Below are 72,089 nucleotides of genomic sequence, written 5' to 3' on the forward strand. Positions count from 1 at the left end.
CATTTGTTTATTATTTTGAACTTACTAGGACCTCGGAAGCAACATACTGAACCACCGAAGGTCCTGATAGCGCTAGACACATTTTGTAGATTTGAGCACGGAAGAGGGTGATCCGGGGATGAAACGTCATCACACCACATACCTATGAAAAGGAACCTTTTGTTTGTTATTTTGACCACATCAGGTCATTGGAGGAAAGAGATTTTTTTGTTGAAAAAGAGACTTAACCACTAGAGGTCCTGATACCTGTGAACGGAACTGTAGTCTCGTGCTGGGAACGCTCGAGCATGTGCTGTGCTTCGGTGTTCCCTCTTGTCCCAGGTTCAAAACGTGGGGAAGGAAGACCCCCAGCTACCACATCCTGACTCCTCATTTATGAACACTTCTTTCTTTCTTGTGAACCCTATCCCACACTGTTTTTGTATTTAGTTGTAAGGATTGGCAATTGTTTTTTTAGAATAGGCCCCTTTTATTTGACAGGACCCTACTAGCACTGCCTTATTATTATTTGATGGTCGTAGCTTGCTCCCATCTTAGATTTAGTTTTAGATTAGGCGTTTTTCCAACCTACCTATACAGTTTAATAAACACCCTTAAACTGTGATCACTTGTGTCTGTCTATTCTTGATACAATGTCTTCCTTACAGTACCCACTTGCATGGGTACCTGCAACTCTACCTCTCTGCGCCAAACTGCCTCAAGTCCTCTCTTGATATTGTGCAAAGGGAATTCTAACTCAACCTCAATGACTCTCACTCCCACGATCTGGGCTGGTTAAAGGGCACTCTAAACTCACTCCTCAATCCTCTTAAACCTGTAGCTATCAACTCCACTCTAACTGCTAATGACCTAGCTGAATAATATCCTGCAAAAATGACAAAAATTAGAGACTCTCACCTGACCTTCCTCACACTCCCTCCTCCTACACACACTCTGCCTACTCTACCATCATCGTTTGCCTCTGTCTCCCACTTTAGTCACACTAATGCTGAAGATGTTTTTATCTATACTGATGAGAGCTAAGCCCTCTTGCACCCCGTTAGACCCTCTTGCTCCTCAGCTAGTCAAGCCTATTGCCCCTTTAATGTCTTCTCGCTATGGCAAACTCTTTAACCTGTCCTTTAACTCTGCTTGCTTTCCCTCTATTTTCAAAAGAGCCACAGACATGCCTCTCCTAAAAAAGCAAAAGGCTGAACGAACCTGCCAGAAAGCTTTAACCCTGTGCCTCTCCTTACGCACTACTCTAAAGTGCTGGAAAGGGTTGCGTTCAATCCTCTCACCAATTTCATAGACATCCACAACCTTCAAGACCTCCTACAAGCAGGCGTATGCTCCTGTCACTCCACGGAAATTGCTCTCATGAATGTCTCCAACTTCATAGCTCTGTATCCTCTATCCTAATTTCTCCTTGACCTGTCTGCTGCCTCTTGACACTGTTGACTACTCTGATCTCCTTAATACTCTGCTCTCTGGATTCGTGTTGGAGACCTTGCCTGGAATGAATCCTACCTAGCACCTCACCAATTCTCTGTCTTCTAGAACAACAACTCCGCTCATCTCACTCATCTAACTGTTGGTGTTCCACAAGGCTCTGTCTTGGGTTCTTTCTCCTTTACACTCTACACCTCTGTTCTTGGGGCACTAATCGCCTTTGGGTTCTTTTACCAACTCTTTGCAGATGGCACCTAAATCATCGTCTCTTTTCCTGAACTCTCTTCTGCCATTAGGTATATAATGACTTTACACTGTCTGATATTAAACTCTTCCAAAACAGAGGGGCTCTTCTTCCCTGCCAAATACTCTCTCTCATCTCCTCCTTTGCCTTTTCGGGTCCCACCTGACACTCTCCCCTACTCCTCTTCAGCTAGGAACCTCAACGTCATCCATGACTCTTCTCCCACCTTCTCTGCTCTCATCTCCATCTGCAACAGTGGCTCGGCTCAACCTCCTAAATATTATGAAAATCAGGCACCTCCTTCCTTTCAACACCACCAAGCATCTCCTAACCACTCTCTGTCTTCTCTAAACTGGATTAGTGGGCCAGCATCCTCTTTGATCTCCCCAACTATGCTTTCTGTCCTCTCGACATCATCATTATCTTAATTACTAGGACTCTTTTTGAACTCCGTCACTTCACACATATTTCCTCTTACCATCACCAGGCTGGATGGTTTACGATGCAAAACAGGACCAGATTAAAATGTCTTCTCCTGGTTCAAAAATCTATCCACGGTAAGGCACCACCATATCTATCCTCCTCTACAAGCCTTCTTGTAATCTCTGCTCCTCCACTACCCTTTTGGCACCTCACCCTCGCTGTGCTTCCTCTCACTCCCACTCTTTATGTCTTTCCACTCATGGAATTCTCTTCCCCAGACATCCGAGAATGTTTTTTTAAAAACCGAATTAAAGCCTATCTCCTCGCCTCCAAGTTAACATCTTAACCTACCTCTCACCTGCCTTTGTACTAAAATGTTTCCCTTGCCTCTAACCTACTTTTGTCTCTCAATTTCTCTGCTTCCACTCTAACACTTTTTCCGTCATGGTCACATCCCTAACATAGCTTTCCTTCCACCTGCCTGCACTTAAACATGTCCAATGTTGATTGTCCTTATTCTATGTACGTCCACCCATGTATTGACTCAGTTGACTGTTCCATTTACTCCGCACCACAACCTGGTCATAACGTCACTCGAACTCACCCCATTGTAAGTAGCTTACAGCTTCCTATCAAATCTGTTATCTATTGTACATTCTCTTGCGATCTTTATATTGTTTTAATGATCTTTAGCATTGTTCTACCCTGTATATAAATAAATAAACAGCACAGTGTTGACTAATGATATGGGGAGTAACGGTCATGTAGAAAGTAAGTAAACTGGCCAATGGAAACTTTACACTTATTCTTGAAAGTGTGCTACCCTTTTCAAGAATATGTAATGGACAGAGAGCAGTTTCCACAATCCAGTATTGTTGAATAATGTTTGCTTATTTTAAACATGTGTTTATGAATAATGCATATACATAAGCTAGCATAAGTGAATGATGGTGGTGGATGGGTAGTTCTTGACCCGATAGACACATGCAGAATCTCCCTTTCCGTGTTGACAAAACTCTATTAATTATTTCATTGTAAGCGATATTCAATCAACACTACAGCTAAGTCAATGCCTAGTCTGGGATGCTGAGGAAAACCCTTATTGATGTATTTTTATATCCAGTTCAGTACTCTGCATGACAACCCTTGTATAACACCCCCCTCTTAGAATCCCCCTGACTCCACTGAGCCAAGAAGTAGGTTTGTTTTGCAAATTTAAAAGGTTTATTTGGACAATTCAACAATATATATCTATCACACTTTATAAATAAATTGATAACTGATATCACACTTCGGAATACGACCGTGATCAACAATGGATAATGTAACAGGGGTACACTGATTTGGTTACTTAGGAGTAGTGTAGAGGATGAGGTAGCTGAAAATGCTTGATGGTTTCAAGGAAATGCAAGGTGGAATAAAATGCAGTACAGAAATAACTTGTTATGATTTTAGCAAAAGGTAATATGATCACTTTTTCTTTTGACAATTCACTCCCCCCCTATGCAATACAAGAAATGGAAGGAGAGCACACAGTCTTCAAGAATCCCAACAAATCACACTTTATAATGCAATACACAGTTCCAGTTCCCCCAGCAAGCTTAGAGAAAACAGGGATGAGTTTTAAACACAGGCAAATTACTTTAATGTGGTTAGCAGGGAAGTGAAAAGGTGCTAAAATTGCTTTTAACTCCCTCTAGAGGTTCAGGGTGAGTGAGAGATGCTTGTTAGTATTAGTTCAGGCTCACTTTAGCAATGCTCTATGAATTATTACCAGGTTGCAAACGGATTTTAACAAAGGAAAGAATGGAGCTGCTATTTTGACAAGTGGAGAAATTGAGCCAAAATCGCAAATCGCGGTAAATTTCGCGAGTGCGTAAATCGTGATTGCGGAAACAGTATAAGGAGTAGGAAGTCAGTTCTAGGTTCGTTGGGAAGCCTAGAATCACAGCTTTAAAGTAAAAGTTAAACCACGTTCCTAGCCCAAACGGTTCCAGAGATACGGACGATTTAATAAAGGTAGATTTTCAGATTTAAAGTAAAACTCAAAATGACAGGTGACAGCTTGTAGCTGCAGAATTGACAGGTGACAGTTGTGCAGCTTTAAAAATGACAGATGACACGATTTCTAGGAGGCTGTTCTACTTAGGTTAAAATTGTTTGGATTAGATTATTTTAATTAAGAGATTGGTTCTGCACAGTTCTGCTAGGTACTCACAATATCAATTTGAAATAGGCCTCGTCACGGTCTGGTCAGGTTGGGCGGGACTTCCGGCGGGTGGTTCTGAAGTCCCGGCTATCAGGGTCAGCTCTGCTCTCTGGGTCTGTCAAGCACCGGATCTGCTCACAACGGTCTGGTTTGTGGTTCTCTCTGGTTCCGGATACAGCACTGCTTTCTGGATACTGCTACAGGTTCTTGCAAAAAATTATTGGCAAAAATTCAAACAGCTCGCCCGGCTGTTGAATAGTTTAGTTGGTTTTGAGGCCTGCTGAAGAGGATTCAGCTGGTGGATTCAGGCCTCTCTGCTACAAATTCTGGAGTTAATTTCTGCTACAGGTTCTGGAGATTGATGGATTTGAAGTCTGGATCTCTGGATGTGAAGTCGTTGGTCAGCATGCTCCGCAGCAAATGGAATTGAATGTCTCTACCTGTCCCAGCAGTCTCTTTTTATGTGTTTTGGAAGTGTGTGTGTGCGTGGCATAACTGAGCCTACCCCTCTCTATTTGTCATTGGCCCAATTCTCCCCTCTCCCATGATTGGGGGAAGGAAATGGATTGTCATCATGATGATGTCTGTTTATGGGTCAGAGGATCCTCCCCTGGTCAATTTGCACACAAATCTATTTCTGACCCAAATACATATTTATCTATGTACCATTTTTCTAATATTATAGGTCCAGTTAACATATTTTCTGTAGCACCAAACCATCCGATCCCTGTCTTTGTACGATGTTGTGTCCACTGATGACTGAATTCTCCCCTTGTCATCCAGATAACAACCTCTAAACCTTTCCAGATTTTACACAAATGTGCACCAGGGATAGGGGTTACAGATGATAAAGTGTCAGATTTTTAACATGCATACATTTGGAGTAGCAACCTTTTTTCCGCTACTATCCCCAGGAACATACCACAGGTCCTAACACCTCTTAAAATGTGATCAGAAAAATCACAAGAATAATGATATTATTTATATAATTTTGACAGGTCCGTACTATGAATTATCCATCTTTTTAAAAGTATGCCCTGGTCAAAAAGGGGTGTGGCTTCCCACATCACATGGTGGAATAACTGGTTTATCTACTTCCCCCAAGCTCAGCTGGCTTGCAGAGGCACTGCCCCTCCCAGTTTCCCCTAAGAGGAAGCCACTTTACGGCCCCCCCAATATAACATTTGCCTGAGTCCAGGACAGTGCTTTGTTCAACCTCCTGCAGGCTGCAGGTCCCCTCCCTTAATTCAATCAGAGAGGTGTCAACTCCTTTTGGCAAGGGGCAGCAGGATGCAGCTAGGCCTGGGAAGAGTGGCTGAGCAGGTTTCAACTCCTGTCGGGGGTAGTTGTCAGGCAGAATCCAGTTTCATTAAGCCAGGTTTCAGCTAAATGTCACTTTTTGTTCCCAGTTTAAATCAAACTTACAATTTTTACATATACATTAAATAATTACTTCCTTCAAGTCATTTCAGAATATAGTTTTACATTGTATCCACCTCTTAGCAAGTCTTTCCTTGGTCTGGTTTTGTTTCATTTGTTCAGTTTTACACAAAAGTCTGGTGGTTTTAAAACGCCGGCTTTCTGATAGTGGTGAGTACTGGTAATGCAACCATTTTTGGGATTAAGAAAATGAATTCCCCAAAGTTATGAGTTGCTTTTTTGGCAATCAGCATTGCCATTCCCAATGGTTTCAGGCTACTGTGTGTGTAGCCCACTGGTGGTTTTAGGCAGTGCCCTCCTGTGCTCACAACATAGGCAAAAATGGGTGGCAGCCTAGTCATCATGTTTTCCCTGTGCACTCTCTGGGGAGTTCTGGCCATAATGATGTTTTCCATGCCAGTACTGCACAGTTTTATGGTAGGGCTTGGATGCATGGGTAAAAACATCCCACATCATTTTTCTTAATTCTCAAATTATATGTTTCATTTATATAATTTATCTGTGAAAGACTATGTAAATGAGCAAAAGGACAATTGAGAATTATTCTGAAAGTGAAGTGTGAACTGTTACTTATTAAACAAAATAAAAAAAGCTTTAAAAAATAACAGACGTTAATTTATAAATGTAAAAACAGGGCGAAATTGTCAACTGTTGCAAAATAAGGACATTCTAGAGGTTTCCAGCAGTTAAAAACATATAGTACAGGAAGGGGAGAAAGAGTCAACACAACAAACGTACCTAAAGAAAGCTTGTCCTCAAATACAAGAATGTGAACCAGTGATCGAAGTGGAGAAAAAAAACAGTGGTACTGGGAAATGCGTGGACAAAAAGGCTGTCGCTTCAGGTGGTGTGATAAGAGGCATGAATAGATCATGTAGTAGAAATATCTGGGCTTTTCTTTCACAGCCTTTATCTACTATAAGGAGTTATTTAGGTAATGGTACAAACAATATAACAAAATAACATTAAATCAATGGAGGACTTCATTGTTGCTACATGCCGGTCAAGTGGCACAGCGAGTAGAGGCTCGCTTTGACATCCGTGCAGAGCCTGCCAGGTTCGAATCCCTGGCAGGGCCAAACTCAGCCTTTCATCCTTCCAAGGTCGGTAAATGAGCACCACACACCGCAACGCTCAGATACCTGAGGGTTCGTAGTGCTATATAAATGCGAAATTATTTTTATTATTGTGGATTTTAAGGACTTCCTGATGGTATTTCTAAGCTCAAGGTCCAGGAGCGCAACATGTTGAGCCAACCTCACACTAATCATATGATTGTATTTGACTACCTATCTTAAAGCACAGGCAGATAGTGTTTAGCGTGGCTATGGAAAGTAGCTGTATCATACATATATACAAAACCACGCTTAAGCACTTTCAGTATTATCAACATTCTAGAGGTTTCCAGCAGTTAAAATGACCATTTGAACTTTCATTTGAATACTGAGTGAGAATGTAATATTATGAACCCTGTCGGCTGACACAAAGATACCTTGCTTCACAAATGGTTGGCTGCAAGGGACATGTGTAGCTGGCAAGTAACTCACATTACGAAATGTTGTACCATATGTGTGAATGGCTAGAAAACAAAATGGTTATTACACATTTTTAATTTCAACCAGAACATGACAAAATAGTTTATATGCTGATAACAGACTAGATTGCTTACCTTTTTAGTACCAAAATACCAAAAGCAGTTGTAAAATCAAAGTGCAGATTTTACTGTGTTTTGTTACAGAGATGCCTTATCTCCTTTATTTCAGGGCATTTTCATTTGTTTTGGGTGGGGCCCAAACACCTGGAACCCCACCCAAAACAAATTAAGGTTCTCACGATTCTCTGCACACCTTTTCATCGAGATAACAACCCACAGCTTGGTAGCTGCTGCCCCGGAAGCAAACGTAATGAGCATGGCTTCTTCCTTCAAGTCCCCTGATCGCCTGCCTTCCTTGTTAGAGTTAGAGCAATAAAGGGCACTTGTGTTCTAGCCTAAATAAAGGCCACATTTTAACAATAGGTGACGAGAGGAAGCTATGTGGGCTACGTAGGAGACAGATCAGTAGCCGTATGAAAAAGGCACACGTTGCCATCCCTAGACACAGGACTCAAATTCGCAGCCTCACAGAATGTACTATTCCGTAAAGACAGATACATCAGACAGATAGGATCAAGAAACATCCTTACAGAAAGATGCTATGTAAAAGGAGAATGACTGTACTATAGCTTTATTTCCCTTTCAGTTTGCTACTGTATTTCAAAGCTTTAAATGTGATAAGGTCAACTGAGTACATTATTTATTTGACACAGAAGTGTGGATTGTTATTTATGATGTGACGAACATTTGAAATTGTACAACGTTTGTGTCAAATAAGTAGACCTAAAAGTGAGATCATCAGAGGGCTACAACATGTACCCTCTGTCTCCTGTCTGGTACCTCTTCCGCTCCAATGGCCGACAGGAAAAGAAATAGCAAATTGTGGGTTTATCACTGCCACTGGAATAATAGATGGCAAAGCTTTTCACAGAAGAACGCACAGTACTAATCAGTGTGATAAGAGGATTTGTGCAGGATTTCGCTATCGTTCAATGGGAAAGACACAACATGAGCCTCCAACACTTTGGTTTCAAGGTCGCAAATTTGGATCCTCACCAACTCTCTTAACTAATGCTTTATGTTCTACCCAGAGTGTGGCTACCCAGTATTTAAACCCCTTGTTGACGGAACAGAGCTCTAGACCTGTGTAATACTGATGCTTTGTTCCTTTTTAGGACTAACACGTTTTGTTCCTATCATCAAAGTTTTAACAACCTTACAGAGAGGAAAGGGTGAGTTTGCCTTGCTCAAATGTGGCACTGTAATCTGGCACATTAAAAAAATGGATTTCTTCTAGGAATGCTTAACACACTTAGCTATCTTCTGAACCATGGTGATGCTCAAACTTACCATATGCATGTCAACTTTGCTTGATGGCATAATTCACATGTTTCCCAAAGGAAGGCAAACATGCTAGAGGAGTTCTGCTATAGTGAATGCGCACACCGTATGTACTATGGCACAGGATTAACTGATCAGATCAGACTGTAGTTTATTAACAGCCAGGCAGCAGGTTGAAAACCTCAACAGCGCCCGGGACAATATCATGGCATGGTATTTCCGACGTGAAGGTGTTTAAGTGGGAACTGCCTTGGACCACGACTTGACATGTTTGTTCTTAAAGACTGCCAGGGTCAATTTAACAAAGTTTCCTTATTATTGTTATATTTTCCTTATTCACTCCACAGTGGAGACTCATAAAGGAAGGTGGTTACATTTGAAGAGGCCGCTTTCTGCACAGGTTCTGCAGTGGGGAATTCTGCACCCTAGGATTTCTATTCTAAAACCATCTGACATGCCCGAGTAGAGGGGAGAAAGTGATTTCGTTCATTGTCCATTTAAACTATGCTACAGATTAAGCTGAAATTGCACCTGCACTGTACTTTCTTGGCCATGCAGGCATATTTCTGTGCATTACAGATTTCACTCTCCTTCCTGAATGGAACAGCCAAAAACTAAGAGGTCCTCCAGGTAGAAACATTCTGCTCTTGTAGGGTCAGTGCAAATTGAAGCAAGTTAGTAACACGACGGAATTAAAACACTCGTTTCCAAGGCATGCAGAATGATACAGAGATAAACACAAGTGAGTAGAGCGTTTTACTTTTACATTTCATGGCCGTTGGGTTGCTATTGCAGAGATCTCTGCCCATGTGCCATGTGCACAACGCTCATGAAATGCAAAAATAAAAAGTTCTGTTCTTGCCTTTCCAGACAGATTGCCAAAGAACGCGGAGAGGCCCAGGGAATGAACAACTGATTAACGATAAAGTATGCTTACCTTTAGAAGTGAGGTGCCCCGAAATAAATTCCTCTGGCATCTGCTTTCTAAGTGCGATCTTTGCTTTCGCTCTCCAACTTGAAAGGGAAGCTTAGGCAAATACACTCACTTCAGTGAGTTATGTTCTCATCAAAGTTGCGAACAGGTGAACAACTCTTAAAAGGAAGGTACTCATAGCTCTCAACTCAGCCGCTTTTGTCGGGTGTCACGCGCCTTACAAGCTGCTGAATCACCCACCAAGAACCACATACCCCCATTCACTTCTATGGGCTCTCTCTCACCCGCCAAAAACAAAATCGGGTGTTTTCACCCGCCTTGGTGACACAAAAGGTTGGGAGCTATGGGTGCTGTAGCTGGCCCTGCGCACTGAGATGGCACGTGCGTGTATTGCAGGCGCAGCTTTACCATACATGTCAACATTCCAAGTACCTTGGAGGGAGATTTTGTGAGAGAAATCGGGAGAATTCCAGAGTCTCCCGACTAAATAGTTGGCATGTATGCTCTACAGACACGACGGGCCGATTTAAAAAAGCTTTTTTCAATTACAAAACGCTTTATAAATCAGGGCCCACGACTGTGTTACACAGGCCATATAGTGTTGGAGGGCCTGGGGCGTGCAACCTCTCTGTCATGATGGGCTCTGCAGGGCAGGCCCTCTGCTTTGGTGAGCAGTTATGGTACTGCACTGAAATGACATGCTCAGGTAGGAGTCTGATGGGATTGACTGGCGATCGGGAAGCTGCTCGCCTCTTTATTGAGAGGATCACATGGTGTGTGCCACGTCTGCATGACAAGTGACGATGCACAAACCCCCTGCAGACACAGTGTACAAAATCACGATTTCTTTCTTTTATTTCAAATGGAAACCATTCTGGAGGGGAGCGTGGTTGGTGCCATGAGGAATGGCAGCCTAGCCATTGCACTCCTCTCCGGTTGAGCTCGTATATCTTTAATTATTCTATATTACCTGATATTGTGGCCCTCTCATAAATCGTGTACCCTCCATTAGACTTCCCAGGCATTTGGAACAGCCCATTGGAAGATTCAGTGATTACTTCCTTTGAAGAAAAACTTCTGGAGACTGGGCCCTCAAGCCGCATCATCCCGCTTGCTGCACGGCCGACGTCTCCCCGCTGTATACACAGTAACTCTTTTTCCTCACACTCCCGGTGAACACATGAAAAGAAACGTTGTATACCAAGTTATCTCTTATTTCTAAACTATATTGAATGCCTTTGGAGACTATTTGTGATTTTTCCTAACTGAAGAGGAAAAATAAAGAGAATTTTTCCCCTTTAATACACACAGTTGTGTTGTTTCTTCCTTTGCCCTAGCCTACACAATACTAAGTCCCTTCCACCCAGACAACTTATTGGTCAGCCTTCTTGGCCAATACTTTAGCCCGGCATCAACTACTGATATTTTGAATGTTTTGTCTTGGTGGAGGGACTTAGGAACGAACGTAGTGGGAGATAAAAGGAAGAAAAAGAAAGAAGAAAAAGAAAGGTAGAGAGGGAAAAGCACAAAGAAACAAGAGAAAACAAAAAAAAGGGAGAGAAAGAAAAGTTAAAGAACAACAGGGAGAAGAGGAAGGGGAAGAGAAAAGAGAGAAAGACAGTAGATAGAAAATAGAGAAAAGACTAAAAAGGAAAGTTCAAGGCATTGCATAAGTGCAGTGGAAAAAGCGCAAAATTAAAGAGGCACCATCTTCCGTAACTCTTAAGAGACAAAACAATGAATCTCCTCCACGTACAGAGGTCTCAACTGACCCTGTTATGCAGACCATTTTATCAGAAATTAGAGCTCTTAAGCTGTTCATGGAGGACACTAACAGTACATTTCAGCAACTTGATAACAAGTGGTCTATCTTTGAGGCTAGGATGTATGAGGTTGAAAGACGGGTTGGGAATGCTGAAAATATCTCCAATAAAGTTACCACTCTAGAAACTATGGTATTGGATCTTCAAAAGTGGACAGAAAATCTCGAAAATAGAAATAGAAGAAATAATCTCTGCGTTAACAGCCTTCCTGAGGGAATTGAAAGAGATAACCCTATTGCCTTCTTATATATGTTCCTACCTCAAATTCTTAACCTATCAGCCTCAGTGCAACTCAATATACAAAGAGCACATCCAATTGATCCTCTTAGATCCTTGTAAATCTCCAATGACTCACCCAGGACTCTGATACTGTCCTTCCTTGATTTTGCTCATATCACTCACATTATGGAAAAAGTCAGGCAAGCCAAACAACTGACATGGGGAAGGGAAGATAATATTTATCACACAAGACGTCTCCAAAGCAACTGCAGTGAGAAGGAAGGAGCTTCTAACGTTCAGGCCAGCCCTAAGGCAATTGAACACTTGATATGCTATTTTACATCCAGCCATCCTTGAAGTCACCCTAAATGGACAAACCTCAACCTTCCAGAACTCAGCAGACTTAAGAAGATATATCCAATCCCAGAAAAAGAACGACATGGATACGTCAAATCCCATCACTTGAAAGATAACTGATACTTTGCTTAAGTTGCTTGTTTTTCAGTCTTGATCTTCTACTCTCTCCACCAGGGCAGGGTTTTGGTGGGCCTAGTTCTTTTTTGGCACCCCCTGACCCACCACCACATTATTTTTAACAACATGGACTGGTGTGGCTGGTTACTATTTGCCGCCTTTTTTCTTATTATTTTTAGATATTTTTTATTCCTACCAAGTTCCATTTTTCTACTTTTTTTCATATCCCCTCCCTTATGTGTTTTTCCTTTTATGTCCTCATCTGTTATGCTGGATACAGCGTTATACTCCTTGCAAATATGTTATGCTGTCTTATTCAATTGGTATCATAATGTGTGTAACTTTGTAACCATTTATTCTCACTCATGCTTGATGATTTATGATTTCATCCTCCCATACTCATGCCACTCAATATAGTTTCTTGGAATATTAAAGGACTACATAATCCAATTAAAAGACAAAAAGTATTATCTCATCTAAATAGACTGAAACCTTCAAATGCCTGTATTCAAGAATCACATCTTTCTAATGAAGAAGCAGCTAAACTTAAGAGACATTGGTGGGTCAGGTTTTCTCCAGTGCTGCACATGGTAAAACAAAATTGAGTTATTACATTAGTTAACAAGTCTCTTAAATGTAAAGTACTATCCAATGAATCTGATGATATGGGAAGGTGGGTTTTGCTTAAATTGTTAATTAACTCTAAAGAATACTCTATACTCAACATTTATGGCCCAACATCCCCTGACCCTAGCTTTGGGCGGCAACTCAGGAATCATATGCTTCAGTGTAACCCTCACAATTTGATTGTTTGTGGTGATAGCAACCAAGTTATAGATCCTTTTTAGATAGGAAATCTAGCGTTCTATATACTAACACTACTTCCCATAAGCAATTAATTAATTATATATCGGAATTGGGTCTTAGTGATGCTTGGCATTTGATTCACCATACTGCTTCTAATTTCACCTTTTATTCCACACCCCATAATTCCTTTTCACGACTTGATTATATTTTTATTGCCAATTCCATGGTTAGTCTTCTCCTCACAGCCCAAATAGAGTCTATCACAATTTCTGATCATGCCCCTGTTCACATCCAACTTGAATCTCCCATTAATTCTAAACCCTCAAAATAGATGGCGACTCAATACTAGCTTGCTGAACGATGTCTCCTTTGCGCCTTTTATAACCTTACAACATAATAATTACTTTGCCGAAAATAAAAACCAAGACATAACCATCATGAACAACTGGGATAGCAGCAAAGCTGTTCTGTCAACTGTCAATGCTTGCAGAAGTTTTACCCTCTTCCTGATCCAACCCCTCAGCCTCCTCCACACCTGTAGTATCGGGTTCCTCAGGTTGCACGAGTCTCTTCTTCCACAAAGCCTTTTTTTGGTTAGTGGATATGGTCTACCCGGAAGGAAGCCACGCTGACCTTGAGCAGAGAGGTCTTGGGGGGGCCCCTCTGCCAGAGCAAACTATTTGGGGGGAAAAGCCAGACGGCACAAAAAAAAACCCTCAGGGCTGGTGTTGGGCAAAAACTGGATTATGTAGTCCACTCGATGGAGATGACCGGGAGAAAGGAACGTAAAGCACCCAAAAATAAGGATGGGATGACTGGAGAAGAAGAACTAAGGTCTAGGAAAAAAAACAAAGTAAGTTACAGCAGGAAGGGCCAAGCAAACTAAGCCAAACTACCCAAAGGGGAAGAAAAGGAGAGGAAAATGGCTGGTGCTGAGCAGCGGCTGGCAGGAAGAAAAAAAGAAAGACACGCCCGAGCTGAAAGGCTGGGCACCGTGCAGAGGAGCAGGGAAACCAGGAAAACACAGGGAAGAAAAAGGGTGAAGAATGAAGGTAACAGGGAGCGAGGAAAACTCATGAGCGTCTCACCTGGAGCCTGACGCGAAAGGGTTGCAACGCGCAGGCTTTTGGGTGAAACAGACGGAAAAAGGCTTCTCGCGGCCGAGGCTGCGAAAGCTAGTTCGTCAATCACGGAACGTGGCGAGACGCGCTGGGAATGCTAATGGCTGCCCAGTCTCCACCGAGACCACATGCCCCAGTGTCTTCAGCGTGTGACAGTATGCTCCCTTATATACCTTGCACCCCCCCCGGTTGTGGAGTGGACCTCCGGGTAAGGAGAGGGGCATGGACAAAAGACTCTGGTTCCCAGGAATCTTCTGAACGGGGCTAACCCTTCCAAGCCACTAAGTATTCCAGTCGCTCTCATCTAAATCTTGAATCCCGAATGTGGGATACTTCATATTCTTCAGGAGTGGGAACAGGACAAGGAGGTAGGCTGAGTTTCTTGTTCTTTGCGGTACTTGGGTCAACCAAGCGTAGGAGAGAAGGATGGAATACTGGTTGTATTCGACTAATATTCTTAGGAAGCCTGAGTCTAAACGTCACTGGGTTGATCCTGTGTGTGATTTTAAAAGGCCCCACATAACGGGGAGAAAGTTTAGTATGGTGCAGCCAGCGAGGTAAGTACTTGGTAGATGACCAGACTCGGTCACCCTCCTTCCACTGGGGACAGAGCAGGTGATGGAGATCTGCCTGAACCTTATATCTTTCCTTGGCTGTAAACAGACTAAGCTGGGCGGTCTTATGGGCGGTGGCTATTTCAGTCAGAGTGGACTCAATGGTGGGTAAATTCGTAGGGGATCGACATATCGGAAGAATACCCCATGGGTGGACACCATAAGTACAAAAAAATGGGCTAAGGCTGGTAGCAGAGTGTACTGAGTTATTATAAGCAAATTCTGTGGTGGATAATAGGGAGACCCAGTTGTCTTGATGTCGATTTATGTAGCATCTAAGGTATTGCTCTAAAGTGGCGTTGAGCCGTTCTGTCTGGCATTTGGTCTAGGGATGGAAACCTGAGGACAACGCTCTGTCAATTCCTAAGCGCTGACACAAGGCCGTCCAAAATCGGGATGTGAACTGGCTGCCTCTGTCAGAAATGATCTTATCAGGTAGGCCATGTAAACGGAAAATATCTTTGAGGAATACCTCGGCCATTTCAGAAGCAGAAGGGATACCTGGCAGCAGGGAAAAATGGGCATGTTTGGTAAACGAATCAACCGTAACCATGAGACAAGTACGACCTTGGGATACGGGTAAATCTACAATAAAGTCCATTGAAATTTGGGACCAAGGTCGAGTGGGTATCTCTGGTTGTTCCAATAGGCCCAAGGGTTTACTGGTGAGAGCCTTGCTTTGTACACATACTGGACAGGCTTTACAATACTTCTTCACATCTCCTGACAGGGTGGGCCAGAAGAAGGAATGAGTGACCAACTCCAAAGTACCCTTTTGTCCTCGGTGGCCTGCAGTGGCATGGTCGTGACACCACCCTAATATCTTCAACTGTAGGGCCCGAGTGGGAACGAACATCCTCTGATTAACCCACAATAAACCCTCCGTCCATTGTAGATCTCGCTGTTTATTCCGAGGTACCTGGTTTTCCAGATCCTCAGTGGTAGCAGTTCTTACATCCCGCAAAAAAGTTGATATCGTTCCCACAATCCTGTTACGTGGAAAGAAGTACTCTGTGAGGGGAGTGGCACGCACAGCAGGAGAATCTCACCGGGATAAAGCGTCGGCAAGGCTATTTTGGGTACCGTTATGTACGTGATGATAAAGTCGTACTGACTGAAAAAATGCGCCCACCGTGCCTGCCTGGAATTTACACATTCCATACCCCGGAGAACCTTCAGATTCTTGTGATCGGTGCACAAAATGAATGGAAAGGCGCTGCCTTGTAGTAGGTGTCTCCATTCTTCACAGGCAGTCCTGAGAGCGAGCAATTCCTTTTCGATCACGGAGTAATTCCTTTGACTCAAAGATAGTGTTTTCAAGAGATAGGCTACGGGGTGTTCCTTACTCTGACTTTCCTGGAGTAACACAGCCCCCAAAGCTTCGGAGGAAGCATCGGCCTCGACCACAAACTGTTTGGCTTGATTAGGTTGACACAAAACCGGAGCAGAACAAAACATCTTCTTTAATTGAACAAATGCATGGTTTGCCTGATCAGTCCAATGAAATGGTTTGGCTTCTTTCTTGAGTGAGGCAGTGATGGGCAAGACTGTTTGGGAAAAATGTTTGAGGAATTTCTGGTAGAAGTTCGCCAAACCTAGGAACCGTTGTACTTCTTTCAATGTAGTGGGAGTGGGCCATTCTAAGATGGCAGACACCTTCTTATGCTCCATGGTTATTCCTTCTTTCGAAAGAACATACCCCAGGTACGAAACTGAACCAGCCTTGAAAACACATTTCTCAGGGTTCACTAGGAGGCTGTTGGCGAAGTAGGACGGTCCTGAGATGCTGGTTGTGTTCTTGTGGAGAACGAGAAAATATCAGGATGTCATCCAGATAGACTATGGTGTTGAGGAATAGGACATCAGAGAACAAACGGTCCATGAAACGTTGAAATATTGCCAGGGCGTTGACGAGGCCAAAGGGCATCACCCTGTATTCGAAGAGCCCGTAGGGGGTCCGGAATGCAGTCTTCCATTCATCTCCCTCACGTATGCGAAGGAGATGGTAGGCACTCCGTAAGTCTAACTTTGAAAAAATGGTGGCGCCCTGTACCGCCTCCAGGATGTTAGCAATGAGGGGCATGGGATACCTATCTCTGATGGTGGCCTTGTTGAGACCCCAATAGTCAATACAGGGCCTCAACTCAGAAGAGTCGTGCTTGGGGATGAAAAACAGCGAAGCCCCCGCAGGAGACTTTGAAGGTTGTATCAACCCATTAATCAAATGGGAGTCCAGATAAGCCCGTAGAGCCTTCTTCTCCGTAAGGGACAAAGGGAACATGCGCCCGAAGGGGACAAAGCACCATGGGGGAGATCAATAGCACAATCCTCTGGACGATGCAGGGGTAAATCCAGGATGGTCCTGTTGCTGAATACCTCTTGGAACTCAGAGAGTTCAGATGGTATACAACAGATGTCACACGTAGTGGTTGGTTCTGGCGAGAGGATCTTTACCACATCCTGAATATGGTGGGGCAAACAGTGCTCCTTGCAATACCCTGACTCAAAGGTCATGGTGTTCTTGGCCCAGTCGATACACGGGTTGTGCCTTCTCAACCATGGAATGCCCAAAATGACAGGGAAGTGGGCTGCTCGAATAAGGTTAAACTTCAAGAGCTCAGAGTGCTGCAGAATTCTCACGGTCAGCTGTTCAGTGGTGTGGGTAATAGATCTGGAGGAAAGCGGGGAACCATCTACACCTTCCACCTTTTGGGCATCCTCGCGCTGTACCAGAGAGAGTTCTTATTTATCTGCCCATACAGTGTCCATAAAGAATCCTGCGGCTCTGCAGTCGATAAGGGCCAGGGTGGTGAGCTGTTTCAACTGTGTCTGTATCTGAATTGATACCACCATCAACCGAGAGTCCATAGTTCCAGATTGAGGTGTTATGGCCAGAGTTACATAGGGACTTGGTGATAAACCTCGGAAACCTGTCCCTTTCAGTTCCGAGGTCTGTCGTTTCCTACCCTACGAGGTGGGACTTCAGGACAATTGCGGATGAGATGAGTGTTGGAACCGCAGTACATACAGAGACCTGTATCGCGGCGTCTCTTCCGTTCTTCAGGGGTCAATGGTGCTCTTGCAGATCCTATCTGCAAGGGTTCTTCCTTATTGGTGGCTGACGGTTGAGGTGAGAGAGGGGGGACTGAGGAAGTTTGAGGGACTGGGGTACGGTGTTTTCGCCTTTCGGCTCGTCGTTCACTTAGGCGAAACTCTATTTGGAGTGCGATGGACATCAGATCTGAGAGGGTCGTCAGACGGGCTATACGAGCCAATTCGTCCTTTAATTCTTCTTTAAGGCCGCGGCGAAAGATGGTATACTGTGCTTGTTCTGGCCACCCTGCATCGACTGCAAGGCGTTTAAAGGTAGAGATGTAGATCCTTAGATCATTACTCCCTTGTTGGACGTCTAGCAGCTCTTCTGCGGCTAAATGAGTGATCTCTGTCTGTTCAAATGTCTGCTTCAGCAAGGCCACAAAGGCCCCATGGTCCTGGAGTACTGGATTGTTACTGGTCACAAGTGGGGAGGCCCAGGCCAGAGCGTTACCCGTCATGTTCGAGATCATAAACCCCACCTTGGTGAGACCACTGGCAAAGGTGTGGGGACGAAAGGCAAAGTAGATTGCACAGGATTCCAAAAATTCTTTAAGTCGTTTGGGAGATCCGTCACATTTGCCAGAAGATAAGGCCATAGGGGGGAGATCAGTGTCCCTGGGCTCTCGAGCTGCAACCGTTTGTCTCAAAGCGGCATTTTCTGCCTTGATGTTTTGTAGCGCTACGCTCATCCCCTGAACTGCCGTTACCAGCTCCTGAAACTGTTCTGTGGAAGCCATGGTCCTTTCTGGGTGTTGCAAACTGTCAACTGTAAATGCTTGCGGAAGTTTTACCCTCTTCCTGATCCAACCCCTCAGCCTCCTCCTCACCTGTACTATCGGGTTCCTCAGGTTGCACGAGTCTCTTCTTCCACAAAGCCTTTTTTTGTTAGTGGATATGGTCTACCCCGGAGGGAAGCCACCCTGACCTTGAGCAGAGAGGTCTGGGGGGCCCCTCTGCCGGAGCAAACTATTTGGGGGAAAAAGCCAGACGGCACAAAAAAACCCCTCAGGGCTGGTGTTGGGCAAAAACTGGATTACGTAGTCCACTCGATGGAGATGACCGGGAGAAAGGAACGTAAAGCACCCAAAAATAAGGATGGGATGACTGGAGAAGAAGAACTAAGGTCTGGGAAAAAAACAAAGTAAGTTACAGCAGGAACGGCCAAGAAAACTAAGCCAAACTACCCAAAGGGGAAGAAAAGAAGAGGAAAATGGCTGGTGCTGAGCAGCGGCTGGCAGGAAGAAAAAAAAAGAGAAAGAAAAAAAGAAAGACACGCCCGAGCTGAAAGGCTGGCCGCCGTGCAGAGGAGCAGGGAAACCAGGAAAACACACGGAAGAAAAAGGGCAAAGAATGAAGGAAACACGGAGCGAGGAAAACTCGTGAGCGTCTCACCCGGAGCCTGACGCGAAAGGGTTGCAACGCGCAGGCTTCCGGGTGAAACAGACGGAAAAAGGCTTCTCGCAGCTGAGGCTGCAAAAGTTAGTCCGTCAATCATGGAACGTGGCGAGACGTGCTGGGAATGCTAATGGCTGCCCAGTCGCCACCGAGACCACATGCCCCAGTGTCTTCGGCAGAGTTAATATAATATCATTTGTTGACAATAAAAAGAAAACACTTAAACAAGAATTGGAATCTATTCTCAAACAGCTAAAACCCCTGGAAATACAGTTTGTCAGTACTAACTCCCCCACAATTCTTAAAGATGTTCTGAAACTAAGATTTCAATATTAAAAAATTGTCACTCAATACTCTTGTGCAAATATGCTTAAATATAAAGCAAATATGTGCCAGCATTCCAATAAAGCTAACAAATATTTGGCATCCTACCTTATATTCAAAAAAGAAAGATCTAGAATGATCACCCTTAAAGATCATCTAGGGAATAGAAAATGCTCAGATGAAGAGATTCTTCAAATCTTCTCACATTTCTATTCTAAACTGCACTCCTCCTAATAATACTTCTGTTGATGACTTTTTACATAATCTACCTTAGTACTCCTATCCCCTGATAAATCTTAAATCACTTAATGCTCCGATTACCTCTTCTGAATTCTTCAGCCTATTAAACATCTTGTTATGTTATGTTATGTTATTTTGCATTTATATAGCGCCTTATATACCATTGGTATGGTCCGAAGGCGCTGGTAGGTTGAACGCCCTTGGGAACCGAAGTTCGGGTCAGTAGAGAGAGTTGGGCGAGTCAAAAAAGTGCGTGTGCGCACCAGGTATGTGTGCAGCTGGTGCGGAGTTCGAGTGGTTGCTGCTTCTTAGCGGTAGGTGTGGTGGTTGAGATATCAGGAGTATGTGTTCGCTCTGGCCGGCTTTATCCAGAACGAGTGTGGCTGCGTTAGGCCTGAGGAGAACGCCTGGCTGTGGGTGTGAAACCAGCAATGTTTACTTAGAGTGATGTGGAGTGAGCGGGAGATGTAGATATGAGAACAGTTATACCGAATGGTGTCATAGTATCTCTGTGTTCTAGTTGAGTGGTAGTCTAAGGGAGAGAGTAAGAGTGGGGTGTGGTATGATGTATGTTTTTCAAATGTTCCCTTCATTCCAAAGCATAATATCTATGTCACGCAGTTCCGTGCACATACATAATATGTCCGTCCATTGCACATACTCATCCGTTGCACATATTCGTCCGTTCCACACACTCGTCTGCTCCATATACACTTGTCTGCTTCACACATTCGTTCAGTCCGCACCCTCGTCCAGTCCACGCACTCGCCCAGTCGACACACTCGTCCAGTCGACACACTCGTCCAGTCAGCACACTCGTCCAGTCAGCACACTCGTCCAGTCTTCATACTCGTCCAGATTAGACACTCGTCCAGTACACAGCACTCATCCGGTCCACCCACTCATCGGCACAACATACTACTCGTTGGCTTGACAGTACTACTCGTCTGTTCTGTGTGTCGATCCATTCCACACACTCATCTGGTCTATGTATTTGTCCGCTCCATGCATTCATCTGTTACGCACACTCATCCGCACCACACATTTAGCTGCTTGACACACTCATCCACTCCACATATTCATCCGCACCAAACACTCATTCGCTCCACATACACTTCCGCTCCATACCCTCATCCACACTATACATTCATCCGCTTTCGACACTCATCCGCTTTCGACACTCATCCGCTCTCCACACTCATCCGCTCTCCACACTCATCCGCTCTCCACACTCATCCGCTCTCCACACTCATCCGCTCTCCACAGTCGCTTTCCACATTCAGACGTTGTTCACTCTCAACTGCTCACCCGCTCTCCACACTCACCCGCTCTCCACACTCATCCCCTCTCCACACTCATCCCCTCTCCACACTCATCCCCTCTTCACACCCATCCCCTCTCCACACTCATCCCCTCTCCACACTCATCCCCTCTCCACACTCATCCTCTCTCCACACTCATCCCCTCTCCACACTCATCCGCTCTCCACACTCATCCGCTCTCCACTATCATCCGCTCTCCACTCTCCATGCACATCCGCTCTCCATGCTCATCGGATCTCAGTGCACATTCCATCTTCTCGCTCATCCGCACTGTACGCTCATCCACTCTCAACATTCGTCCGTTCTTTACGCTCATCCGTTTTCCACGCTCATCCGCTCTTCATGCCTTCTTGCTCTTTCCAGCTGAGTTCTATGCGCTCTTGCATTTTGTTTGCTTCTCTGCATTTGCGTGCTCGTTAAGAAAGGTATAGCTACTGTTCCCAATGGCTTCCTACTGATTTGAATGCCCATTTTTCCAATTTATTAGTCTCTAAACTTAGTGAACTCTTCTCTCATTTTATACCAGAAGGGAAAGCCCAAGGTTCTTTTCTTGAAGCCATGCTTATTGTTTTTCCCAAACCCAATAAAGACCCTGAACTCCCTCAGAATTATTGTCCAATTTCCCTAATTAATATTGACTGTAAGATTTAGGCAAAGATCCTAGCCAAAAGACTTCTCTCTTTTCTACCCAATCTCCTTAAACAAGATCAAGTTAGATATATTAAAAGCTTAGATATATTAAAATCAGAGTGTCCTCCTCTAATATTATACTCTTTTTGGACATCATAGATTTAATACACAACTCCAAAGATCCCCATGCTGCTGTAGCCCTTGACGCTGAAAAAGCTTTCGACAGAGTAGAATGGGATTTCTTTTATTTAAAACTCTTAAATGGCATGGTTTTGGTCACCCTTTCTTATCCATGATTAATGTACTTTACTCTATGCACAAATCTGCAATTTTTGTTAATGGACAATTATCCTCCTTTTTCCATCTATCAAGAGGAACACGTCAAGGTTGCCACCTTTCTCCAATCCTTTTTATTCTGGCACTTGAACCTTTTTTAGAGACAATTAGGCGAAATGAAAATATTCTGGGAATCCAATATAAACATCATCATATCAAAACAGCAGCCTATGCAGACGATGTTCTTCTCTTTCTGAAAAATCCAGAACAAAGTGCCTAACATTTGTTACAGGTCATTTCACAATTCTCTAAAGCATCTGGCTATAAACTTAGTATAGACACATCGGAGATCCTTCCCCTTAACATATATTGCACATCACATCAGACTCTATCCCTAGGAACAAAATGGTGTTGCTGGGGTTTCAAAGATCTATTGGTTCATATTTCAACCTCTATTAGTAACATTTGCAAAAAAAATACAGAAATCATAATAGCTAGTATTAAAGAACTAGTAACTTCATGGTCACCCCTTTTCCTCTCTTGGTGGGGTTGTTTAGAATCAATCAAGATAATGATATCCCTTATTATCCGGTATCTCCTATATATGCTACCTATTAATCTTCCCCTCTCCTTTTTCAAGTCCATAGACTCTTACTTGATTGGATTTCTATGGGGGAAAAGGAGGCATAGAATCTCGCTCAGCAAATTAAAAAAGCCCCACTCTTTAGGTGGTGTCAACTTCCCAGATATTAGGAAATATCACAAAGCCTTTGTTATTAAACAAGCACAGATGTGGTTTATCCAAGAGGAATCAGAATGTATACTCAATTAGGTGCACCTAGAAAGAGTCATGGTTTCCCCAATTCCCCAGGCAGATATTTACCTTATTAAAAGTAAGAATACATTTACAGAATATTCCTGTATTCATCAATCCGCACTTTATCTCAAATTATAAATGTTTCCATCCTTACCCAAATTGTCCTCGTTTACCTCTCTGTTCTTTTGGCTTAATCCTCTTATTAAGGTTAAAGGTAAATCTATTTATGTAAACCATGACTCTCTAGAAATATTACATTTTGTAATCAATTCTTTTTGCAAAATGTTCCCATTACTTTTAATGACTTTTCTATCAAATACCATATGCCCGCATCCTCCATGAAACAATATTTAATCATTATTGTTGCTCTTTTTGAAAATTATGAACTACTCATACATATTTCCAATATTCCTGATGTGCAAAGGTTATTATCTATGCTGAACTCCAATATTACGGCTACCGCTTATTATAAAACACTGATGTCAAATCCAACAGCTGCTATGCTACACAATGACTGGAAGAATGAATGCATACTACCAGATCTTCAATTACACCGGCCCCCATGGTGAAATGCATCTCTAAGATGACTTCTTCAGCCAGTTTAACACAAACCCTTTACTTCTTCCACCATAGAGCCTTTGCCACCCCTGTCTCCCTCTTCAAATACGGTCTATCACCTAATGACCTTTGTTGGAGCTGTTTACAAGTCCAAGGTTCTTTTGAGCATATGTTTGTGGAATGTCAACATGTTAAACCTTTTTGGAACTCTGTATGGCAAACTATCAAATATATTTTGAAACTTCATCAAGACTTTTGTTGACTTCCTTATTTTTGGAAGTTCCCTTTTACAAACTATTCCAGCCAACAAGTATGCAAATTCGCTCTTTGATTTATGTCGTAAGGTTGCAATCCAAACTATTACTGTTAATTGGAAAAACTTGAATCACATTCATTATAATTTTTGGTGGAATAATATTTGTAATATGCATAGATTAGAAAATTGTATAGTTTCCTCTCCTGACCTATTATGCAAACATCAATTGAAATAGCAACCTTTTCTTGACTTCTTATCCAATGCAGATTCTCATTAATGTTAAATTAGCCTCTTTTGCCATGATTACTATGTATCCTGTCACCCCATCCCCTCCTCACCTTCTATAAGTTTTGTTTGATATTGTATTGTCACCCACCCCTCATATCTTAAAATGTTTTCAAGCTAACTATACCCAATTATTCATGCATACCTGGCCTTTACACTTGTCAAATATCTGTTCCACAAATTACTTGTTTATGCTTCCTGTATACTTTGTCATATATTTTAATATACCATTAATGTTTACTAATTGCCTTGTATGTCTATTTCCTACAGTAACAACTTTTAAACATAAACAAATAAACCATTCTGGAGCAGATTATTTACCAAATAAAAGTATAGGAGTGGTGAAATGTAACACGTCGACCACTGATTTCAACCTCATTTGAAAATATCATGGTATTGAAGAATGAAAAAGGAAAAGCAGGTTTCCCCTAACCCACAATATATATATGGGATAACCCGAATATGTACAGAAAGAATTATCTGTGGGATAAATTCAATGACAATCAATAAAATATAAATTAATTTGTGGACAGTTAATATTCATACAATTTATAGCAAATAAAATCAAAAAAGCCACATACAAAAATCACATAACACAATTAATCAAAGTTCATTGTGTCATAATTAAAGCGAATACTGCAGTAGAAATACATCCAATGATATACAAGAGGTTTTGACATGTAACGTGCATTCACCCACAAAAATAGATACAATAAAGAAATGCCTACAGAAAGTGCTATGATATACATATATTTGATGTCCCTTCCATGGTTCGCTCACACACAATATTATTCAGTCTTGATATCCAAATGCATACCATTTAGACATAAAGTCAAATTCTCCATCGATGTGTTGCACCAAGGGCAGTTGGCGGAAGCAAAGAAGGGAGCATAGATGTGTTTGCGCCTTGCTCGTTCTCAGAGGTTTACCTGGAGTCTTGAGAGGCAGAGTTTACTGTGGGGGAAGGAATGGATAAAACTCCCGCCGTTGGCGTAGCGTGCGTGAAGTGCTGCATCAAACGCAGCTGGCAGTAGCAAAGAGAGGGAACAGTAATATATTTGCTCCTTAATCGTTCGCAGAGGTTTACCTGGAGACTTGAGAGGCAGAGTTTATTGTTGGGGAGGAGTGGATAAAACTCTGCCCTGAGCGAAGCCCTGCGTCAAGTGCAGTTGGCAGTAGCAAAGAGGAGAGCGTGAACGTGTTGGCTCCTTACTCATTCTCAGAGTTTTACCCAGAGTCTTGAGCAGGGGTGGACTGGGAACCAAAAGAGGCCCTGAAAATAATTTACAAAGTGGCCCCATATTACACATTTTCAGCAAGCCCAACAATTTTCCTATGGGAACATTTGGAAAGGCCACACAAAAGAGGCCCAGGGTCCAGAGGCCTACCAGTAAATTTCCACAGTTCCCTATAGGCCAGTCTAGCACTGGTCTTGAGAGGCAGATTTTATTGTGGGGGAAGAGCAGATAGAACTCCTGCCGTGGGCAAATTGATGCGTTAAGTGCAGTCGGTGGTAGCAAAGAGGAGCCCGCGTGCAAAGTGATGTGTCAAGTGCAGTTGGCGGAAGCAAAGATGTTTGCTCAGGTAGGGTGGCTGTATACGAATATTTGCTGTGTCTTTGTGGCATAACGCTGGGCATGTCATCTTCCACCTGCTTCTTTCCAGGTCCTAAAGAGCAGAAGTATGCCTGCTGACAGCCTCAGACAGCCCTTGAGGACCCTTTGTGGCTGCTTCATGAGGGAGGTAGCATATGAGCACATGCTGCTTTGTTGTTGCATAATGCAGGACACAATCCCTTCCTCCTGCTTCCTTTCAAGTCCTAAAGAGGACCAGCCCTCCTTCTGACAACGTCTGATGGCCCTTGGCACACACTTTTCTGATACTTTTACTTTTCCATGTGTGAAGCCGCATTAGAAAATCCAGCACCATACTTGGTCCATGATTTTCCTCTTAGAACAGTACAGCTGGTTAGACAATCAGCAAATAAGCAATAAAGTTAATAATTTATTAATAGAGCATAACGTTTTCATATGGGGTATGTTCTTCTTAATAATCAGAGGATTAATAACATGCAACCCCTTACTCACCCAGTCCCTTAGACCATAGTTCAAACTCTCCAATTGAGATGAAGGTGTAGTTTGGCGTATCGTCACTATACGCTTGCTGATGAGATACAGATGTTCTATTCAGACACCCCATGTTCAGGCGGGCCAAAGGGAGAAATAAACTTTCATGGGTTTACCCTCCCTAAGGGCCACATCAGGAATTCCATATGCCTGTGCTGCACAAACTACGTCTGGGCCTTTATAACGAATGAAGCTAAAACAGCAGTTGTAATCCCCACATGGTAATGGTATGGTAATGTTTATTTATAGAGCGCCTATACACAGACAAGTGTTTCAAAGCGCATAAGGAGGGAAGGAACACAGGGAAAAACAAGTCACTCAGAGCCCTTGAATTTCTGAGACGATAACTATCTGCACAGGCAGATTAAATGAATATTATATTATACATTTAACAGTTTAGATACAGCAAATAGGGATGCCAGCGATTCTGAAGTTTTTTCCAAGTGCTCATTAAGGGGGGAATACAAGGGAGAACAGACAGAACGATCTTCCGGCAGGGCTGTATACAGATTGTGCAAGTGCGCAAGGGCAAGGTAGGTTAGCCAGTGCTTCAATTGTGGCAGTGTTTGACGGTGGGCAATACCAGCACTCTTTTTTGGGCACTGGCACATCATACGGCCAGCGCACGGTGTGTAATTGTTTTGTTTGTTTGTGTAGATTGATCTCGATTATTCATCTCGCGCTCTGTTTGCAGGCGCATGGCTGGCTGGGCCAGCCCCTGGCGCCTGCCTGACTACAGTGCAGTGAAACAGGAACAGCCAATTCAAAGTAACATTCTGTGATACTATGCAGTATTTGATCAATTCTGAATAGTAACACAGAATGTATAGGTTTCATTGGCTGTTCTTCTGCCAGTTAAATTAAGCATTGGTCACGTGTTGGCGTGGGGGACTGGCACAGCGCCACCTTCACTTCTGATGTTCACACATTGGTGCTAGGGCGTGGCGTGGTCAGACGGAGAGCCAGCCCAGGCACATGTGGCCTAATTGCTGCTGCCCTCAGCTGGCCAGGGCCCTTGCTTTCAGTTTGGTCAACTCGTTTGTGACCCAGGCCCACCCTCGACCTGAATTACAGAGTCAAGTCAGACTCCGATGACGCCGACTCAAACAGTAAGGTAAGTGCAGCTGAACTACACCTTTCAGAATGTTAACAAGCTCTTAGGTCACAGGACACAATGCGTTGCAGCTGGAAATGCGTCAGTATTTAGGGCTTTTGCTGCAGCTGTAAGATATCCTCCCAGCCCTTTCTAAGGTAGCCTTTTGGCTCACATACTGTGATCCCCACGCAACCCAGCCAAAGGAGCTCCATTTTGATCTGCCTCACCTTCACCCCTCTACAGTGCCAGGAGCAAAACAAAGCCCTCTGTCCAGATCTGCAGCAGGACTTGCTGTGCCAAATATTTAACCCACGGTTGTACGGGTAGGGTTACACTTAGTGAGAGAAAGAAGGGTCCAGCTGTCGCCCTGCCATGGATATGTCAACACACAGCCCTTGAAGAAAATTCTGAGGGGTGGAATTCTTAAAAATAGAAACAGTGAGGGGCTTTTATGAGAGTGAAAAAGATAAGGGGACTGGGGAAGGGGACAGAGAGCAGGGATGAGGAGGGAGATCAAGGAAGGGGAGTAGAGACTGCAATGGGACAAGACGCAGTAGGAAGGAGTGCACAAGTGAATAAGAATGTGAAAGCGTGCATGTGAATATCATGGCAACGGAAGTGAGCGAGTGGTGATTGTGCAGTCAGTGAGTGGTAAAGTGAATGTGGGTGTGCGAGAGAGTCAAAATGAATGCAAGAATGCACTGATGTCTCAGTGAGCGTATATATGTGTATACACACACCTTCCCTTTGCTGCTTCTCAGAGAGGAGGCCATTATGATTTGCCTTGATGCTAAAATGTGTTTCCATAATGATACATCTTGGCAGCGTGAAAGACAGATATCAACAAGTCATTATTTCCAAAATATTCACACCAATTAAATATATATTTCCTCGTAGCGACCTAATTTCTGGCATGTTGCTGTGTACGTATGAGTGCTCATAAGAGAGCACACAAGGTAGCGCGAGATAAACTCTGTATATTTGAACGGGTTGTGCTTGTGAATGTATTTGTGAGGAGCGTTGTAGTTTTAGATAGTGTGTGAGGGTGAAAAAAATGTTGAGTATGAAAAAGGGCGTGGGCATGTTTTGAATGGTGTTTGTGTGAGAGAAGGTATGTCAGTGGGCCAGCAATGGGTATGTGCGAGTGTAAAAAGCAGAAGGGTTGCAAATGTGAGAAAGCTTGCGTGATGAGCGTGGACGTCCATATGTGTGTTGGTGTGTGAGGCCTCGCATGAGTGTGACAGTAGCTGTATCTGAGTGTAAAAGGGCATGTGTGGACGAGAGACGGCATGCGAGAGGCCATGTGTAAGAGAGCAGGAATCTGTTTCAATGTGTGAGATATAATTGTTTCTGAACGTCAGATCGCAAGGTGTTCCATGGTATGATATGATAGGTTATTTATAACGCGCTTAATACCCAGAGGTTTCTAAGCACGGATGTGGGGATCGATGGAACCTGCGTGCTGCGTGTCGTTTTGCTTCCAAGTCGAGCACGTTGCCACTGAGCTATCCTCCCTTCCTTGTGAATTTCTGAATGTTTTCATCCATCTGGGGGTTAAGCCTTGACACACTTGTGAATTCTGGCCTGAGATAAGGGAAGTGAAGTTTTGTGCCTGCCAGCACTCTCTGATTATCTTTCGCCTGGCACAAGCACTCAGTCAAGGCTTTAACGAGCCATTCTATCGGGAGACGGGGTCATAAAGATTTGATGCCTCTACCAATACAGAGCTTAAGCTTCAATGCCTGTAGGCATAGAAACACAAAACGGGCCAATCCTAAATATGAACACCTCACGATTATGCATGCTGATTTTCTGAGAGCAGCTTTCGATTTTTTTTCGCCGTAAATTGGGGAGTTTATTTTTGTTGTTTGCGTGGATGAACTGGAACAATGAATATGTGACAAGCGATAGTGCACAGTTTAGGTGGAGGTTACTCTGCATTTTGGGGGTGTTGCAGCTGGATGTGCGCCAGATATGGGGAGAAGGCAAATCCTAACATGTGTCAGCATTTGGGGAGTGTGGAGTTAAAATGGTAAGTATGTTGGGCCAGTGGTCGAAGTGTACGAAAAGAAGTAGTTCCCTACTGGCCTCCACCACTACCCAGAGACCCCATCACCACACCCGCTCCCACGCACAATAAGGAAACGTCCTGTGCAGTGCACTGAAAGTGCAAGTTTCAACTTCTTCCTACACTTTTATTTTAAAACTAAACTGTTCCAGAACGGTTTCTTTTTAAAATAAAAGTATAGGAATGGTAAAACTTAATTAAAATAAGTACAGGAGCACCGCTCCCGCCCACTTCGACCACTGTGTTGGGCATGTTGAAGGTGAGCATGGATTATAGAGGGCGCGCCGCTGTTAAACTGTGTTTGCGTTTGTATTGGGGTGTTCAAGGTGTATATGTGCTACAACTTAGTGGCTGTGCTGCAATTTGTATTTATCCGTATTTTCAAGAGTATTGGAGCTGTACATGGATTAGTATTTTGGGGACAGAGCTGAGAAGTGGTCAATTTTTTGGGGGGGGGGGGGTTTGAAACTTCTTGTCAATAAATTGGTGTTTTGAAAAATGACCCAGTTTAATTGGTGTGGGTGTTCAAGCTGTACATATGTCAGTATTTTGCTTGGGGGAAGGGGGGGTGCAGAGACATTTTTATGTGAGGACAAAATGGGCACTTGCCCAGGACCCTCACCTTGGAGTGGGGCCCCACAAGGCTGGGTTATCTAAAGAAGTAAGATTCCATTGTTCACCAGACTTAAATAGCACACATCAGGAGTTTTATGGCCTGCTGCTGAGGCCCTAAGGGCCCGATTCATGCAAAGTCATTTTGTACTGCAAAAATGACTTTGTACTGACTTTGCACTACAAAAATACACTTTGCACATTCCTATGAATCAGTGTTTGTGTCGGTAGTGCAAAGTCACGTTTCAGCAGTGGAAAGTCACTTTGAACCGTGCAAACAATTCCATGAATAGCGCTCAAAACCTTTTGTCTGTCTGTTTTGACAAATATATTCTGCCTTGATCTGTTCATCGTATAATGCTTTCTGTGTTCACTGTGGTATACATAGTCTATGTGTTCCTTATTGCACATCTCCTGTAGCATTCTTTCCTTCCTGTGGGAATTATGCTGATCATGTGCAATAGCCAAAGTTGAAATGCATATTGATAAATTGAGTGGCACTTTGGTTCAGAGGTTAGCTCAATGTGTTAAGCACTCATCACAGAAATATGTTTTCATATGCAAGATTAAAATAACACATTCCAGCATGGCTGGCTGGGCCTTTCCTATGCCTGAAGTGTATAACCCTGCTTGCACATGTACTCGGGTTTGCAGCACAACAGGTGCTATTATCAGCAATGTACCTGGACTAGATAGAGTTTGCTAAAAAAGCTAATATCTCATCCGTATGGTGGCGGTCTAGAAATTTGTTTGTTCAGATGGGGTGTTGTGAAGCCGATGCAGTCACATCCAATGATGTTATGTTATGTTGCTTAGATTTATAACACGCATGTACACCTGAAGGCATCTTGACATGAGGATAGTCACAGTAGTACAACATCAATCTAGGGGACTAATGAGAGAACAGAGTTTTTAACAAGCGACGGAAGTGCAGGTGGTCCGTGATCAGCCTCAAAGTTAAAGGGAGACCATTCCAAAACGTACCAGTGGCCACCGAAAAGGCTTTGCCGCCCACTCTTTGAAGACAAAATCGGGGACAACGACCAGACAGTCACTGCTTGACTGAAGAGGGCAGTCAGGAATATAAGGAGAAAATGTATCCGACAAGAAATCGGCACTAGCCTGGTATCATGCCCGATGAACAAGACAGAGAGATTTAAAGACTATTCTTTGTTTACCGGGACCCATTGCAAAGAACGTATCACTCGGCTAATGTGGGAACCATAAAAGTGGCTGTGGCTGTCTGAGCAGCCAGGTTCTGCAGCAGTTGCAGGCGATGGATTAGACCAGAGGGCTGGGCCAGGTAAAGAGCATTACAATAGTCCGGCCTGCTGGAAATAAGAGAAGTCACAACTGGAGGGCGAAGAGAAAGAGGACGAAAGGGCAGGATCTTCCGAAGGGCCCTCAGTACGAAGTGGCCAGTCTGGCACACTGCACTCACCTGTGACGCCGTGGACAAAGAAGCAGAGAGATAGACCCCAAGATTTGTAACTACTGTCACTCGAATAGGAAAGTAACCCAGTGAGGATGGCCAGAAGCCAAGGACCAAGAACAGGATTCAGAGGGGGCACCCACCACCAGGACCTCAGTCTTGTCCCCATTGAGTTTGAGCCAATTGGCACCCATCCATCCACTCAATGATGAGCATCAACATTTAGTCCATAAGTATCCAAATTCCAAACTATGAAACCAAAGTGTTCATGCTTGTATCCTGGCTTTGGCAGCAGATGATACAGTGATCCTGGTCAACTCATCTAATATCTCTTACATTACTGTGCTGTCTACTGTGAGGTTTGCCTTCTTGCATTCTGGTGGCATCATTTAGCCCATTACTTGATTTTTCCTTTTATGTAATCCATTTGAGTGGAAGGGGTGGTAGACATAGGAGAGAAAGGACCAGATGTTGCCAGCCTTGGGCAAGCATATTTTAAGGTCTGCTCATATGACACAAAAACAGTTTGCTTTTTCTGCACGTTTATAAATGACAATTTCACAAGCCAGTGTTTCGGAAATATTTAAAGCTTTGAAATACAAAAATTAAATCACATCAATTGATATACTAGTACTTATAAACTTCCCTTGATGATGGAGAGGATGAAGCTAGAATCATTCACGTTTTGCGTAATACCCCTCTATAATATTTATTTTTGAAAATTGTCATTATGGTAATGGGATTTGTGTACTTTTCAAGTCAATGTTATACAAGGAGATTATTTTAGTTCAATGGAAGAACTGGACAAGAAAGTGTTCAAATGGCAAAATTGCAGAGTTGGCAGGAATCTCAGCTTCACACATTAACCAATGTGTGATCCTTGGCATCTCATTTAATCTTGTATTGCCTAACCTCTCAGAATTGTCAGTTCCTAAACCTTTCAAAATTGGCAGCCCTTCATAGTGATATCCTTCTCAGGGTATGATCTTCAAAAAAGCCTCACTCATGGTTCTACTAGCTATAGTGTTGCTTCCACTAGAACAGTGAGCATTGGTATATTGCACACCACAGGCATGTGTTCCTTTGATCTCTAATGGCAACACTATTTAAAAACCTTGTCCCACTTCTAATATCAGTGTCTCTGGATATAGACACCTTCCTGGTTGCTTCTATCCATGCGTTGTGGGGTACATTGACCTACTCAGCAGAATTCCCATCCGTGATCAAAATGCACTTCAGCTGTCAACAGCAAAATGGCTGTGCTGGCTCCTTCGAGCACCATTGGATCAAATCTGCATGTTGCAGCTACAAAAGGATGGCTACACCATCTTGCCAAACACCTTTTGGCGAGTTGGAACAGGGAGCACACCGAGAAAGGTGCTAGTGTGTGTTCTTGTGTGCACCAAAAGAAGTGAATTTAAAAGCAGCGCTGCTCTTCTGCTTGCTTCCCATTAAAAAGGGAATGTTTTACATGAAAAAAGATGCTGCCCTGATGCTATTTTCATCTGTTCATCATCACACTTCTTTTATCAGTGAAACTGTGCTATGCCCACCCATAATCAGATTGTGATCCAGCAGAAGAGAGCCTTATCCCTGAATGAAAGGCCATGTCAGGCCAAATCTGAGAAATCAAAAGAAGCTTACTTTCAGCCGCACGGGAAAACGCTTGACTTTTGAGTTACAAAATGTCAAAAATCATTACTGCAAAGGAACCCCTGGCTCTCTGTGCCTATGTCAATTTCAGTGGATCTGTGTCTTAAACAGATTGCTGCAAAAGAGAAACTGACTGGGGATGCAGAACAATGTGGGAAATTCAGATGGAACCCTTTGAAAGGAACATTCCAGCAGGCTTCATTACATGTTTAAACGCACTTTTGCAAATAAGAAAAATACCTGTTTTAAAAGTGTATGTTGGATAAGGCCCTGTCCTAGTCTAGCAATGTAAAAGGGTTTGTGCTGGGAAACACATATGGGATGTTTTATTCAACAGGCTTGCTTCTGATGCAAAACAAAATGAAATAAAATCAAGAAATAATGGCATTGGTTACACTGGAGAAATCTCCCCAAACAGGTTTTTCTGCCATGGCTCAAGGGACATTTGGCTGACAAAAGGAGTGGCCTAACCCCTGAAAGAAGGAACCACGATAGATTCTAGGACCTGTTAACTGCTACCTTTGAAAACTTTGAATGGACCAAGACAAAGAAATGTCACACGCTCGTTAGGCATTTGTCTGGGCTTCACCTTGAGACAATAGATCTGGGACAACAATGTGTGAAGTGGGGAAAGTGGCAATAAACATCCAATCAAACTGGGAAACCCCCATGGCCACCCTGGGCTGAAACTGACAGTTGGCAGTAGCTGAAGAAAAAAATGGTCCCAGTTGAAGGACAAAGGCTGTACATCTGTCTCAAAATACTATTTGATGAATAAACTTTTAAGACTGTTAATTCTGTAACCGGACAGTGCAGAAATGTAAATGTTGTACAGTTTAAATGTGATTTTCGTGGCTTCTAAACAATATATTGCGGCCGTCCATAGAATGTATGGGACACAAACACCAGAAGAATGTGAATCATGGGGAAAGGACATATGATGGAACGTTAAAAATGAATGGAAAGATTCCTTATGATAATCTATACACATGTCTAAAGTTGTAGAAATTTAGGATGAACATTTCTCACTAAAAATCGCGAAAAATTATTAGACGGGTTAAAGAAAGTCCTACAATTGTGAGAATTGGACTGCCATGCTCTGCATAAAAAATATGTAACCTGCCTATTCAATTTGTTAAGATGCTACAACTGTAAAAATGTGCCATTTATGTCAAAACTGGGTTTGGGCAAAATTAACTGTGGGAGGTTCTGGACATAGTAAACCCACATTATAAAGCTGATGCCATGTCTTTAAAAGTCAAACCAGCTGACAGGAAGGCGGTAACGATACCCCTGTCCAATACAGTTGTTAGAGGCGTGCCTAGCTTAAGCCTTTCCCACCATATAATCTTATGATGTCACCATGCCTTATAAAGGGTGGGAGCTCACAGGGACAGGACACTCTCTCCTGAATTTCCAGTGCCTGCGTATCCTGATATTCTACATTCATCTTGCCAGATTCCAGATTCCACTGCACGGCCAAAGCATAGCTGATCCTATTCCAGCAAGGCATAGACCAGAAATCCCACAAAAAAAAACAAGAACCAGTGGGAAAAGCTGTGGTACCCTTTTGGGTAGCCACCTGAGACTCGACCGGCTTTTTGTGTCCACTACCTGCATGCCCGCTGTACCTTTGCATCCAGCTGAGGCATCGCTGTACCGTGACCAGACCTTTGCCCAGCTGTCTTTTGCTAGGAGTGCCTGCCGTGCGGTGACCAGAACCCGGTTGACTGTCCCAAAATCGATAATTCAAATGTGGACTGTGAGTATTTCCCCATCCCATAGAAACACATAGCCAACCCCAAATTGACCCTTTGTCTTTGTTCCACTCTCTAAGCAACCATGTCCATGCCTTGGTAATTTGTCCAACTGTTGGAATTCTCTGTGCACCCTGTACTTGTTTTTCTAGTGTTAGCGCCAGTCTTTCATTCACCCCATCTTGTAACTCCTTAGCAATATTTTGAATCATTTAATTAATTTCCACATAAAGAGGCACGCGGGTTAATGCGGCCGACTTAACCTGTTTCATGTGCAGTGCTATCTTCTTGATAAACTAGTATAAGTAAACTTTGTCTTTTTCTTTCCAAACCAATATTTTTTTCTCTTTCACAGTTTCATTTTACCAAAACCGAACCTCCTTTTATCTTGCAAATCTCATCCAGTTTCTCAGGTATAGCCATCCTTTCACTTCTATATTGTCCCTGTGATGTGGATATATCTCCCAGCCCAAAAACCGCATTCCGATTTCGAGTATTTCACCAGTTTTTCTTAAAAAAATGTTTGTGCCATTTAAAACTGCATCCGTGTAAAATGCAACTTTTCAACATGTGATTCCGGCTACATTGTGATATTACTTTCAACTTGCTTTTGAACTGTATGCCTTTGGTGATACCTTGCCTTGCGATTGCCAGTGTTTATACCTTCCTGCTATTGTGAGAAATCATATTGGCCTCATAGATTTAACCGCATATTCACTTGTTCATTTGTTAAAATCTTAGTGTCGTTTTATTCCATTGCAAAGGGTTTTGCCTCTTATTTTGGGAGGGAAGTTCCCACCATAGATTAATTGAGGGATTAGGGAACATTGCAGGGGGAAATCGTAACTCTGGTGCTATCTATCCTAATTGAAAAAGTGTTCCTATTCATTTGTGCTTTGGATATGATATGTTCTTGTAGAAGGTTACCCAAGTGTATTTCAGTGGTTTTCATTGTAATTATCACCCCATTGGTGATTGCTGCCCAATATAAAAATGGTGTGATTTTCTTTGAAATTAAAATAAATAAATATTGTGTTACCACCCACCGGCCTGGTTTATGGTCCATTGTGACCCGGGGCATTTGTAAAAGGGGGTGTGAGACGGGTTGGGTATCGGCTCAATTCGAATTTGTTGAAATTAAAGAAAAAGCATTCTATTTGCGCCCTGCATCTAAGGCTGAGGGCAAAGGTCCTGGTCCAGTATGTGACACACGGTTAGAATCCTTCACAGCGTGCGCACTTTTGCATTCTGTGAGGTAGCTAATGTGAGTCCTCTGTCTATTTTGGGTTACATGTGCCTTTTACATATAGTCCTGCATTAATACTACAGGCTACATACCTTCCTGGATGCTATTGATAAAACGTCTCCTGTATCTATACTAAAACAGAAGTAATCTCTTCCTAAACTGCTAATGGTGGCCTTCAAGTGCTACTCGTTTATCTTTCTTATAAGAGTAAGAATGAAGAGGTTAAAGGGACTTAAAGGGAGTAAACATGCTTATTTTGAATGCTGGGAAGCAGCGTATCAACCTATGGGTTGTGATCACGATGAGTGGTGGAGGAGGTCGAGCGACCAGATATTCTTGATCTCTTAATTCCTTTGATTTGGTGGAGGGGGGGCCCCAAGATGTCTGTGCCCAGGGCCCCAAAACTCCTTAAGAGGGCTCGAGTGTGGAGTGTAAGCTATTTTTGGGGTGTTAAATCTGAACCTGGGTTAGTACGGGTGGAGGAGTGTTGAAGCTGGAAAGGAGTCAGTTTTTGGAAGGGTTTCATTTTATCATTGCTCATTGTTATAGAACTAGTCATAGAACTATCAAAGTTTCAAGGCTGTTGAATCTGATAATGGCGAGGTATTTGGGGTGCTGAAACTGGATATTTGGTGGGTTGAGTTAAATCTGGACGTGGGTTGGTATCAGTATTTTGGAGGTGGCTGCTTTTCTGAAACGTTGCCTTCAAGAGAATATATATTATTATATGTCTTGACACCAAAACTTAAATATTTGTTCCATGTAAAGCATGTAAGAAGGTTGTTGGCCGGTTGCCAAATTGCATAGTGGGTTAAAATCCTTGTTTAGCACAAGTGTGTGAAGCCGGCCAAATAATGTATCTCACCCTGATTTCAACTGTAAAAATTGGAGTGCTTATAAGTGATTACGTTTACACCCTTACAATAGGACAGGTCTAATAAGTGTTGGGACACCCTGGTTGCTTGGGCCAAAACGGAGTACTGCCCCAGACTCTGAAATGTCCGGTTATGCCAACCATGTGACATGGAGCAGCAGCAGTGTGATGGGCTGGTGGTGGGCCAGTCCTACTGAACCGGGCTTCGGCGCCAGCCGGGCCTGGCATTAGGGGGCCAAGATATTTTGGGCCCTAGCACTTATTATTTAACAAATTAAGCACTGGTAGAGACTGGTGAAGTGCAGAGAGAGAAGCTCTCAAGGTTTTATTACAGGTGCAGTGGGGTATAGGGCCTTGCAGCAAGTGCAGAAGGACTGGCAGGGGTACGTGGGACCTGTGAGACTCTGAGGTACACCAGGCGGCCAGTCAATAAGATGTGTGTATGGAGGGAGAGAAGGAAGAGCAGAGAGCTGGGTTAGCGGTGTAGGGTGAGAGAGATGGAAGAGGAGAAGAGGAAGTTCTTGAGGAATTTCCAGAACTTTAGAATTTCAGCCTCAAGACGGAGGGTGGCAGGGGGGCTGTTCCAGAGGGAGGCACATGCTGAGGAAAGGGATCTCCCTCCAAATCTTTGCTTGGAGAACCGACTCACCTGCAGAAGGTTGGAGGTAGATGAGCAGAGAACTCGAGAGGGACAGTATTTAGGAAGGCAATGTTAAAAGTAAGTAGGTCCCAGGCCCCAGAAAGCCTTGTGGAAAATGCAGAGGGTCTTGAATTTGATCCTTGCAGCCATGGGGAACCAGTGGAGAGATTTCAGTGCCGGAGAGATGCAGTCCCTGGGCTTGAGGCCAAGGATAAGTCTTGCAGTTCTGTTCTGGATGGGTTGCAGAGGGCGCAAGGTGGAAGTAGGGAGGTTGAGGAAGAGGCTGTTGCCGTAGTCCTGCCTGGAGAGCACTAGGGCTCTGGAGACAGTGAGCCGCTGAGGGAAAGTGAGAAAAGGTAGCGTGCCTCTAAGGAGGTGTAGTTGATAGGCTTTTTTGAAATGTCAGAAATGTGAGAGGAGAAGGAAAGAGTGGAGTTGAAAATGACCCTAAGGTTTTTGGCTTCACAGGTGGAGGTAGGCGCAGAGCCAAGGGAAGCCAGCCAGAGTGCGAGGGGGAAAGCGGGAGCAGATGTCCCAATGCGAACAATATCACTTTTACTGGCATTGAGACAAAGGTTGTTTGCAGCACACCATGACTGAATAGCGGACAGACAGTCAGGTATGAGTGAGGAGGAGGAGGCGGCTGAGGGTAGCCTGAAGGATAGCTGCGTGGCATCCGCATAACACTGGAAATTAGAGGTGAGAGTGGCAATCACATGTGCCAGGGCAGCCATGTAGACGTTGAAGAACCAGGGGGATAGGTTAGAACCCTGGGGAATGCCGCAGGTTGAGAGGGTGATAGTTGAGAGAACGGGACCAAGTACGACGATGCATGGCCGGTCGGAGAGAAAAGAGGTTAGACAAGCCACAGCCTGACCTGTGATTCCCAAGGTGTCACGAAGCCATGAGATCAGGATGTTGTGGTTAACCGTGTCAAAGGCAGAGGAGAGATCAAGGAGAATGAGGACAGAGGGAGTGTTAATGTCAAGATTTGAGAGCAGGTCTTCAAAGGTGTTCAGAAGAGCAGTTTCCGTGCCTCTGGATGCTCTAAAGCCAGACTGATGGTCATGGAAACAACTGATTGATTCTGTGTGGAGGTTTAGCTCAGAGATAGCCAGCTTCTCCAGGAGTTTGCCCAGGAAAGGAGTGATAGAGATCGGGTGGTAGTTTGACGGAGTGGAAGGGTCAGCAGAGGGTTTCCTGAGAAGAGGGTGCATCAGTGAGTGCTTGAGAGCAGTTGGGATAACTACAGTGGAAAAGGGGAGGTTGCAAAGGTCAGCCAAGGCTGGTGCGAGAAAATCAATGTTGTCCTTGATGGTTTTGGAGGGGCAGGGCTCAACTTTCTTGGATGAGGCCTTCATAGAACGGACTTGTCTGGTGACCTCATCAGATGTGACAGGAGAGAGAGAGAGGAGAGTGGAAGTGGAAGTGGAGGTGGGGCCAAGGTGGGCACAGGTGCTGGTGTGTGCTGTGGTGTGAGGGGAAGGGAGGAGAAGATGTCTTGGGTTTTTGTGGTGAAGTGTGCTGCCAGGGCTAAGCAGAGTTCCTGGGTGGGAGTGACAGAGGAGGAGGCTGCTGCAGGATTGGCCAGTTCCTTTCAGAATTGGAAAAGTTTGGCCGTGTTGTTTGATGCAGTGGAGATGCAGGCTTGGATAAAGACTCTTTTCTTGGAGCGGATGCAGAGTTGATATTGCCTTTGAAGGAGGCTGCAGGCCAGTTTGTCAGATGGTCCACCAGACAAATTTCATTTCCGTTCAGCTGCCCTGCACTTGCATTTAAGGGCATCCAGGTTGGAGTCCTACCAAGATTTGCACTTTTTGGAAGGCTTCAGTCGGACCCTCACGACAGGGGCAAGAATATCAAGAGTGTTGGAGATGGAAAGATTAAGGGCAGTGAGGGCTGTGTCAGGTTGGGAGTCAGCCGCAGGAAAGGGACGACGAGAGTAGGTGGAGGCAAAAGCAGCAACTGTCACTTTTTTCATGGGTCTGGTGATCTTGAAGCCCAGTAGCTGTGCCGGGTGAGTTACTGTTAGAGGAGAGGAGAGCTTCAGGTGAGTTAATAGAAGAGAGTGGTCAGTCCAATAGAGAGAGGTAGTGAGAGGGATAGAGAGTGGGATATCAGTCGAGATGAGAGCATCCAAACTGTGGCTCATGGTATGAGCAAGAGGGTAGAATAGAGAGGGAGAGAGAGTCACATAGGTTGCAGAAAGGTCCAGACAAGTTAGGAGAGTCAAGGTGGATGTTGAAGTCACCCAACAGGAGGAGTTGAGAGGAGGAGGAGAGTAGAGAAGAGGCTAGGTCGGCCCATTCTGAGAAGAAGAGAGTGAGCAGTCCAGGAGGCCGATAGAAGGTGGCCACGAGGACAGAACATTTAGGAGTGAGTGAGAGCCTGCACACGAGGCACTCAAGAGGAGTAGGTCTGAATAGGGATAATAGACACAGGTATCCATTACGGGACGATCAGTGCTACCCCACCACCTGCCTTCTTCAGCCTGTGCACAGAAAAGCCTTCAGGGAGGAGAGTGTCAAAGCTTGTGACAGAGCTGTTCTTGAACCATGTTTCAGTGATGGAGAGCACATCAAGATCCATGAGTTCGAGGAGGTTGCAGATATCAGTTGAGTGTTTAACAGCAGAGTGAGTGTTAAGGGTGGCAATGTGGAGTAGCTTGCCATCCTTAAAGTTCTTCCGCGGGGGGGCGCATGGGACAGTGGTACCCCCCCAAGGTGGCAAGAGGGGTAGAGAGATAGTAGTGGATGATGGAGGAGTCAAGGCCGACAAGGGTGCCAGGACAGAAGGGCAAGGCCCAGGCATCTGAACAAAGGAGGCCTGCATAGAAGAGTCGGAAGCCACAGTGGGCAAGTGAGCCTGGCCGGGGAGGGAGATAAGATTAGAGAGGTCAGGGAGGAGCCTATTAAAAAGAAGAAGGTTAGGTTGAGTACCATGAACCATGATGGTCTTGTTGAAGTAGATATTAATGATGACTCTGAAAATGGTGAAGAGGTCAAGGAAGACCTCCCAGCTAGTGCCACCATTAATGGGAGAAGAGGAGATAGGCGAGAGAAGACCGACCATGTAGCGAGTCCATAGGTCAGGTGATTTTATGAAGAAAAGGATTTCAGTGACAGTCTCTCTGGTGGAAGCCTTGACATAGGTGTCTGCAATAGGAAGGCCTGGGTTGGAGCTCAGGGTGTCCTTCTTAAGTTTCTTCTAGACAGATTTAGTGATAGAAGGATAGATGATCATGAAACAGTTGGAGAGGGTAGGAGAGATAGATAGCAACATGGTTACCAGAAGAGAGGGGGGCGGAAAGACACTTGCCAGGCTGAGCACTAATGCACTTGGAGGAGGCAGCAGGGGAGGAGACAGAGGGAGGTGTGCCTTCGATAGGCGAGAGAAGACCGACCATGTAGCAAATCCATAGGTCAGGTGATTTTATGAAGAAGAGGATGTCAGTGACAGTCTCTATGGTGGAAGCCTTGAAATAGGTGTCTGCAATAGGAAGGCCTGGGCTGGAGCTCAGGGTGTCCTTCTTACGTTTCTTCTAGACAGATTTAGTGATAGGAGAAGGATAGATGATCGTGAAACAGTTGGAGAGGGTAGGAGAGATAGATAGCGACATGGTTACCAGAAGAGAGGGGGGACGGATAGACACTTGCCAGGCTGAGGATTAATGCACTTGGAGGAAGCAGCTGGGGAGGAGACAGAGGCAGGTGCGCCTTCTGGGAGCACAGACATCCGCAAGCACAAACAAATCTGTTATCCAGCAGGGCAGGTGAAATGCAGCACACTAGAGAGGCTAAATTTGACTTTAAGACAGGGCAGGTGAAATTCAGCACACTAGACAGGCTACATTTGACTTCGGGGCAGGGCAGGTGAAATGCAGCACACTAGACAGGCTAAATTTGACTTTAAGACAGGGCAGGTGAAATGCAGCACACTAGACAGGCTAAATTTGACTTTAAGACAGGGCAGGTGAAATGAAGCACACTAGACAGGGCTAGATAAGGTGAAGAACAGATCAAGTAAAGAGAAAGGTAGCCAGACGTGGTGCAGAGGGTAGGATTTGAGAGCTAGTTCAAGGAGCTGACCTTCAGAAGAGTGTTCGGAAGTCCATTTGTCACTGTGTGTCCAGGGAATATGGTGGTTTCCTCGGCCTCCATGTGTATGTTGGGGGGGTGTAGGAGAGGACCCCCAGAGACCCGGCCAGATAGTGGACAGGAAGCAGACAGGGGCCTTAGGAGTGGGCCTTTGGGTAAGGGGCCGGCTAAAGCCTGCTGGTCCCCGATAGGCCAGTATGGGCAAGAGGCTAGCCAATAGGAAGGGCGATGGTGACAGTGTGGAGGGATCAAGAGCCTCTTAGGTGGAAGCACAGCGGTCGGCGGCCATCTTTAAAGCACCACAAGGGCCAGTCAACAGAGAGCAGATGGAATGAAAAGCACCCCTCTGACTGCGTGTGCACAGCCAATTGTCCATATAATGGCAGATTTATGCAGCTCAAGGTCGCTGCAGTGCAGAAACTGAAATTGATACATTGGAAGAGAAAAAAAAGATTTGTCTGTTTTTTCATTTTCTTTTCCTTTTTTTTCTTTCAGAGCGTCAGAATAAAAGGAAAGCACAGACACTGCATCAAATGCACAGTCCTACCTCATGAGGAGTGGGAGGATGTGCCACCATTAGGAAGGCAGCAACGATGGGATCAGCTGGTCCAGGACATCAGCAGTGCAGAAGGAAGTAAACAGCAGCCAGCCGCTACACTGATAAGGGCCTTCGGTTAGGGGGCCGGCTAAGGCCTGCCGGTCCCGATAGGCCAGTATGGGCAAGAGGCTGGGCAACAGGAAGGGCGATGGTGCCAGTCAGGAGGGACCAAGAGCCTCCTATGTGGAAGCACAGTGGTCGGTGGCCATCTTTAAAGCACCAGGAGGGCCAGTCAACAGAGTGCAGGTGGAATGAAAAGTACCCCTCTGACCGCGTGTGCACAGCCAGTTGTCCAAATAATGGCAGATTTATGCAGCGTAAGGTCGAATGAGGAATACATGGAATCATGATCTATCCACATATATTGATTAAAGAAGTTATGGTAAATAGTTTTTCTTTCACAGGGCTGGGGTAAATGTACAGGTTTATGATAATATACATATTTTTCTCTTTGTGGCATTTGACAATTACCCAAATAAGATATTAAACTCACAAGTAAAAGGAATAAATATAGGGCTCATCTTCTATTTTGCCTATAGTTTACCATAGCAAACAATCCACCAGATGGCCAACCTCTCCGAGCGTTAAGCTTTCTTAGATGTAAAACAAGTTTCTGAGAACCTGTACATTTTTTGCATCCATTACATGAACAAGTGTATTGAAAAAATACCAAGTCAAAGTGTTCAACTGATCTATACAAATCGTGATCTATCAAGTGGTGACCCAAATCTGCAACATTCCAAGAGATAGTATGGCAGGGAAAACCATACACCTCCAATTACCCCTTATTCTATTAGGGACCTTGAATAGTGGGCCATCTGTTAGACATTGATCAACGTCAAATTAGGTCGCACATGCAATGCATCACCAAAGATCTAAAGCTATCACAATGACGCCAGGACTCATTCAGGTCTGAATCTTACTCCGTTCTCAGGTGAATCCTGTCTGGACCCATTTATGAGAGATTTTCTTTTCATTACCTTTTCCTTTTTGGAATTTCCCTGGAATGGTGTCATCCAATCGGCAGAGCACACAATTCTATCACTGTGATTATATTCTCTCTTAATTCATAGGTTTACTTTCGAATTGTGTTTGTAGAAGGTGTTTGCTGCATGCTGTGTATGCTCTGAAAGTTCAAATCATGTTTGCATTTCCATCAGTTTTACCCATATGTTTTAAAGGCAATCCTTTGAGTACTAAAGGTATAATAAATTACCAAAATTAGATAACACTTTTTCAGAAACTGAAGATGCACTTTCAAGACACAGGGCCTCATTACGAGTTGGGTGGTATTCCGGCAGTAAATCCACTGGAATACTGCCCAACGGAATTACCGTTACCATCACATGGTCAAACAGAATTACAGCTGGATTACGAGTGGCAGTGGTGGAGTAAAACCACATTTTTTCATAGTCCATTAGACCCTCTGGAGCTTTTTCGGGAGAATTTCTGCTGGTGGAATTACCGCTGCAGTAATTCCACCGATTTTGCAGATTTTTCGGCAGTGGGATGATTTACCTCCAGCATGATGCTGGAGATAAATACCCCACTTCAGTGCCATACTCGTAGTATGGTGGTGCAGGAGAAGCGTCAGTAATTCCATTTCCACCAATTTTTTCCCACACCGCCATACATGTAATGAGCCCTACAGGTTCCTAATTCCAAAATTACCAGAAAACTATGAACTCCCACGTTGATTTAGCAGTGATATGTTCAGACACCCCCCACCCCTACTTTGGACTGTATGAGGAAAGTCAGACAGAAAAATTGGGATGATTTAAGAATTTGGGATTTCAGACTCCCACACACCCACCCTCCACTTAAAGGCCTGTGTTGGGATTGCTGGACAGTAGAAAATTGGATGGTTTGAGAATTTTGGATTTCAGACCCCCTCCACTTAAAAGTCGGTGTTGGGGAAGCTGGACAGCAAAACTGGGAATAGTTTGAGAATTTCAGATTTCAGGACCCCCCCCCCAACACTTAAAAGGCCTGTGTTGTGCAAGCTGGCATTCAAAAATGCAGTTAGTTGGAGAATTTCAGATGTCACACCCCCCTCCACTCAAAGGCATGAGTTGGGGAAACGTATACATACAATAAAGCACGGTCAAGCCCATCTTTATTTGTTTGGCTGAGGGTCTAAGGCTAATTGACCAAAAAACGCCAAAAAGTCTATAATGCAACGTGTGTACCACCTCTCATAGCATTTACTGAGTACTTTCACGTAGCAATCTCCTACACAAAATAACAGGTCCCAATTGTTATCTCAACATCATTTATTGTATTTATACATAGAAACACACAGTGAATATATAAAAACCATTCTTAAAACAATTTGCATCAATGGCTCCACAATTACTAGAAAGTGAGTACACACACATATATGTAATCTACATTGCAATCATTCAAACCAACCCACAAACATTCTCATGCTATTTCATTCATACTGTGCAAATTGATGAGAAACAATTTATTTTAAGAAGAATCAATCCAAGATGTCGGCTGAAAGTGCAAAATGCTATATTGACCATGAATGCACACTTATTGTACAGAACTGGCGTGTACCAACAATACATTTTAACAGTGTAAATCGCCTTTTAAATGTGTACAGAGCTGTCCAGCATTCATTGTCCAATGGAGATTTAAAGCATGTCTACTCGAGTTTCTGCTGGGTATGTCTCATACACCAGCCATTTTCAGGACAAAATAATCATTTCGAGTAGCAATACTGTGTGTAACAAGCTTAAAGGAAAAAGAGAAAAAAAAGACAAAGAAAACAAAAAACAAATGAATCCTCCGACCTATACTAAGGGCCCGATTCATGTATTATTTTCCCAGTTCAAAGTGAATTTGCACTGCTGACACAAAGCGTGATTCATGGAACCGTGCAAAGTGTATTTTTGCATTGCAAAGTCTGGGCAAAATCAGTGCATAGTCATTTTTGCAGTTCAAAATGACTTGGCCCGGACTTTGCCTGGCAAAAGTACACTTTGCACAGTTCCATGAATCAGGGTTTGTGTCGGCAGTGCAAAGTTACTTTTCAGCAGTGCAAATTCACTTTGAACCGGGCAAATATTCCATGAATCGGACCCTAAGTGTCATAATTTTGTAATTTTGAGGAAATAAATGCTTGGGATAGCCCTTTGCTATCAAAAAATACAATTTCTGGTAAGTGAAGGGTTGCTTCCACCCAGTCCGGGAGGGACCCCTACTTCTCACAACAATTACACCATTAGGTTATGCTAGTTAGTGGAAGAACCGAACACTGAGCCAGTACTCCTGAGATTATCAATATACGGAACTGAGGGGATATCTCCAACGTCAGTTGATACATTGAAACATCTGTAGTCTAATGCTAATAAACATATGCCAAATAGAGTGTTGTACCTTATGGTAGAAGGCGTGGGGATTAAATCCAAACCAAAACACTGGTGGGTGCCACCAGTCGGGGACGGGAGAAACAAATCACTTATGGACGGTGCCGGCATCTGTGTCTTTGTCCTCATGCACCAAGCCTGAAGGGGACACATGAAAAGGACCGTATATATATATATATATATATGTGTGTTTATTAACGGCAGATTGGGAGCAACAAAGCTGGTTGTTACCTTCAATCTCTGCTGTCTAAAAAGTAAGACTCGTCAGTCAACCCGCCCACATTTTCCTGAACCTTGTAGACACGACATGTGGTAGATTAAAGTCTTGTTGGAAAAAAGAAAATTGTCGGGAATAATACATGAACTTCACAGGCAATGCGGTGTGCCAAAGGAATATATATATATATATATATATAGTCTGCTGCCTAATTAATGCTGGCAGGCCTGCGAAGCATCTCTTTTCTTTGTAGCATGCAGACTAATAACTCACTGTGTCTCCGTTTTCTAAGCGCTGCAATGTGGATTGCACTTCTGGGGATTATCGTCCACATGTCCCCTTTCCGCAGATGTCCCACTGGTGGAAGCAGATTTAAACTGATCCAACCTGTCACATGATTGTTGACAACTAATACACGGATGTAAACTGCACATGAAAATCTTTGCCTTGGCCTTTTTCAGCAGCCAGCTTGGGTGAGGAACTGTGACTATGCAGAGCCAGTGTAGTGAATGTGCTGGCTCTACATTGCTAGTAATAGAAATCCATGGGATTTGAAAATGGAGAACCTTCGATAAGGGATAAAAAATGTGGTTAGACGGTTCGCTAACTCTAAGTGGCCCGAAGAAGCCAGCGATCTATTGTAACTCAAGCCATGCTGGTCTGTTTTTCTTTTTACTTTGCACTGCTGACATTCTATCCTGTCTGTTGTCTCTATCCATGTGACTCTTGTAAAATGTGTGAGAGGCAATCTAGTTAGATCACAGAGTTATGTTGCATCTGATATGCATAACCTCTTGCTGCATGTCCTTTATGAGGTAGAGCAAACCCCACTCCTCCTTTATACACTCACAACATGAATGTTTAGTGTTTTTTAAGAGAGTAATACTGACCATTGTAATTCCTCATTGAGGCCTACCACATGGGTCCGCAATCTGTGTATCCACCGTTGTTCCAATCTCAATAGCCTATTTTGCATGGATTAATTGCCTGCATCTTGTCTTAATTGATCAAATATGACCCACTGCATCTCGTCTTTGGTGTGGTTGACTGTCACATAGTGTTGGACCAAGGGTGCTATTAAGGTTTTTGTATGTCTACATGATCGGTGTTCATTTATCCGTGCAACCACTTTTCTGGTGGTCATCCCAACGTTTAACCATTCACAAGGACAACTAATGGCATTAGATGATTGATAGTTAGTAAACTGGCGTAATTGCCAACTTAAGTTACCCTGGACACATTCCAATTTCTTTGACGTGTGTTGGGGAAGCCGGCAGTTTGGGGATTTTTTTAGTTTAGGAGCAAAGACACCCCTCTTCCTAAAGACGTCAGGGTCAACAGGATAAATAGGATCACCCAATTAAATTACAGTCTGACATTTTCAGCGCACACAAGGAATGAGCTTTGTTCATTTCAAATTTTAACACAAATTACCCTGTAGTTTTCTACCAAGGGGAATGAATTAAATTAATATTATTTAGTTAAATAGGCTAAGGATCTACAATGTTTTGTCTCCCCCCAACTGCTATAAAAGGAAAAGATTTAAGGGCAGCAGGTCCTCCCACCCTTTGGTTGCAAAGGGTTCAATTCTATTTACATAGAAAACCTTCTTACAGTCATTGAATTGTTCCTCCACACAGGACAAAATCTTGCTTGCATACTAGTTTACTTTGTTTACCCAGCTGTGCTTTTGATACAACACTGCTGTTAGGCATTGGACAGTTACCCTTCTCTCTCTCCTCCCAAATCCATTCCCTTTCTATGGAATGGCTTAGGAGTTCGGAGCAGAGTATGGCAGCTTCCATTTCCAATCGGCATGTGTCCTTGTGTCCCATTTTTGGCAAAATCTAGTTATGTGTCAAAAACTTTATGATTTACTAGCAACTGCCATAATACAGGTATTGTCCATTTCAGATAATACAGGAGGAGTTAAATAAAATGACAGCCAGGTCGCACAATTTTGCATGGTCGTTTGTCAATTTTCAACCGTTTTTACAAAAAGCATAATCGTTAGGAACATGCAATTTATAATCCATATTCCTGATTTTGCCATCCACCCATTCACCAGTTCTCCAATATGGAACATTTTCAGATCAGCCAGAAATTCCCTGAGATGTAGGTGATGAATTTTATATCAGCAAAATTGCCTGGAAATTACCTACAAATGACGCATCAATCAAGAAAATACAACTTTGGTTGCTGATAAAAGGGGCTAAATTGTAATAGTTCTTTTAAACTAATAGTAAATCTTCATGTTGGGCAAATGGGATTTCTGTTTCCTCCAGCCATTTGTCTCTCTCGATCCGTGGTTTTATTATTCTCTTTGTTGTTTAAGGTGTAGGGTGCAGATCGTAAATGGGGGATGTATTTTCTACACAGAGATCACCCACTACCGACATCCGTCATCCTGTTTTCTTATCTAAAGGGGACCACCTTTTGATCTGAAAAGCTTTTATTTCCCTGTATTTTTTCTTTCCTGTGTTCAGCCTTGATTATAGCCCCTGTGTTCACACATCCCCCTACATTTCGGACATGCACCAGCCAAAGCCTTTAGCCTGCTCACAACTGCCCTTAGAGACAGCAAGTCATGCGGACACTTGTTTTTCAACACCCTTAGCAGGACAAACTTTATTGCAGTTGTAAATAGCTGGGGGAGGTAAAAGCCAGGCTTGTGGTGGGGGAGTTCTTTGTGAAGTTTGCACACCAACAACCCAAAAGGGTCTGCCTTGAGCCTAAATGAAATCTTCATGTTACCCATAGAACAACGTTTTTCTTTTCCCTTGTTGCCGGTATTTGCATGTCAGGCATTATATACATTACATCTTGTTTACACACACCATGTCTTTTCCCTGACATCTTTATGTTGACAGGGAAACATTTTTCTCATGTCTTGCTTTAACTTGCAAACACATATGCAAAGCCGTTTGGGTATCATTGTTTAAAAATCATGTTTTTCTCGTGAAAGGGAACTTTGAATTTATTCTGCCTTTGAGAACTAAAATGCTGCTTTTCCTTTGTGAATGACAGGTAGGCCTTTTTCCGATGGCCCTTCAGTTTCATTAGTTGGGGGCATTTGGTTATGCTCCACAGTTATGAAACACATGGATTAAGATAAGAATAAGTGTACAGATTCCTGATCAAATCACATCACAACTACATGCTCCCTTCCTGGTAATCTTCTTTTAATTGTAGAAACAGATTGTAACCAAATCGAATGCATTTTGGATATTCAATCCTTCAGCTGAGAAAACATGTGGAAATAATTACAAAAATGATATTAGAATTGCACTCTAAACACTGACAAATGCAATACATGAATTAACCATAGTATAATATAATATACATTTGTTTTTTAAACTAAGAATTCTGGTACTATCCCCTTTGTTAATGCAGATTCTGATAAAATTGTACTAGATGAATATTTTATTGTCTGTTGCTCTCCAATTGCGGGAGAGTTTCTGCTGTGACAAAATATAATTGATTGACACCCATTCTCAACATTAGAATTTACAAAAGTACTAACACTCTAGACCTACTAAAGATGCTGGGCCCATCATCTTAAAGATATTTCTCTGTGTGTGACTGAGTTTACATTCTACGGGAGCCATCACCATCACCTTTGACGTATTGTTTTTGCAGCTATTATTAACTTTTTTCAGAAATGGTATAATTGCTTCTTGACATCAAAGTGCATCTTGTTCTGGACATGCTCTTGATCTCCTGCATGCTTTTCTCTCAAACATGTTTTATGTGTACAAAGGTTCAATATGTTTTTTTAAGCAAAAAAATTATAATAAGGAATAGCTTCTCCTTCTGGAACCTTCAAAGTTTCCTCTGAAAATAAACGTGGGTTTCTGCTTAAATAAATGAGCATATACTGGTGTTGTTATTCTGCTTTTGATACAACAGTTGTGTTGAAACGGTTACCCACTTCAGCTGTGCTGCTTGGCAATATCTCAAACCACAGAAGAAAGGAGATTGGTGTAGAAATGGAATAACTATCCTGCCTTCCTATGTCTATGCCAAACATATTATTGTGTTGTTGGATAGCCCTTACCATACCTTCTGACTAAATGTGTTAAATGTTACATGGCATACCACTCATGCACAGTGTGAAGAAGTTCGAGAAACTTTCAGAAAACAACTGTCAGAGAAACACACCATCAACAGAAGAGCATCTGTGCCTGTTGGTTACCATTCAGATACTGCAATTGATCCACCAAAAATATGTGTGCCCTAATTATGCAAATATCACTGATGAGCAGGTTAGAGAACAACTGACTGACGTTACTGACTGGCCGTGTTATGCAATCCACAGAAATGGTAATAAAAAGGAAACCAAGCAATAACAACATACCGTCCAGCACAGCAAAATAACACCAAATACTGGTGGTAATGTCGACCGCTCTGCATTCTGTGAGCAGAAAACATACACAAATGCAATGTCAAATGGAAATGCAATGCCGACCATAAAAAAAAGCTGCAGCATAAATCATCAGGTGGCAAAGTAATGCAAAGAGCATATGAGCAAGTACCAAAATGGGACATGGCAGGATGGAAGAAAGCAAGGCCCCCAACTTAACCTCAGGGGAAGAGGTAGAGGGAGTGAGACAAAACAGTCAAGTTACCTGCCACAAGTCCCCACACCTGCATGCCAATACCTGCACGGCAGTATTTCTTCAATGCAATCACATTCACTTCTGCCCCAGATCCTCCTACTCCTCTATGTCGGGTCCTGCATCAGCTCCAGAAGTCGGGTGGGAAGAAAGGCCACCAATTCAATAATGTTACCTCTTCCATCTTACTGCAGGGAGCTTGATGCCCTGCAGTGAGGCAGCTTGAACACACCAGGTGTATTTCAAGACTCAGGATCTGTAGTCTACTGTGGCTGGCTGCCTCCTCCTAGGCGAGCACTATGGGCGATCATAGGCTCTCTGCCCGTGGCATGCAGCCTATATCAGATAGCTCTTCCTCTGCAGCTTGCCGCAGCATGCCTTTGCTGATGAGAAAATGCTGAGGATATACCTCTTCAGCAATGCCCTGGCTTCCAAATGTTTATGACTGTGCAAGTGAAGGTATATTGAACATTATGTATAGAGTCAAATGATCACAGAAGAGGAGTGAAGAGCAATATGACGATCACACCTCCAGGAAAGCCCCTGCTATGACAGAGTATGATTAAGAATGCCATACCTGGATGGAGATTCTAACTCAAAACATGGTACTCCCATGAAAGTTACCATTACCAAAGAAAGTAGCGTGACCACAGAAGAGGGGAGGACCTACAATTCAGAAAAAAATGTCTCTTTACCTGCGTGGAATCCGCGACCATGTAGGGGCATGCGAGGAAGTGGTGTGAGAACAAGAACCTGCATCCAGAGTGAACCTCACTCAGTCATTTGCAGAAGAACACTCCCGCCTTATGGATGCTACTCATGATACGATCATGGATTTCACTTTGACAGTGACCAAACTAGTTCCCAGAAAAACATCTGAGGACAATGGGAGAGACAGTCGTACCTGCTGAAAAGTAAGAAAGAATATTTGATTTGTAAGTGGCACCCAGTATCAGGTCCAGCAATAGGCAAAGAAAACTGCCATGCAAATAAAAAGACTATAAAACGTGTTGAATTTTTCATCGTTTATAAAAGAGGGATATGTAGTGACCTAACTTTTCATAGTACGCACTCACAGAAGACCATCATCCACTGCTCGAGGACTGGCTAGCGAATAGGAAGAACGTTGGTGTGTGAGGGACAGAAAAGAGCGGGCAGCCCTGGAGACAGGAGCGTCTATATCGTTGAGCATAAACCCAATTGTTTACTAGATTCATTGTATCCCAGAGTTGTGAGATAGATAGATTTAAAAAAAATCACAATCATTCACCTTTTGAGAGCTTTAGTTCATGAATCCAACCCACAACACATTTGCATACAAGAGAGAGAGACAGTCAAAGAATAACCAACAAAGTTCGTGGTTTGATGGGGGGTGGGTGGGTATTCCCTTATACATTAATAAGACTCCAATTAACCAAAACTAAAACCAAGGGTATGGTTTTGATTGTGCTATTCTAAACTAATAAAAGATTTCAATATTGTCTACCAGATTTTGTTTACACTGATGATCTATACTCATGTAATGATATTTCTAAAGATGGTGACATTGCATCACTCTGATTCGTCCAATTATTTAATTAGGTGATGTTGGAATTGCTTTATACGTCTCATTAAACGTTCTTGCAATGGCCCGCCCATCCATGATGGGTTTTTTCAGTGCTATGAGGATGTTAAGCAATGATATGTGTGAGACTGAACAATTTAGTTCAAAGAAGTGGTTTTATTTTATTTAAGTGTTTGTCCGGGAAAAGGTTGTACCGAACACCCATATGAACTATGACTATTTCTTGAAATTGATAGATTTCCAGTGTCCTTGTTGGAGTGACGCAAAGAGAGGATATTCCTTAAGTACCCAACTCCTTCATAGGTATTTTTCCAACTAATAAAGTTCCAACCTAGTCTTATAAGTCCTTGTGCCTACAGGGACCCCTAATTTACAAAGTCCAACAGAAAGTTCCAATCCTAAATTCATAAGTCCTCCAGGATGTTCCTAAACTAAAACACAAATGTTTCAAGTCTTGGCCTAGAAAATGATCCCCAAATACTGGTTTATAGAGTACATCCCCAGTCCTAAACACAAAATAAGTTGCTACTGGGGAGGTTCTGCCAGGGTTTAATTGTCGGGCACTAAGCACTTTTTGATAACACCTTTACATTGACTACTATAAACTGCTTTAGATATACAGTGGGCTATGAATTATATTTAGCAGTGTTTGATAGGTTGTTTTTAGATTTTTTCTAGATTTTTTTGGATGATTACATACATTTATATACATTTTAAGATACTATTGTGTGAACGTTTTTTTTTACTCTACTGTGATTTTTGTATAACTAATAAAATATCTTGATCAAATTGGTTACCTGACTGAGCCTCTCATCACCCCTACACCTATTAGAGTCAATTATTAATTGAATAATTGTTGTATTGTTCTGTGTGACCTCTTGCTTTGTTTTTTGACAGGGTTTTATTGTCAGTCATGACCCTACGCTCTTCTTCCTCCTTCTTTCAAACTCCTCCCCTTGAATCGCCTGGATCTCAGGCTTCTTCACCTCCTCTTCAGGCTTCACAAGGCTTCACATGAGCTTCTTTCTCTTTCAGCTTAAAATGAACTTGTGGTCAGCCATTTCTCTCCATTTGTTGGTGTTGTCTTTAACCAGAAATGTCAGGTCTGGAGCATAGCCATCACGTAATATCCTCCCCCGCCGCAGACCTCAGGTTTCAATATTCACATGTTTAGGTCTTACGACGACTTGATCACCCAACATTTACTTCTTAGGTATTTCGTAGACCTCTGTTAGGTTTCACAACCTGGTGCCAAGGTCTAGATAGTAAGAAATGCCTTTAGCAATGTTGCCACTGCATAGCAGTAGTGGTCTCCATGCTCTAGCAGGAAACAGCGAGGCGCACATCCACCTGTTCCTGCTATTCTGTGGATTCTGCCCTGGGTGCCCCACACTGGGCTCAACTGGCCTTTTTGTAAGTGCCTAGAGGGTTTCATGAGTTGTCTCCGCGTGTGGGATTGGTTAGGCCTGCTATGATTGCTCTTTCAGTTTGGGATCTCCTAACAAATTTCTGCGCATGTATTAATACACCTCTATGGACAGATTCGTTATCCGATTCCTCTCACATGTGTTTCTGCAGCTATATAGTCACAGAATAACGTCAGCACCATTTTGTACTCTTGTCCTACGTAGACGCGTGGGTCTCGTGGCATTCTGCATCTATGCATCTGGTACATGGACTTCAGTAGCATCTAGCTTTGAGAGTTTTGCTCGTGGTAGCCGGATTTCTACCCATAGCACAGAGGGTTAGTACGGAATGACTGAGTTGGTAGTTTCTCAAACGTCACGTAGCTAAATCCGAGAGCAGAGTGTTGGGTGATGACATTCTGTGATAAAATAATTCTGTTTGTATCGTTCTTAAAGGGGCTTGTTCTTAGTCAACTAAGATTGGATACCTCGCCTGTGTGGGGAGGTTACCGTGCAGGATCCCTACCATCTCAGAGCACTCTGGGTAACAGAAAGACTAACCCAGTCCCTTGCAGCTCGCCTACTTACATAACATGTGGACTTCTGTCAAGTCACCATGCAGTAGGGCTTCCATGGAATGCATGTTATTGTGTTGTGTTTCCAATGATCTAAGTGGATCGGCTCCTTGTTGGGAATCATCTGTCTGGGTTTTATGGTTGCATAACAACTAAAATATACAAGTCCAAACACAATATAAATATACATTGAACACGTGCTATATGGTACACCTGCTATTCTCACTCCTGTTGTATGTAGCATCCGCTGAATCTCACTGCCAGAGAATCCAGGGTCAGTACCAGCACTGGAGGCTGGGGGGGTGGAGGGGTTCTCTTGAAGTCATGCAACCTGTGGTTACGCAGTTCTCCAATAGAACTTCTCGAGATTAAGAAGGTGGATGTGTTTGTGTGCACACTAGGCACGGGGCTGAGAGCTGCCAGGTTTAGGTACATCTCCTATGCATGGAGGGCCACCATAGAGCCTTCTGCTCCAATCCCACAGCTGCCATTCACAATCTGCTCTACATATATTTCACTGTGACCAGTACCAGTGCTTCCACGCCACATCAGCTGCGGGTGCCTCTGGTTTCAGGTACATCGGGGCGGGATTATTTAACATTTGCAATGGTGCCAAGAACTGAGCAAATGCCCAAAGCACCTACTGTGCTGCTTGTGTGATACGGAATAGAGCAGATAGGTTTAGCCCCTAACCATATTCACAACCACCTGATAGGTAGCAGGGCAAATAAAGCCACATTTAGCTAGGAACAGATTTCAAAGGATTTCGAGCCCAGGCAATTAAACCGAGCAGATAAACCGATCCTTTTCTTTTTTGTGTTCATGAAATAAGGGACACAGAAATGACCACCACTTTTAGAGTGTGAAAGTTGGTACGTTGTTTGAGACAAAATCTGGCATCAAGCACAGTAGACGCCTCCACTTGGTTTTGGCTCATTGCAATGATCTTTATTTAATGTGGATTGGGACAACCCCGTGTTGCTCCACCCCCTATTGCACAAAGAGCAAACGTGGCATAGTGCATCTGCTCATGTTTAGCACTGCTGATAACTGAAAATCATCTGCCCCCAGACACAGTGTGAACGGAGAGAGGCCTGTAACACAAGTTCCCCAGATGTATGCAATGTAGGATGCAACCCCAGTTTTAGAAGGACTTGTGACAAAATGCAGTCAGTAGGCAAATTGCAAGAACAAAAAAACATGTCACCTTCTCCCACAAACAGATAGATAATTCTGATGCAAATGAATCCACTGGCTGCTTCACGCCGCCATTTTGTGTGGCTATGGCCTGGGTTCAGTTGACCTTCATACAATATTTGCAGAATGCTGCATCAGGATTCGAGAGCCATTTGGTTGCTGTATATAAATACACATCCCTTCGACCTCTCTTCATAACAACATTTCATTTAGCCTCTGCATTTTGAAGACATTTTAGGATGCAGTTATTAAAAACAGTAGATTTGGGCAATATTAATTTGCATTTATGATGAATAAAGAATATGTACCTGGCACTTCCATTTAAAAAAAAAACTAAATTTCTATTTTAATTAACTGATAAACTATTAATCACATTTCTGCAATGTTAGGTGGCACATCATCCATTAAAATAGAATGGCTGTGAACTTAAACTAATGAAATCTGATTTTCCCACGTAGCCTTGATTGAAATACATTTAAACGTGCACATACAAAAAGACAATCGTGGATTTCCTAACCCAATCTTCGGAGCATACTGCTGAGTTAATAAGGGCATTTTATTTTATAAAAAAGGACCAGGATTTCTTAATCTGCATATCAAAATCAAGAGCAACTTAATTGCAAAACACATATTCCTGAAATCTAATCATTATGCTACTTTAGGGTATTTCATTGAAGCATGGTAAATTATGGACAGAATTTTAATCATCAAGCTAATCAAACCCAATTAGTCTTTTCTAACAGAAGTCCCATATATACCCAAGTCATGCACTCGCGCCCACTGCGCAAAGGCCCTTCTGCAGTTTTAATATAAGCTTTTTCTAAATATCATTCCAGTTTGTTTTTTCAATGGAAATAAGAGCAAAACAATCACAGTCAGGGATATAAACTATGCAGTATTGAATGAAGCATGTCTCGCTCTTTATAAGGCTGTATAGAATGAACATGTTTCCCCGGGAAAACATTCTTGAAATTAGATCGAACCTGCAAGCAAAAGGGGACATTTGCCAATAAAAAAGCATGCAGCTACAGTGCACAGGGGCACACTCAGGGCTGTCACAAGGTGTGGTGAGGCCTGGGCAAGAAATTGGTGAGGCATCCTTTACGATTGTTTCCACTGGGCCAGCGGCGGCACCGCCCCAAACAAAATCTCCCCTTGAGTTTGTGTGGAGGAAGCCAAATATGGTTTATTATTACAATTGCGAATCAACTACAGCTAAGTTAGATTTCTCTACTGAAGAAAGCTTTATGCCAGACTACCTTTTGTATCATATGCATAAAAATATATAGGATGGCATGACGGCGGGTGGTGCGTGATGCCAGCATTCAGAAGCACCCCGCCCCTGTGTGTGCATTAAAACACACATCATAAACAGTGACAGATCGATGATGTAAAGTGGCGGCTGGTGAATTTCTGAACTGAAGAGGCTTAACTGTTTGTGTAAATTATGCAGGATCTAAAGAGCACAGTGGTGGAGCCCAAACCAAGCAAGGGATGTTTGTGGGGGGTTTCTCACTCCCAAGAACATGTTTGAAACATTGGGTTAAAATTATGCATTTTAGAGCACTTTCTTTGCAAAATCGGGTAGAAAGACATACAGTTTGCAATTGGTTTTGTATGGAAGCACATGGAAAAACACAATAGTTGCAAGTAAGTCACCAACTGTGCACAAGAACATTTTCTAATACATTTAATGCCGACTTTGCCCACAACTCATGCTCATATAAAAATATATTCATGCTGGTTGTTGTCATATATGTGCATGCAGGCTGCACCAATATATGCCATTATTACCATATAAGGACTTTCAGCCAGTAAGAATGCCATGCCACAGAAAGTATGTCCAGGCTGACTCTGCACCATCAATGTTATTACTGACTAGACTGGCCTATATTCAATGTGGTTAACTTTAGCCAAGTAGTAGGTTTGCTTTAACCTTGCTGCATGGTTCTGTGCTTCAATGGTAAAGCAAAACAAGCATTGGCAATGCTAACAGTTTGGGCTTTTGTGTAGGCATGGGAAAGGCACTTCTGTATTGGTCTTAACTGCCCATTGATGGTAGCAGGTGCACAATGGTTCAAGTACCTGAGCATCGAATAGCAGTGCCTGGCAAATGCCTAATACCTATGCACAAGCCAAAACTGTTGGCTTTGCCAATGTTTGCTTTTAACAGGACTTCAGTGAAAGACGTGGTGCTTTTAAATCAAGCGGCTGAAGCCAGACCTTGTCAAGACATTTTTATTACACCCGTAGTGTGTTTACAACTCCAATTAAGTTGTTCACTCTCAGAAGACTCCTTTAAGAAAACACTTGCAGAGACTTTGAGGGCAACATTTGATGGTAATGCTTGATTAAAGCTAGCTCAAAGAGTTCCAATGAGGAGGTGTTTTGGGTGGGGGCAGGCAGGAACTGGGTGGAAATTGCCATAGCGATTAGCATTGCCATGGGAAGTCAATGGGTGGGAAAATAACTAAACAACACCTACAAGCTTTGTGTCCATCCTCAAATGTCATTTCTTCCTATCTGTACTCAGTGCTGTCATTAGGACGGATCTTCCCAGAACCGGGATCTGGTAAAAAAATATCTACCCGGATCTCAGATCCAGCTTCACAATCCTGGGAAATCTATCTGCACTATACATTTATTTTAGAATGCTGTGGTGCGTTCATGTTTTGAACTATGTGAGGCAAGGTTTTGAACCATGGCCACTAGGTTCCGAAGTGAGACACTGCCCCCACAAGACCACTTGAGGGTCTGAGCAGGAGCCCTGTTCAATCTCTTGTCAATGTTGCACTGTACTGGAAATATTTATGTGCATTTTTAGGTTCAAAAGCGGTGCAGATTATGTACTTTGCTGGCATGATAAATCCTCTGAGTGTAATGGGCAAATTTTCATGGGGGTTATTAAAATACCTGCCATACACCCTCCCAATCCTCCCCTCGCTGAACCTGGCCTCTTTCTCTGCGCTGGGTGGGATGCCCCAGTAAAAATGTCAATTTCCACCACAAACTGTTCTCTAAAGCAATAGTTTTAGCTTATTGGTGGCACAAAAGTGCCACCTAAAAACCCAAATTAAAAAGAATGCCATGCAATGGTGCAACACCATTGAGCAGATCGACTCCTGTCCCCTCCCAAAATGTTGGGCTTTGTTGACACGACCTGGCTGTATGGGCGGTGCCAGCCCCTGGCTAGAGAGGGATGAAGCCCTTCAACTTTGAGGCAGAAAGCATTTTTTGGTGTGTCGCCAGTCCATAGCTCCGATATCAAAATCAAGAGCCTTGTATTTGCTTATGTTTAAGCACTTGTTAACGAGCTGCAGCAGCATCAATCATGCAGTGGACAAAAGCCTGCCCAATGCGATATCAACAGACTCACTTTGATGAAGCCAAAGTCTTAACTTCTGGGCTCAGCTTTTAGATGGCCCAAGTCTCCAGTGATTAGCATAGCATTATGAAAGTATACAACCTCTGAATTGGAGTGAAAGGTACGACTAGTGGCCAAAGGGAAAGTTAAATAGCTCTTCGGTTTCCTAGCTGGGTTAAGGGAATTTTTGGAGGGAAGTGGGAGCAGGGCTGGCTAAAGATCTGTCAGGGCTGGTGTGGGCCCATTTCTTTTTAATGTTTGGTGGCAGCCCTTCGCTTACAGTTTGGAAAAAAAGGCCTAGTTTGGAGTGCTTAAATCAATAATGAAGTCAAAGGAATACAGCCAGGTGGTTAAAAGCTGCAGATTATCAGTACGTTTCTTTCTCATTAGACTGCCAACATGGGGGCAGCTGCTTGGGGGCACATTTCAACTGTAAAAGCTGAGAGGTCCAGATGCCATCCCTGTATGGGGAGACCAACAGCGCAATGGGTTTATTGGCCCCACTCACTATCCACTTTTCAAAACTGTCATCCAGCCCCCTCCAAAAGTCTGGGCCCGAACAGCTCACAGATGTTAAATGGTGCGTGGGCTTCACTGTTAACAAAGGTCCTGCAATTACTAACTAAAGCATTTCACTGTTAGCACCTGCATTCACATGCATACATGTTTAGAGAATTGAAATCATGATGTGGGGTTGCCACGGGAGTGATTTGATGGGAAGTGGTGACATGAGGAGACAGCTCAATCTCACAGCAGTCCCTAAGTGTGGTGTTTCAGAAATGAAGGTGAGAGTTAAGCTCTTGTAACATTAAAACTTCACCAGAATAGTCTAAATTGAATGTGCAAAGAAGTTAGATGCCCCATAAAAGTAAATGTGCCCCTCCTCCACAGCCTCTGAAGTTAGCGCTCCTCCCAACATTTGACGTGTTAGCCCCCCTCCCTGATATTTTAGCCTAGGTGCACCCCTGCTGCCATGCCCACACCCCTAAATTTAGTGGTCCGCAGGGTCCCTAGAATTAGGGGTGGGAGCTGGCTAGCACACTCACATACAACACTTTCACCCCTGCATTCATCCACCAGTAACACAACTCCTTGCATGCACGCATACATAAAACCAAACACAGCATTGACGCAAACATAACCAATATACACGCATACACATTTAATTTATATACACATATATGTTTACATTTAATTAGTGCAGGGAATGGGCCTGGAACATGAGGGAGCGCCTGCCCTGCAATTTTGCCTGAGCGGTGTCCCCCAGACCCAGGGGTCACCACATGACTCAACCAGGGCCACAAGCAGAGCTCTACCTGAAAGCAGTCTGCCCATTACATTGCACGCACGAGTAACCAGTTTTTCAACCAGCTTTAGGAAGACTGGGAACTGCAGGCAGAAACTGCCAAAGCCTCGAATACAGTGTTGCAGCTATTCGAACTAATATATGCCCTGCAATTTACAGACATCTCTTTATTAGGGAGAGTATTGTGACCAATCAAAACAGAAGAGTCCATTATTCACTTAAAAGGGCTTCTTACTGAATCACTATGAGACATGTTTAGCATTTAAAATTATGCACATTAGGATGTTCACATAATGCTCTTTACTTTATGCAAATCGCTATGATTGAGTTCTATGTAGAGATACTGTGTTGCGCAACCTTGTTGGGGACATGCCGCTGGCCCCGACTCCTCTTTCCCACAGGCCTGCCCCTCCAAAGAGTTGACAGTTCCCCCAAAAAATAGTTTCCATTTCCAGCACTGCATTTAATTTAAAATAAAAACACACTTACCTTACCTCCATGCACCCTTCAAAAGCACCCGCACAGCCAAGGGCGGACCGGATTGCCCTCCCTTCACACGCTGACTGACATGGAAAGGACTCTTCTCCTATCAGTCAGCATGTTCACGCTGGCACCGTCAACACATTGACTGACAGGAGAGGAGTCCTCTCTTGTCTTTCAACATGTCTACGTTGTCAACTGAATAATGGAGGTGGCAGAGTTCACTTCTGACCAAACGGCTATGCTACATACAGCAAAATCATTGCAGGAGCAGAGAGCAGCCAGCACATTCCCCCGTGTGAATAAAGGGCACGCATGGACGGTGCTGCTTTCTACTCAGGGGAGGGCACCGCTAGGCCCGAGGCAGTTTGCCCCTCCTACTACTTCCTCGTGACATCCCTGGGCACACTCAGGTAATTCTAGGACATATGTACAATATTAGCAAGTCCCTAATACATCAGAGTGTATTTTCTAGAGAGCTGGCTAAGCCTCACATCGTTATGCAGCAGGTCGCGTCATTAATATGTGAACGATGCCCTCAGGAGCAGCTCCTGCATGTTTATGTATATTGAATGTGCCGCGCAACATGGCCGGGCTGCTTGTAACCCTGAAAGCGCCTTCAGGATTTCCAATTGATATGGATTATGTAATTCGCCACTTTGTAAGAAAGGACATAGAGGCCAGAGAGCAGGCAGGAGACACTATCGTTCTCTGAGTTCTTGCACGATTCATGTGCCCCCAGCTTGTGCACAAGTGAAAGTAAGAAGTGACAGTGCCCATTGACTACCCAACCTTTGGCGAACATGGATTAAGCGACAAATGCCAAGACTTCACCCACGTTGACATCCAGCCCACGTTTCACGCAAATATTGAATTTACATATATTCAAATGCGGATCAAAAACTATTTTTGTGGCAGTTTTAATTTCTGCAAATGTACATTTTAGAATTACAACCCTGATTGTCCATCTACAAGTCTCTGGTCATTGTTGATGGAATGCTAGCCACACCAACACAGTCATTCTTGCTATGGCATTCTTAGTAAAGCTACTATTGGTTGTCAGCTCGCCAGTTTCCAAGGTCCTAAGAAGAGGTGGGAAGATGGCGGTTGTAATGCTGTTCTGCAAATCATTTTCGGGATCATGTTTTCAGGGCTGTGTCCCAGGTCTGCTAACCACATCTTTTAATTGACGTTCTAAATTGTAACTGCAAAGAGATCAAGTCAGTGTCCTATTCTCTCCCTCTACAGTGTGTAAGAATGTCTGTGGTATTCTAAAAGCATGAGTGTCTCAGTGGTATAATGCGTTATGTTCTGTGTGGAACCTGGGTGAATGTTCCTCCCTTGTCAATTAGACACGGAGCTCCTGAAGAGTGAATGTGGCAGTGAATGTGTTTCCCCTTAACTTACCTAACGCTTCTTACCCCTATCTGAAGACCTTTATTGAACTTGACTTCATGGGGCAAGCAAGCAGCCTTCCCTCCTGTATCATGTGTCCTGCGTCTCCCTGCACCAGAGTCGCCATTCACTACAGAAGGCAATGAAGATTTCACTAGGTCCTCAGGGGTGTTGATAGGTCTGGAAAAGATTGAGGGCTACATTAATGTCAGGAATGTGGGGACTTGGGCGAGCTAGCCTTTGGCTTATAGCCCCTGAACTTCTATCCAGCGCTACAACCAAAAGACCCAGGGCTATAGCCCCCCCATAAAAACGCCTCTGCAAGTTGGTCTGATCTCTAAATCCCCTAACCAGAGACAAGGATATATTGCAGAAAAGATAGAGACGCTCAAGACCTATTGTCGGAAGTCTAGGCAGAGTGTACAGGGCAGAGGCTATCTCTCACTGTATGCAAGTAGATTAAGGGAGATTCCGGAGACAATGCTAGAATATAACAGATTAAAGGTACATACCAAGCTATTAGTTGAAACAGGTATTCACACGAACTTCAGGAGCTGGATGTAAACAAAGAGACAGAAAAAGGCAAAGACAAGTAAGTACACTGGGCAACTTGGATTGATCAGAAATAAGGGTGTACTGGAATATGATAAGGGGTCTCCAGGGATTAAGGAAAGCCCTTGGTATATGTACCAGCAGATTCATTTTAACAACAGTCATACAGCAACGTCATGACTTAGGCGTGCCGAGGACTGTTGTACTCAGTGCAAGGGTAAAACTGGAAGACGATATACTGAGGCAGGTACGACTTCCACGGACTAGGTGAAGGCAACAGAAGTCTTCCCTTATCTGATCTGAACAGAGACCAACCCAGGATCACACTGTAAAACGGATTCAAGTGGAGACACCACAGTGGACCAAGATGTATACAAGTAGAATGCAGCATTGAAAGAAATAACCATGTACAGGACAGGAGAGGATATCAGAAGCTAGAACAGGCAGGTTGCAAGGCAAGGAGCCCAGAGGAACAGGGCAGAAGGCAGATGAGTGTGGAGAGGCTGCCCGGCAGGGAAGTCCAGGGGAGAAGGGCAGAAGGCAGCAGAGTGTGGCAAAGCCCTCAAGCGGGAGCCCAGAGGATCAGGGCAGAAGGCAGCAGAGTGCGGCAGAGCCGTCAGACAGGAGCCCAGAGAAGCAGGGTGGAAGGCACCGGAGTGTGGCAGAGCCGTCAGGTTGGAGCCCAGAGGAGAAGGGCAGAAGGCAGCGGAGTGCGGCAGAGCCGTCAGGTGGGAGCCCAGAGGAGCAGGATGGAAGACAGCGGAGTGTGGCAGAGCTGTCAGGTGGGAGCCCAGAGGAGCAGGCGGAAGGCAGCAGAGTGTGGCAGAGCCGTCAGGTGGGAGCCCAGAGGAGCAGGGCGGAAGGCAGCGGAGTGTGGCAGAGCCGCCAGGTGGGAGCCCAGAGAAGCAGGGTGGAAGGCAGTGGAGTGCGGCAGAGCCGTCAGGTGGGAGCCCAGAGGAGCAGGGCAGAAGGCTGAAGCAGACTGGAAAGGGAGCTGCAAGCATCAACAGCAACATGAATCAAAATGCCAAAAGAGGATTTACAGGAAAGGTCAAAAACTGGTAACAGGAGCACCAGCACAAACTCCCAGTCGAAGCAGTGAGCTTATAAAGGCCCTCCCTCCCAGCCAGCAGGCCAGCAGGGTGGAGCCAATTGCAGACTCTGGCAGCTATGTTCAATTAAGCCCAGCCCTGGCTTCAGTAGCCTGCAGCAGTAGCAGCAGTGGTTTCTAATCAAGTGCTCTCCAGCTCTCTGCAGCCTAGCCTGCAGTAGCTTAGAACAGGTGAATGCAATCAGGCCCTCTGCAGCTCTTAGTAGCTTGCTGCAAACACATGTATTTAGTATGCCTCCTTCAGCCCTCTGCCTTTTGGACAGCATACATGTCCCAGAATGCATCTGCTGGTTTAACCCAAAAGCCGGAATGGAACATGCAATTAGATTAGTCCAAAACTGCAGCGGTAAATCAAGGAAATAAAGGCAGCGGCGCATGTAGCGATGCTAGGTGGCAGGCGAGCAGGATTGTGACACCTATCAACATAAGTTGCAGAGTACACAGGCTTCCAGAACTACCTGTCAGGTAGTTTGGTAAATATTACTGTAGAGGCAGGTCTCAGCCCCCTTGCTAGGAATATAGGGTATAGCAACAGGGATGAGTAGAGTTTGTTCTATGAGAGACTGTAGACTTTGGCCTTTGAGATGATGTATGGTAAGATTATGCAGACTGGAAAGAGTGCCTGTCAATTGCCATCCTCTGTAAAAACAGCACGGGTCACAGCACCTACCACCCCAAGGCATCCCCAATAGGAATACAGGTCATGGACCCGTGTGTGTATGCAAGAGTGTGAGAATGCATGGGAGTGTGCCTCCACTTACTGGCTCATGTGCATGCTGAAGAAAGCTTAAGAAAAATTATAAAGACTTCCTGTATTGTGAACCCTAGATATCCTGTTGCGGAAAGCACAGAATTGTTATCTAAATTGGCTTTTGATGAAGCTTCTAAGCTTCCATGGAGTGTGCCTCTTCAGAGCCTCCTTTCCTGATTCTGGAGATTACTGCAGGGTGTCCTGCTTAACTACTTCAGGATGTGCTTGTAACATACTCGAGTAGTTTGGTAAATCAGCTATGCCCTTTTGAAGCTGTCAATTATTGTTTTTCTTATGGCCACTTGTATGGTTGGGCACTCCTTGCGTTCTGTCTGGGATTCTCATTGGTCCTACTCTTGATTTGTGATGTTGTTGAGTTAATGTCAAGGCTTTTAAATAAAATAATGCTTTCTCTCAATAAGGTCTCTCCCTAATACATCAGAGTGTATTTACTAGAGAGCTGGCTAAGCCTCACATCGTTATGTAGCAGGTTGCGTCAATATGTGAACGATGCCCTCAGGAGCAGCTCCTGCATGTTTATGTATATTGAATGTGCCGCGCAGCATGGCCGGGCTTCTTGTAACCCTGAAAGCGCCTTCGGGATTTCCAATTGCTATGGATTATGTCCTTGAGACAATTGTAGTTGGGGCCTCTCACTTTGTGGTCCTTTCTCTAGTAGCAGAATTACATCTATTTTCCTGAGTTTCAATCAGCTGCTTTGCATTCAACACTTGACCACACGGATACCAGTGGGGCGTATCAGATAGCTGAATGGGGTCTGCAAAGAGACTAAACACAATTCTGAGGATTACATTGATTTTTATTCAACACACAAAGCTTCTTCCCTAGGTCATACTCAAAGGTTTCAGGATAATCCCTTCTCAATAGTTCCAACAAGGTCATAATATTTTTTATAAATTTGACAAGGTAGACAGATGGGATATGATCAGCTTGTTGTGCCTTTTAGTTCCAATAGACAATGGGTCTCTGCTATGAGCTGTAGGCAGTAGTAGACTTTCTCTTTAACAGTGAGAGTTCAGTCGGGGTGCCTTCCCCAGCTTCAACAAGTGAATTTACGAGGGCTCTGTCACCGCCATCTGCCTGGGTCGTGACCTCCCTCATCATAGCATCTATACTTTTGCTTTGGTCCTGGTTCTTCTCCTTGACACATCACACTCTCATTCATCCTCCCAATGAGGGCTTCACCGCTTGAGATCAGGGTCTCACCCCTATACTTGCTTTGAGTCAAGCATGCTTTCTCACTCCTCTCTTGTCTTGCTAGCTGTGGCCTTGTCCTTCTACTCAATGTTTACAACATCCTCCTGATGTCTTAAACCAACCTCTTTGTAATGGTTTCAGCAGACCTCCTCTTGATCTCTGAAAGCAACCTTCCCCATATTGTGGGATGTCCTGACCCACTTTTGCTCTGCCATCCATGTGGCATCCCTGTGTTCTGATGTTGCCAGAAATATCAAAATGGGCGCAAAATCCTTGTGCGCGCCAAACCCTATGGAAATCGTGCTTTACAACACAAAAAGATGGCTGCCAAATCTACCGTGCATGTTGTCAGAGGTGGAACAGAGATCTCACTCCTGAAACATGTCACTGGGCTGGCCAACAAGTGAAAATAGAGCACAGAGAGAAAAACAGTGCTTTGCTGAAAGAAATCCAAAATATTGCTTTTAAATCCTTTTTCTTGGTTGCTGAAACTGCAGAATGCCGGTATAAAACACCCTCAAACCTCCAATATTCTTACTGGGTGCTACAATTCACTTAGTTTAATAAATCATTATGAACATACAATGTCCTGAAAAGCAGAAAGTTTTAAAGAAATATCCACAGCAAAAGTTGCCGGCCTGGGAAATCTGTCAAAATCTGGGCGCATACCCTCAGCCGCCTGAATGACAGCTGTCAGAAGCCTGCATGATAGAATTTAAACTTGTACAACTGAAATCTGTTTGAAAACTAAGTGGCCTGTTATTGAGAGTAAACTAGGTTGTAACTGTTTAATCCCATGGTTTAGGATCTGGAATAAGTGTTCTAGCTGCTTGTTTTGATATTACAAGTTTGTTTTAAGCAAAGAAAAAATGCAACAGAATAACTTTTGAATTTAAGCTGGACTAAAAGCAACCAAACCGGTATAACAGCTTCCCCCCACAGAGGCAAAGGGCCTCTCCCTTCTGCTTCTTTCCAACAGGAATACACACCTGTGTGATGATTATAGGGTGGGAGGACAATTTGGGCTGCTGTTAGAAGGAGACAATGGACATCCTCTGGGTACAGGAACTGTCAAGTGTGAAGGTTCATAAAATGACCTGGGCCCAGGAAGAGCTGGGAGGAGACTGCTTCTGAGCTGCAGGGAGACAGAAGGAGGCAGAGACAAACAGCCATCTGTGGCTGGACATTCACAAAGAACGTTTTGTTTAAATACATAAAACTTACTATGTAAAATTGCGAAAATTATAGAAATAACAGCATTGTTAATGTCATTTCTGGATGCACGGGTGAAGAGGTGCCAGAACTCTGTGGCATGTTCTGGGAAGAAACGGCGGAACATGAGATATTACAAAAAATATATTTCTGAAACTTGAAGTTTGAAACTTTATGCACGTATTCCCAGGTTATACACGTGCACTTGTACAAATTTGTTGATAAACTGGACATTGTGTTCCTGATAAAAAGGGCGAAATTCCGTGGAAAGCAGACACAAGATGCTACAGCGACGGGACTTGGAGGAGTAGCTGCTAAACAAAATATGTAATCTGTATATATGATTATTATAGAGGTTGCACACATGGAAATATGTATTGTACCAAAAGTAGATTTTGTGTTCAAGAGGCTAGGGGTGGACTCTGGGCCTCGTAAACCCACATCATCATGGTGCCACCCTGTTCTTCTCCTCCTATCAAGGAAGAGAGGAGACCCTGACCAATCCCTGGAAAGGGGGCACGCTTAGGATAAGCCAGCACACATACCCCTTTATCATAAGCATAAATAGAAACAGCTCAGCACTCACAAGAGACACACAGATTCACCCACTAACCGATTGAAAGCAGAGCACCCTGAAACAGAACCATCCATCTTCCTTGCTCCAGACTCCAGAAACTTGGAAAGCAGAAAGGCCCATCATATAGCTGAACCATTCTCAGCTAGGCCTTAAAATTCCAGAACCAGAACCCCAGAAACCTAAGGGGAACAAAAGAAACAGCCGGGCTGTGCTGTACTACTTTCCTGCTAAAAGAATTATTACCAGAACCAAAAGATCCAATCCAGTTGTGCCATGCTGTGACCAGAGCCATTGCAGATCAGATCCAGTCCAGTGGTGCCGTGCCGTGTCCAGAGCGCCTTGACGCTGCCAATCCCTGAGCACAATCCCTGACGTTCCGTTTGAAACACATATAGTGAGTATCTATAGCTAGAACTGTGTCACTAGCCTGTGTACCCTGCTTAGTTAATCCCTATCTTAAACCCATCCTCATTCTTTCCGAGCCGGTATTGTTAGAACTATCTTTGCGTGGACTTTTCTCTCATATGTATTCCTAAACCCTAACTTCCTATTGATTGATTAAGAAATTAATTCCCAAACCATACAGAAAGTAGAGTATCACACCTGAACTGTTATGAGCGTCCGTGAATGACCTTTCTGTGTGGCATTATACTTTTTGGTAGTCTTTAACATAGTGAAAGAAATCCCTTTTGTCATTTTAAAACTGCATTCCTGTTTCCCATTCTTGCGCCTGTCTCAGAAAAACGACTTCCACTAAAACATCCATAACTCATTCAGTTTTGGTGCTAGAAAAACATTTTTTGCTAACATCCACAGCTTTAATTCGCATCCAAAACCACATTCCAAATCCCTATAGTTCTCCCGTAATCGCGATTATCGCGCACAGAAAGTTTTGCCGCAAATTTCATTTCAGGGAAATTCTGTCACGTGTAAAACAGCTTTTGATTGCTTCTGACCTCAATTTTAAGATTTCACATTGTTTCTTAGTATTAAATCATTGCTAGTGTTTGTCTGTAACTATCTAAAGCGGCTCCTATAAGAATTTAAACCATTTCAGCAATTTAGACCATATATGGGGGGTAATTCATAGAATTCAGCGCAGAAGTGGCGCACGTGGCTGGCGCACAGTGTGTGCGTGCGACTTTCTGCGCCAGCCGCGTGCGCTAAAATCCATTTCCGCGCACAGCGTATTCATGGATTTTAGCATCCAAAACCAGCCATGCGCAGAGTGGCGCAGCGACCCTGCAGCAGCGCCAGTTATGTCCCCAACCCCTCCGCGTGCGCCATGTACAGCGCACAAATCCTGTACATGGCGCACAGACTCACAACCACGAAAACGCCTGTAAAACTCCCTGCCCACCCCTCCGAATACAAGTACCCCGCTGCACGTTTAGTCTCACACGCGATTGGGCCTGTGCGAGCGGGGTATGTGGATTATTAGGGTACGTGGGAAGTTTCACACGCGATTGGGCCTGTGCGAGTGGGGTACATTGATTACTGGGGTGCGCGGGAAGTTTCACACGCGATTGGGCCTGTGGGAGCGCGGTAGGTGGTTTACTGGGGTGCGCGGGAAGTTTCACCCGCGATTGGGCCTGTGCGAGCGGGGTACGTGGATTACTGGGGTGCACGAGAAGTTTCACACGCGTTTGGCCCTGTGCGTGCGGGGTATGTGGATTACTGGGTTGCGTGGGAAGTTTCACACGCGGCAGGCCCTGTGCGTGCAGGGTACGTGGATTACTGGGATGCGCGGGAAGTTTCACACGCGATTGGCCCTGTGTTACAAGAACGCGTAGAAACCTATGGAGACAATGGAAGCTACATCAACCACAATACACACAGTGGAATCCAAGATGGCGGCTCCTTGATAATGTTTCCATCAACTAACAATGCAGGTCTAGTCTTTTCTTCCACCTTAGTCCTTCCTCTCTTTCCACCATTTGTTTGTACTTGTACACCGGGAACTTACAGGTAAACTGCGTTGCTACTCTGCTCTTCAGCTTTCCCTTGTAGCTGCTTGCTCGTAAAACTTGCCTTTGCCAGTTTTTCTCCTCCGGAGCACTCCCACGCTCCAGCCTTCCTTTTCCGCATCCGCGGCTTAATTATTTTCTGCCGCTTGCGGTTTCTTCTTCTGCTTCACGTCTTTGCCGCTCTCGGCCTTTTCTTTCTTCCGGCTTCGGTCTCCCTAGGCCGGCAGCTGCTGTTACTAGCAGCCGTTCGCGGCTCTGTTACTCCTTCCTTTCACTCGTTCTTGCCTTTACTTACCTCTCTTCTTTTCCTGGTTCCAGCGGTCCTCTGCTCTTTCTCTCCTTTATTCTCCTTCGCCTCCTTTCTCCTTTTTCCTGGGCACTCACTGTTTGTTTTCGACTGTTATTTCAGTACCTCTTCCCCCTGTTGGCTTCAATAGGGAAAATCTCCTCTATTCTACCTGCCACGACGAACTGGGAGCTCCATTCTACACAAGACCTGCAGGATCTGGGTTTTCTTCCCCAAGAGGGTTTCCCAAGGGACGGCCCCCTGGGAGCACAGAGCACAGATTATCTGGCCTCTGGACCTCTGGGGGGACGCCCCTTACCTCTTCACATCTATCGTAACCCGAAGAGCCGTGACTACCCCATCGGATCACAGAGGTTATAAGAGATAGCAACGCCCAAAAAGATAAAAGAAGAAAGCATGCATCAACAAGTCCAGCAGCTGATGGATGCCATGCAGGCTTTGAATACTGAAGTACAGGGATTACGAAACGAAAACACCCTGCTTCGCCAAATGGTGCATTCCAGGACTGAATTACCGCCCGGACCTTTACCTATGGGGAAGTACGAAGGTAACCCTCGGAAGCTTAAAGAATTCATAGATTCTTGTATTGTACAGTTTACGCTCAAATCAGTGTTTTTCCCTACTGAACGGTCCAAGGTTAGTTTCATCATATTTAACCTCTCGGGCAGTGCTCTGGCATGGGCTACTCCATTAGTGACCACTAATAACCAACTCTTAGACTCTTTGGCTGGGTTCCTTAATAGTCTACAGGCCATGTTTGGTCGCAGGGAGTTAGTGGTTACAGCTCAGGAGGACCTTCTTCATTTAAAGCAAGGAACCATGGAATTAATGTCTTTTATAACACGATTTAAACACTTGGCTAATGAGACAGCATGGTCCGATGATGCCCTTTTGACCATATTCAGAAGGAATCTCAATGAGGAATTAAAGGACGAATTATCTCGTGTTCCCCGCCCACATAATCTTGCTGAGATGATCACCCTTGTCCTCCAAATGGATTATCGCATCCAAGAACGAAATTGGGAAAAGAGGAAAGGAAAGGCAAAAGGGATACCAACTTCTTTTAGAAGTAAAACAATTAAGACATCCCGTGTAGCCGAAGATGAACCTATGCAAGTAGGCACCACCCGAGGCCCTCTCACCATTGAGGAAAGGAACAGGAGACGTACTCTGGGATTGTGCATGTACTGCGGATCCAACAAACATGTGCTTAACGACTGTAACCTGATACCTCCACGGCGATCGGGAAACGCCGCCACCCGTTCATAAAGGGAACTGTGAATGGGTCCATTTTGAAGAGTTCCCTCAACTGCGTCATAAACGCCCCTCAAATGGTAGTGGTACCATTAACCATTCAATTTCAAGACTCTGTGATCGAAAGGGTACCGGCTCTGGTGGACTGTGGAGCAGCGGGTCTTTTTATGGATATTGATTGGGCCTACAGACATAAGATCCCTCATCTATCTAAGACCACCGCTATACCTGTCAAAGGAGTTGATGGAGAACCATTATCCTCAGGGTTCATCAAAGGAAATACATCGGTCCTTCCCATGAAAATAAACTCACATAAAGAAGAGGTGATCTTTGACCTTATCAAAGCTGCTCATTATCCTATTATCCTAGGAATGCCTTGGTTGTCTAAACATAACCCCTACATAAACTGGAAGGCCGGAACTATGTTTTTAGGATCTGAATACTGCACTGCTACGTGCTTACCTAACTCTGACAATGATGTACACATCCCCCAAACTCAATTACCACTGCAGAATTCCTCTTCTGTAGTGTTGAATCTAAACATGCTACCGGAGATCTATCATGAATACCATCGTGTGTTTTCCAACGAAGAATTCAAGGAGTTGCCTCCCCACAGACGAGACGACTGCGCAATTGATCTATTGCCAGATGCACAGATCCCTTTTGGAAGAATGTATACTCTTTCTAACCCAGAGAAGGAGGCTTTACGAGAATATTTACAAACCAATATACGTAACGGCTTGATTACTGAATCCAAGAGTCCAGCTGGAGCTTCATTATTCTTTATACCAAAGAAGGATTGTAAAGAACTCCGACCCTGTATTGACTACAGGGGATTAAATAAGGTTACCTATAGAGACAGATACCCCCTGCCTCTTAGTCAAGACATTCTAGAAGCAGTAAGAGGAGCCTCAATCTTTTCTAAACTAGACTTACGTGGTGCATACCATTTGATTCGGATAAAGAGCGGAGACGAGTGGAAGACCGCTTTCCGCACGCCATTCGGCCACTACGAGTATCGGGTGATGCCATTTGGATTGGCTAACGCTCCTTCTGTCTTTCAGTGGATCATAGATCATTTGTTCTCCGATCTACTCCTCCATTCATTAATCGTCTATTTAGACGACATATTGATATTCTCAAAGGATCTACAAGAACACATGGGTCATGTTTCCGAAGTCCTCCACCGTCTCCAAGACAACCACTTATTTGCCAAGCTGGAGAAATGTTCATTTCACCAAACCAATATCCCCTATTTGGGCTTTATCCTTTCTGCCGAAGGGGCTTCCATGGATCCACAAAAAGTAGCAGCCATACAGCAATGGAAGGCTCCTCAAGGGGTAAAAGAGGTCCAAAGGTTTTTGGGATTCTCAAACTTTTACCGAAGATATATTCCTAACTTCTCAAAAACCATCAAACCTTTGACCTCTCTTCTTCAAAAAGGTAAAAGGTATGCATGGACTACAGAAACACAACAAGCCTTTGACAAGCTCAAGACTGCCTTTTCCACTGCACCTATCCTTAGATTACCAGATCAAACAAGACCTTTCATTCTTGAAACTGATGCCTCACAT

Source organism: Ambystoma mexicanum, chromosome 1p, assembly GCF_040938575.1.
Source record: "Ambystoma mexicanum isolate Mex_15411 chromosome 1p, UKY_AmexF1_1, whole genome shotgun sequence".
NCBI classification, from domain to species: Eukaryota; Metazoa; Chordata; class Amphibia; order Caudata; family Ambystomatidae; genus Ambystoma; species Ambystoma mexicanum.